The sequence below is a fragment of the Squalius cephalus genome (genome assembly GCF_949319135.1).
Source record: "Squalius cephalus genome assembly, chromosome: 2".
NCBI lineage: Eukaryota > Metazoa > Chordata > Actinopteri > Cypriniformes > Leuciscidae > Squalius > Squalius cephalus.
In genome coordinates, this window is record NC_137123.1 from 25,337,650 (window position 1) to 25,409,738 (window position 72,089).

At 38.3% G+C, this 72,089-nt stretch overlaps 2 protein-coding genes and 1 pseudogene across 5 annotated transcripts; 2 read left to right on the forward strand and 1 right to left on the reverse strand.

Moving 5' to 3' along the window:
* Positions 1-13,316: 13,316 nt before the first annotated feature.
* LOC307174223 (von Willebrand factor A domain-containing protein 7-like) lies at positions 13,317-32,701 on the reverse strand. Its single transcript, XM_079897944.1, has 17 exons — positions 32,649-32,701; positions 31,989-32,174; positions 31,553-31,831; positions 30,959-31,052; positions 30,504-30,632; positions 28,778-28,964; positions 28,115-28,284; positions 21,193-21,305; positions 20,810-20,926; positions 20,534-20,707; positions 20,243-20,375; positions 19,560-19,709; positions 19,331-19,423; positions 18,973-19,241; positions 15,359-15,492; positions 15,083-15,242; positions 13,317-14,335 (listed from the first exon to the last, which is right to left on the reverse strand). The coding sequence occupies exons 2-17, from the start codon at positions 32,172-32,174 to the stop codon at positions 13,958-13,960; spliced, it is 2,766 nt and encodes a 921-aa protein (XP_079754070.1). The 5' UTR covers positions 32,649-32,701; the 3' UTR covers positions 13,317-13,957.
* A 5,579-nt stretch (positions 32,702-38,280) lies between these two features.
* On the forward strand, positions 38,281-43,012 carry LOC307153650 (putative nuclease HARBI1; annotated as a pseudogene). Its single transcript has 4 exons — positions 38,281-38,718; positions 40,146-40,261; positions 40,375-40,486; positions 40,574-43,012. The product of its transcript is annotated as a putative nuclease HARBI1 (transcript).
* Positions 43,013-46,673: 3,661 nt separating this feature from the next.
* Positions 46,674-53,944, forward strand: LOC307174402 (prostaglandin D2 receptor 2-like). 3 transcript variants are annotated; one of them, XM_079898183.1, is made up of 2 exons: positions 46,674-46,821; positions 51,300-53,944. In XM_079898183.1, exon 2 carries the CDS (start codon positions 51,302-51,304, stop codon positions 52,583-52,585), a length of 1,284 nt encoding a protein of 427 aa, XP_079754309.1. In that variant the 5' UTR covers positions 46,674-46,821; positions 51,300-51,301; the 3' UTR covers positions 52,586-53,944. The 3 variants fall into 3 exon arrangements, with proteins under 3 accessions (XP_079754309.1, XP_079754311.1, XP_079754310.1); XM_079898185.1 differs by having other exon boundaries at positions 46,697-46,821; positions 51,348-53,732; XM_079898184.1 differs by lacking the exon at positions 46,674-46,821 and adding an exon at positions 50,609-50,913 and having other exon boundaries at positions 51,300-53,732.
* The last annotated feature ends 18,145 nt before the right edge of the window (positions 53,945-72,089 follow it).

Genomic DNA, 72,089 nt, shown 5'->3' on the forward strand with positions numbered 1-72,089 from the left:
ATGCGGTCAGTGCTTAACTCAAGGAGTTAAGTGAAGTTGGCAATATATTCACAGATTTGAACTTCGAACCAATATATTCACAGAAAGAATTAATAGAAGAATTAATCAATATTTGCCAGGAGAATTAAAGAAACTCTTGACACAATTATAGATGAGACACAATCAGGCTTTATGAGGAACAGGCACATCTCTAACAATATTAGACTAGTATTATACACTCACCTAAAGGATTATTAGGAACACCATACTGTGTTTGACCCCCTTTCGCCTTCAGAACTGCCTTAATTCTACGTGGCATTGATTCAACAAGGTGCTGAAAGCATTTCTTTAGAAATGTTGGCCCATATTGATAGGATAGCATCTTGCAGTTGATGGAGATTTGTGGGATGCACATCCAGGGCACGAAGCTCCCGTTCCACCACATCCCAAAGATGCTCTATTGGGTTGAGATCTGGTGACTGTTTTAGTACAGTGAACTCATTGTCATGTTCAAGAAACCAATTTGAAATGATTCGAGCTTTGTGACATGGTGCATTATCCTGCTGGAAGTAGCCAGCAGAGGATGGGTACATGGTGGTCATAAAGGGATGGACATGGTCAGAAACAATGCTCAGGTAGGCCGTGGCATTTAAACGATGCCCAATTGGCACTAAGGGGCCTAAAGTGTGCCAAGAAAACATCCCCCACACCATTACACCACCACCACCAGCCTGCACAGTGGTAACAAGGCATGATGGATCCATGTTCTCATTCTGTTTACGCCAAATTCTGACTCTACCATCTGAATGTCTCAACAGAAATCGAGACTCATCAGACCAGGCAACATTTTTCCAGTCTTCAACTGTCCAATTTTGGTGAGCTCGTGCAAATTGTAGCCTCTTTTTCCTATTTGTAGTGGAGATGAGTGGTACCCGGTGGGGTCTTCTGCTGTTGTAGCCCATCCGCCTCAAGGTTGTGCGTGTTGTGGCTTCACACATGCTTTGCTGCATACCTCGGTTGTAACGAGTAGGGCTGTACCAGAATATTCGAGTATTCGAATATTCGTTCGGTGGGTTGGTATTCGATTTTCAAATTTGACATTCGAATATTCGGTTTAAATTTATTTTATTTTTTTTTCACACCTGGCATCCCCCTAGAAACGGTTCCCATTCGCGCTTGAATGGGGCTGTCATGCGTTTTCTCAGATCGGATAGTTCTCTCTGATTTATCAATATGAACAATGAACACATAAATGTGTTTTTGCAAAACGGATATGAATCCGAACTTCAAATCCCGCGCTATAGGCAGATGTAATGGAGTGCACGTCACTAGCAACAGATAAGCTGCATTTTACTGATCGTCAGCTAAAATTTCGAAATCAAAGACCGCAATAAGAGAGCGGCAACAGCCCTGGTAAGATCATTTCGGTTCTTTACTTTTAATGAAGTTGATTGTGTGTTAAAGCATCTGCGACCCACTTTCACTTTGATTTGCGTTAGTTTGCACGTTGGCTTGATGAATAGATGCTGATCTGCGGTGACGCGTGCTGTAAGCGTCGTCATATCTGGCTATAACATGATATAGCCTAAAACACGCTCTCACACGGTTATTTTTTTAGCATTTTTGGGCGAAATACAATACTCTTATTTTAGAGCGCAGAACAGCGGAGTTTGTATGGGCAGAAGTGCATGCCTGAGCTTGTAGGCTATAAGCTGCGTTGCTTTGACATTGTGGAAATAGAATAGAAACAATATATTAGCCTACCCTTTACTGTGTCAGTAATTACTGTGCTGCTGGTTTCTGATTTGAGAGTTATTTGTTACTCAGAAAAATATTAGGCTGTGTTTTGTATCACTAGTGCAGTGTCCGTTCTCGGAGCCCTGCGCGTGAGGCGCGCGCGCGCGAGGCGCGCGCGCGCTTCCCGCTCGCGCTGTTCTGTATTAAAAGTTTATTAATTCTGAACGTGTCACGTCTCGCGTGTCTATATTGCACCAAATGTGACACTGCACTCGTGAAGTCGATTGGATGAACGGTTCTAAATGCAAGATAAATAATCTAAATGCAAACAGACAGACGCATAGAGATTCCTGCCTTTATTAGAGAGAAGAATATGTTCAGCCCCCTCCCTCCGAAGCTTCGAATATTCGATGTTAATTCCTATCGAAGCTTCGAAGCTCAAAAAATGGTATTCGGACCAGCCCTAGTAACGAGTGGTTATTTCAGTCAAAGTTGCTCTTCTATCAGCTTGAATCAGTCGGCCCATTCTCCTCTGACCTCTAGCATCAACAAGGCATTTTCACCCACAGGACTGCCGCATACTGGATGTTTTCCCTTTTCACACCATTCTGTGTAAACCCTAGAAATGGTTGTGCGTGAAAATCCCAGTAACTGAGCAGATTGTGGAATACTCAGACCGGCCCATCTGGCACCAACAACCATGCCACGCTCAAAATTGCTTAAATCACCTTTCTTTCCCATTCTGACATTCAGTTTGGAGTTCAGGAGATTGTCTTGACCAGGACCACACCCCTAAATGCATTGAAGCAACTGCCATGTGATTGGTTGATTAGATAATTGCATTAATGAGAAATTGAACAGGTGTTCCTAATAATGCTTTAGGTGAGTGTAGAGATTGAGCAACGAGGGATATGGATTTGTGAGGGGGATTATAAAAGGATCCGGTTGATGTGCAGCGGGGGAAGCATCTTAGCGTGGTAATCGTTGGTGTGAAGTATCTGAGGGCGAAGAGACTATGGAGCGAAATCTTTGGGGCTGATGCAGACTGGAGGAAATCTTTTGTTGATGATCTGCTGATCACGTCGAGCAGTACACGAGAGGGCAGATCGTTAAAGGACGGGAAAGACTGTATGTACAGAAGGAAAAGCTGGAGAGCAGTGGTATGATCGAACTGTGTTATCTCATCGAACAGATAAGTGTTATCTGCCAGTTCGAATAGGAAGTTAATGCCTGTAGTGCCTGCTACCCGCTACGATTCGGTGAGGCCGCCCCGGCGTTCAGTGAAGTTTGTTTGGAAGTCTTTCAATGTCAGTCGTGTTTCCATAGTCAACCACTTATACAGCATTGGATGTACAGTTTGTCAGTTGAGCGGAGAGAGAGTCGACTGGGACCACGAGAAGAGACCTTATTCACTGTGAGTTGATGTGAGTTGCAGTGCCTAATGTGAAGTGAACACGTGTGATCATTTGAAGTGACTGAATTGTGCACTGGTGTGGAAACTGTAATTTTATGTCTGCCCGTTCCCCAGTTGGCATACTCGTGGGCCTCGAAGATCAAACTGAAAGTAATTAACTGTTGTGTGTTGAGCATATGCCGTACAGGAATGCAGCTTCATCCTGTCTGAGTTGAAGAGGATTTATGAGAGATCTATGCATCGCTGTTCTGTGGTAAGAAGACCCAGCTGTTGACTGTTGAAACCTGTACTCACCACTGTTGTTCTGTGAACATAGAGAAATTGCCCTCTGCCATTGAATGCTACCATCACCGCTCTGTGGTAAGAAGACCCAGCTGTTGATTGTTGAAACCTGTACTCACCATTGTTGTTCTGTGAACATAGAGAAATTGCTCTCTGCCATTGAATGCTGACATCACCGCTCTGTGGTAAGAAGACCCAGCTGTTGATTGTTGAAACCTGTACTCACCATTGCCATTCTGTGAACATAGAGGAACTGCTCTTTGCCATTGAATGCTGACACTACTGTCCTGTGGAAAGAAGGCCCAGCTGTTGACTGTTGAAATCTATACTCACCACTGTTGTTCTGTGAACATAGAGAAATTGCCCTCTGCCAATGAATGCTGCCATCACCGTTCTGTGGTAAGAAGATCCAGCTGTTGGTTGTTGAAACCTGTACTCACCACTGTTTGTTCTGTGAACATAGAGAAACTGCTCTTTGCCAGTGAAGGCTGTGACTACTGTCTTGTGGAAAGAGGGCCCAGCTGTGGACTGTTGAAACCTGTACTCATCACTGTGGTTCTGTGAACATAGAGAAACTGTCCTCTACCATCAAATGCTGCCGTCACTGCTCCGTGGTAAGAATATCCAGTTGTTGATTGTTAAATCCTGTACTCACCACGGTTGTCCTGTGAACGTAGAGAAATTGTCCTCTGCCAGCGGAGGCGGCCGTCACGGTTCTGTGGGGAAGTTACTGTCCGTCGCTGCATTTCAACTATCGTCGGCTTGTGGAAGGAGAGTGGCCCCCAGCTAGCGGGTGTGTCTCGTGGAGGGAACGAGAGAGCCCCCGGTTGCCATCTGCGACGGACTACTACATTGCGTCGGATGATCCCCTGCCCTATCCTCCCCCCTATCCCAAAAAGAGGTGACACTCAAATGATTGATGCTGTCCTGTGAGAAGAGTAACCCCTTCCCTTGTTGTCCAATTCCTGCCAGTTCCTGCCGCAACACCTCCTCCGGCTGAAGGGGAATTGCTGTGCGAATCCGTACTAGCGTCCGTCCCACCATCAGGGGTGTCCTACAGGAGGGAGAGCGAGAGAGCCCCCGGCTGTCATTTACGACGGACCATTATCCTGCGTCGGATGATCCCCTGCCCTATCCTTTCCCCTACCCCAAACAGAGGTGACACTCAAAAGGTTGATGCTGTCCTGTGAGAAGAGTGACCCCTCCCCTTGTTGTCAATTTCCTGCCAGTGTCTGCCCCACTACTTAGGTCAGGCCGAAGAGGAGTTGCTGTGTGAATCCTTGCCAGTGCCTGTTCCATTACTCACCTCCGGCCGAATCCTTAGCAGTGTCTGCTCCATTATTCACCTCCGGCCGAAGAGGAGTTGTTGTGTGAATCCTTGCCAGCGTCTGTCCCACTACGTATGTCGGGCTGAAGAGGAACCCGCTGTGCGAATCCTTACCTGTGTCTGCTCCACTACTTACCTTTGGCCGAAGAGGAGTTGCTGTGCGAATCTTTACCTGTGTCTGTTCTATTACTTACTGCCGGCTGAAGAGGAACTGTTGTTCGAACCCTTACCAGTGTCTGCTCCATTGTCTGCTTCTGCCTGTCCGAAGAGGGATTGTTGTGCGAACTTCCCACGCAACCTGGTAGAAGAGAGAGGAGGATCAGCCGGTGGATTTTAGTTTGAGATTGGACTTATTTTAACTAAATAAAATACAAGTTTTTGATAATAATTATCTTGTCTGGTCTTTGGTGTCTCTGGGTAACTCCTCGAGGTGGTACGCTCAGAAGGGGAGGGAAGGCCGCCCCGGCCTGTGACAGCTTCATCCTCCTCTTAGATTTCTATAAGGCTTTTGATACAATAGAACACCAATTTATTTTTCTATCTTTAGAGAAAATTGTTTTTGGGGACTTTTTCTGCAAAGCAATTAAAACCTTATATGTTAATGGCAATAGCTCTATCAAACTGAAAAATGGAACTTCACCTAGATTTAATCTGGATTGGGCATTCGTCAGGGATGCCTGATTTCCCCTTACCTGTTTTTAATTTGTACGCAAATTCTCACAACTCATGTCGGTAACAGTGCTATACAAGGAATTTCTAGCGGGTAGGGATATCATCATCAGTCAGCTTGCTGACGATACCACAATCTTTTTAAAAAATGCAAGCCAGATACCTGTCGCCATTCAAGTAATTAACCAGTTTTCAGAGGCTTCTGATCTATACCTAAATATTAATAAATGTGAACTGTTGCCTTTAAAAGATTGTAATATACAAACTATTTGCAACATTCTGATCAAGGAAGAAGTTACGTACTTAGGTATTATTAGATGTCCGTTAAATTTCTCTCCAATCATTAAAAAAACTCAGAACAAATTGAACCAGTGGTTGCAAAGGGACTTATCTCTAAAAGGCAGAGTGTTGCTTACCAAGGCTGAAGGGATATCCCGGCTTGCATACGCAGCTCTCTCTTTACACCTGGACAGTAAAATCTGTAAAGACATTGATAGAATGCTTTTTGACTTCATTTGGAAAAATCGTACCCATTATATCAAAAAAAGTGTTGTTATGAATAATTATGAATCTGGTGGGCTCAACCTTTTGGACTTCAATACCCTAAATAATACCTTTAAGATTAATTGGGCTAAGCATTTTCTTAAAAACCCTGTCACGATTTGGAATTTTATTCCCCACTATATATTATCTTGCTTTGGTGGTCTGGGCTTTATTTTGAACTGTAACTACAATGTGGACAAACTCCCTGTAAAACTGTCCACTTTTCACAAGCAGGTCTTTTTAGCTTGGTCTCTAATTTACAAGCATAACTTCTCACCTCATGTATCTAATTTGGAATAACAGAGATATTTTATATAAGAACAAGTCACTCTTTTTTGAGAATTGGGCACTCAATCAGATTCTGCTGGTGGACCTAATGGAGAGGGGTGACTTTTCTCCTATAGAGAGTTTTTATCAACATATAACATTCCAGTTACGCCAAGAGAATTTGCAATTGTATTTGACGCCATTCCATCAGGCTTTTTAGGTATACTGGCAGACTTCCACTTACTTCTGTCTCCCTCCCCGATGTGGCTGAATCACCAGTTGGAAAAATCGTCAAAATAATAAGAACATTCGTGCATTAAAGGGGCACCAGGCAACTCTTGAGTGTTTTTTCTCTACGAAGCTCCCCCTAGTGTCTGGTAGTAAATGCTTTCATACACTCTGTCGTAAAAACGAACTGTTGTCACCCCACCCCCCTCGCCACGAGCAACCCAGCTGATCAGCTGTCAACCCAGCTGAGCAGAGGAACCGGCTATTTCAAAGCCAGTTATGTCTACCGAGGCAAGTAAAGCAATACTTTCTTTCCAACTGATGGCGATTTTTTTTTTTTTTTTATTGTGTTGTCATGCATACTAGTATTTTTACCGGGAACGAACGATATGAACGAGGCGAACTGCTTTCGTGTTTGTTTGTTTTTGGGAGAGTGGGCATGAGCATAAAATATATATATATCGGAGGCTAATATTTGTCTAAAGTTATATTAGCAAGGTCTATAAGTTCATCTGGTAGAATGATGGTTTACCTTTGCTTGTCTAAGAAAACATCCGAACGTTTTTTCTAGCTCGATCATGATATGTGCAACATGTTTATTGCCTATTATCAGACGCGTTGACTTAGTGACATAAAATAAAAGTGTAAGTTACACAAATAAAACCGACAGAGGAACGGCCACACAACTACAGAAATCAAACGTGTTTGCTAATGACAATGCCTAACATCAAAGTTATAGTATCTAGCGTAACGTTACTAGTAAGCCCGTAACAGACAGCGATCATAATAAAAAAACTTTATGGACAATAGCAAACATCCTGAGGTCGCAATTACTTGAAATTTAAATATCAAACACAGTTTATTCCAAAGATACTTAACTTACAAGTGCAACAGGAATAAGGCCAGGTCAGCATCCGTTTTGCAGGCTTCTGTTTCTCTCAGTTCTCACCATTCTGAAAAAGCCGGTCCAATATTTACTCGAGTCTGACTTCTTGCTCGGTCAGTCTCCCGTTTCCTCTTTCGTTGGTCCTCCGACAAAGATTTCCTAGCTTTCTGCTTCTTTTTACAGGCTCAGCCATAACTAAATCTATCGTTGCCCTTTGCTTAGCTAGCTGGTGCTTGAATGGGGGCGTGTAATTACGTGTGCAGTGCCGTCAAGCAATTCGTTACATCGCGAGACCTGATATCACGCGATACTTCCTGGAACACGACCCGCGTCCCAAAGTTGCAAGTGAGTTTTTTCCGCTCTCGGGCACCAGGGGGGTGCGAAACCACCACCATTCAACCCGAAATAAGTAATATAACCATTCCACTGACTCCGAAGCTGTTCAGTTAAGGTTAAAAAGTTACCTAGAGCCCCTTTAATTCAGAAAGAAATTGTTTCTGTTCCAAATGTTACGGAACCGATTTGTGAATGACATTGACTGGAAAAAGGTTTGGATGATTCCTCACAGATACTTGATAGTATTTCAAGGTGAAAGAAGTGTCATTCAGAATAATTCACAGATATTACCCTGCTAATCATTACATGGTTACATTTAAAAGAGACATCAATACAAACTGTTCTTTTTGTGAAGACCACCCAGAAACTGTTTTGCACCTCTTTTGGTATTGCTCACACACCAGAACATTTTGGCAAAACTTCAGCAGATTTATCATTGACCATATTTATAAAGACTTTACCTTATTGTGAATGAATGTTGTATTTTGCTTTTATAGAAGTCAAAGTAAAGAAAATATGTACTTCATTATAAATTCATTAATTCTTTTGGCAAAATTTCACATTCATAAATGTATATTCAGCACTAAAAAAACTAATTTTGTATTTTTTCTCCATGAAGTTGTACTGTTTTGAACTGTTGATCTGATTGATCAACTATTGATCTGATTTCTGGCTCCAACAACAAAAAGGCAATTAAAACTGTCAACATATGGTCCTCTTTCTCTTTGTAATGGCCCATAAGCTTCCCCTGGCAATATTGTATTGTAATCTGTTTACGTACTATAATCTTGTATGTTGTTATGTATATTTTGGTTAGTCACCTGTGATTTGTACCCTTTTTTAGCAATAAAGATGATTTAAAAAAAAAAAAAAAAAAAAACATCTTCTATCCAATCAAATGCTCTCTAGAATCTAAAGCGTCCCGCTACCTATGCTATAAATACCACCTGGCCAAAGCGACAGTTGACACGCCATGGAGCAATATGTGTTGGGTTGCTCAAACGCTCGAGTTTTATTACGTTTGAATGAATGAAATGGCTAGAATTTTCACTCCTCTACTATTAAATCCAACGTATCATCAGCGTACGGATTCGCTTCCATGGTGCTGTCAAGTACAACTTGCAGTCTGTGAGGTAAACTAAATGCTATTGGCTATTTAAAAAGGGAGAGGAGCCATATTCAAAATGTCCAGCCTTAGCTTCCTGTTTCAGTGGAAATTACGTCAATGCATCACACAAAGCAGCGCGTTCCAAGCTCTTATACTGTCTATGCTTCCAAGCTTACAGTCTATGGTTCCTTCCAAGGTACTTCAGTGGGACTATAATGGTGTATCATATGTTCGGCTCTCAAAGACACTCTGACAGTAGGTCTATTTAACATAACTTCTTGTCTCCTACCATTCTTCTGAGGTGCTAAATCTGCCGCATCATCATTCATACATGAATCACGATCAATAGAGGTAGAGAGGAAGCGAGAGAGCCAGCTAATCTCACTACCTACTGTTGTATTACATATTTATTAAATGTTTAATTTAGTTTGCAACAGTAAAAGTTGAGTACACTGAAGTTAGCATTTTAAGGTTAAGTTAGGAGAATGTTATCAACAGTTTCTGCCAGACCTGTTTTATGCTGATTGGATTAGCTTTAGGTGAGACTTTCACCATTTGTCTTTAATGGCTCTGGGATGGCTCGTGGAACCGTAGTTCCTGGCCAATATCAGCATTTGAATAGTTATGCATATTCAATTGAAACTGGTAGCGCTCTCTGAGTAGGGTGTGTTCCTACTCATTTACATGCTTTGTTTGAATTTGTCTCCACCTTCAAAAATCCCTCCTCCTAAAATGCCTATAAGACACCATGAACAATTATATACTTTAGACAATGTTGGAAGTTTCTACAGCAACGTACAGCGGAGTTCTCAATAAAGAATAACTTCTGTTGAACGCGATCCCAACTGTCTCCTGGTTTGCTTTGAAGAAAGAAAAACTTTACAACAGATGCTGCCGTGACCCGGATGGAGACAAAGGAAACTCAAAGAATTTTAAGCTCAAAGAACTGAATCTTGAAACTTCAAGCTCAACAAAAGATCTGACAAAGATTGCTAGACTGAATCTTTCCAGCTTCCTCCAGATTGAAAACTTCAAGCTCCAAAAAAGATCTCAATGCCTGACTGAGTTCCAGACTGAATCTTGAAACTTCAAGCTCAAAGATCTCAACAAAGCTGACTGAGTTCCAGACGAAATTTTTCTGTACAACCAACGATTCGGTGAGTTTCACTCCATTCAAAGAACCAATGCAGACCAGTACAAATGTGTTTTTTTCCTCTGCGCCGTTCAGAGAAGAAGTTAACAAACAGCTGTAGAGTTTGGTTAACTAAAGATAAGCCTCTAAAAAAGTTTTTCTTTTAGAGATGAAATTTATCCTCTGTTGTTGGCAGGGAAGATTAACAGTTACATGTTAATATTGTGTGTATGCTCTTGCTAGAGAAGTTAGCATCAAGTGCTAATAGTTGGTATCCTTTGCTTTAGGCAGAGAAGAATTAGCTTTACGTGCTAGTTATTTCTGTTGATCCTCTGTTCTTGTCAGCAGGGAAGTTAAGTGTGGTAATTTGGAAAGTTAACAATAGTTAAGCTGTGTTAACAAGATTGTACCCTCTGTTTGTAAGACAGTAGAGAGAAGTTTTAGTGTTTTGTGATTGTGAAGTAACAAAGGAACTCACAAAATGGTTAGAAGGAATGCAAGACTATTTCCCACAACTGAAAAAGCTGGCCGAGCTACACCGTTATGGACAGACAATGAGTTTAAGTCTTTGTTATCAGAGCACATGGACACAATCGTGACTGAGAAAGTCAGATTGAATTTAACAAAGAAATTTGACATTGATGCAGACAAAGTATGGTCAATTGAAGATTGCAAGAAAGTGTTGGGTGCATGTATCAGGAAGAAAAATGTGAAAGGCATTATCTGTTGTCACAGAGAATTTAGCTTATCCATTGCACAAGAACAAGCTCTGTGTATTGCTAAGTTAAACGATCAGAACAAACAATTGCAGACTCACATGTCCTGTCTCAAGACAAAGATGGGCCATAACAAAGCCTCAACCAAATGTGATTTAGAAGACCAACAGTCAGATGAAAGCTATCCTGATTTACAGTCTTTTGATAGAATAGAGGACAATGTCAATGCAGATGTAAATGCAGTTGAAGTGTGCGTAGCTAGACAAAAGCCTCAGGGAAAAGGTGTTGATACAGTTCCATTTGCAACCCCCATATTGCAGCCACAAGCAGTCAAAACATCTTTAGGTCCTAAAGATATTGAGAGAATTGCTGAAAGTTTGCCATCAGTGCAAAGAAATTTTTCTGAGTTTAGGAGAGCATTGTTCAGTAAAATGCATCTTTACAACATGTCGTTGCCGGAAGTTACACAGCTGATGTCACAAATTCTAACTGAATCTGAATTCAACAATTTTGAGTCTGCTGTTACTTCCGAACTGCAACATGTCAGTAAAGGCGATTTGAGAGAAGGTGTTTTGAAAATTTTAAAGAACATTGTTGTACCGAACGTGGACTGGTCAAAAATTACCAATTGTGTACAAGAGAAAAAAGAAACTGTTTGTGAGTACACAGAACGATTCTGTCAGACTGCTGCCGTTTACAGCGGAATTGCCGACACTCCAGAGAAGGTGTTAGGTCATAATGGTCCTCTAGTTTGCGCATGGTCCGATGGTCTTTTGTCAGAACATAGAAATGCATTGCCTTTCTTAGATCTTACATGGTCAAATAGAACCCTGCAAAACAACTTGGACAAGTTAGCTACTTGAGAAAGAGACTCTGATGTCAAGGCAAGAGTAAAAATTGCAGCAGCATCCTTTAAGGTCAATTCAGAGAAACAGAAACGCAAAAGTCCTAGAGAAGCCAGTTGTTCTTACTGTGGCAAGCACGGACATTTTGGAAATGAGTGTAGGAAAAGCAAAAAGAACTTTAAAGATGTAAATAAGGTTACTCAGCTTCTGTTTAGCCTGCTTGATATTCTGAAGCAGCCCCTCCCCTCCTCGTTAAACTCGTGGGGCAACTTGATACAGTGTTAACCATTTAGGCTGTGAGTGCTTAATTTCCCCAGTAACTCACAACAAAGATGAAAGACTTATTTTTGTTTAATAGAACAAAAGGAAAGTGACTGTCTCAGCCTTTGTTTGGGGGACATTCAGTATACTCACAGCCTTAAAATGTTATACTGCAGAACACTACAATCAGACACCATCCTCTGTTAATGATGTTTATTAGGACTGATGTTTCACTGGAGAATGGAAATGTGCCAATTTTCTCACACACTGTACAGTGTGTACAGAACACAGGGACAGAATAGGACACGGACAAGTGAGGTGCCCTGGGAAGAACTGAACGCAACAGGCATTCGGGGGTGAACCCAGGGTGAAGACACTACCTCATAGGCCTTTCCCCATTTAGTCCATCCTTACCTCACTGGTCCATAGGTGTCAAATCAATTAAGATTAGGAAAAGAAAAAACACTATACGATCACAATGTTTACTTTGAATAAGAGTTAGACGTAAAACCACTATACGATCAAATGACTTATGGAAGAATGAAGTCTATGCATGAATACTGCTGGTCTGCCGTTTCTTTGTTTTCTTGTGTTACAGGTATGTGTGTATGCCATGATGTCTTTGCAAGCGGAAACCTGGTGTAAATCATCACCTCAGATATCCATGAACAAGCCTCATGAGGGACGAGTCATCAGAGCGACTCTACGTGGGAAATGGACTCTACAGGAAACAGACTTCACAGCTATTCAGGCGCCATGGACTTTCTAGACTTCCACTCTTATGCTACATGGTTTTCTGTGTAATCATGTAGTTTATACGACATTTCACACCCTGCGTCGTATGTGTCAACAGTTATGGTTTTGAGAAGAACTATGACACTCATGTAAATCAAGGACACAACACAGAATAAGTTATATGTGCCTGTAACTTTTTCAAGTTACAAGAATGAACTTTTAAGTGTCTAAATTTGTATTTTTGTGAGAGTTATTAGAACTCTCAAAGGGGGAAGTGTTGTATTACATATTTTTTTTAAATGTTTAATTTAGTTTGCAACAGTAAAAGTTGAGTACACTGAAGTTAGCATTTTAAGGTTAAGTTAGGAGAATGGTATCAACAGTTTCTGCCAGACCTGTTTTATGCTGATTGGATTAGCTTTAGGGGAGACTTTCACCATTTGTCTTTAATGGCTCTGGGATGGCTCGTGGAACCGTAGTTCCTGGCCAATATCAGCATTTGAATAGTTACACATATTCAATTTAAACTGGTAGCGCTCTCTGAGTAGGGTGTGTTCCTACTCATTTACATGCTTTGTTTGAATTTGTCTCCACCTTCAAAAGTCCCTCCTCCTAAAATGCCTATAAGACACCATGAACAATTATATACTTTAGATTATGTTGGATTCCTGCAGCCACGTACAGCGGAGTTCTCAATAAAGAATAACTTCTGTTGAACGTGATTCCAACTGTCTCCTGGTCTCTGCTTTGATGAAAGAAAACTTTACAACACTACCATCCTTTGAAGTTAATCTGCCGCGACGTCCATTCATCCATGAATCACGATCAAGAAAGGAAGCAACAAGTTTTTTATCAGTTTTATTTTGATAAACATGACACAATATAACATCGCTACTACATTAAAAGAGCATTTGTGAGCATTAGTGGAACTGAAGGTGTGAATAAACATGAAACACGTGATCGTTGTCATGCGGTGAATCTTGCCAATCGTGGAACAGCTGTGTCGTAATCAGAGCTCGTGCAGCCGCTCTGGAGAAGATGCACAGAATGAACCAGCTGGCTGCTTTCGAATTGCTCTCGCGGTACTTTTCGATGGCATACATCACCGTCACGTGGCGTCGGCGCTGTCTCAAGTCGGACAAAATCTCAAAATCTGTTACCTTATAACATTTAAACACAAAATATTCTAAAATAAAGATTTTCCTCCTAGATTTGAGCAGAAAAAAGTAATAACTTCAAAAATTAAATCCATGTTAATAAGACAAAGACTTTCTCATTTATAGTTCTACCTGTCAGATGAGGTCACATAAAATTTCAGTCGATCTTTGAAGTTTTTCTTAGGTTCTGGCGATAATGGAATGTTGGGATGAAATGCTTTGTTTTACATTATTTCACAGCTCTGAGAAAGCATTATAAAATATTTTTACAGACGGATGGAATGAGAAAGAGAATGATAGGATGATTGTGTATTTGGTTGATGGACTCCATGTCATTACAGAGGGAATGCGTCACGTAGAAAAACGTATAAAAGCAGAGATGCCCACAGAGGGAGGGACATGCTGATGAGGCGAGAGCCTGCGCTAGACTTCATGGTGTAACTGCACCTGCCCACGTTCCCGACCTTGTCAACTGCGGACAAAGTTACGGAAGTTGAACAACAGGAGGCCTCATATAGACCCATCACACTGTCTTCCACTTCCTTCTGGGTAAAATTTCCACTGCCTTGCTGGATGGAAATGCTCTCGATGCCTGTGCCTTTACCGTCTGTGATGCTGACAGACAGTTCCCAGTTTGATGAGCTGCAAGAGGAGGCGTAGCAAGTACCCTGTACATCGACAATTTCACATTTTGGAGGTGTCAAGTCAGTCACCTGGACGGAACAGTAAAGGATGAGTTAAAACAACAGCTTACTGAAGAATAACTAGGCATATAACTAATATTATAGATCCTTCAGGAATCATTCTAATATGCTGATATGGTGCTCAAGACACATTTCTTATTATCAATGTTAAAAACAGTTGTGCTGCTTAATATTTTTGTGGATTCTTTGGTGAAAAGTTTAGCAAAGAAGTGTTTATTTTGAAATAGTAGTCTTTTTGTAACAATATAACCAACAATTTTTCCACTTTTGATCAATTTAACGCTTCCCTGCTAAATAAAATAATTAATTTCTTTAAAAAAAATCATACTGATCGCAAACTTGAATGGTATATTAAATATTGGTTAATCACAATTTGTTTTGTGTGGAGAATTATTGGCTGCCATTGAAATGTACAAATTTCCCTGTTAATAATTTTGAATTTTTTGTGGGCCTAATAAATGTAATTGTTTAATCTTAAGAACTTTTTTGTTTGCTTTTGTACACAATTTTTTTTTATTTAGTGTTGGGTTGCCACTACTGCAAAATCAGTAGAGAATTTGACTGTAATGACTTGTGTAGCTTGTGGTTTGTTGGGAAAAAAAAAAATTCACATTATAAATATAGCTGCGAGCAGCGATTACAGGCCCAAGCCGGTGGCTTGATAATAATCTAATAATCCTTCCGGAAACAATAGGGCCCTCGCCCTTTCAGGGCTTGGGCCCTAAATATAGCCTTTCTGAAACCATGTGAGGTTACCTTGGAGAGAACAGAAAGGCGAACGACAGCATAGTTAGAATCACTTCCTCCAGGTCCCTCTGCCTCGATGGTTAGCGTAACATCTGTGCCTGAGACCGTATCAGCAGGAGGAGTGAGAGACACTGTCCCTTGAGCACTGCCGCCACTCTGCAGATTGAGCCTGCGATGACAAAGAAACAGAACTGTGGATCAGAATTTTGCTCTTGATAAGAAAAGCAATAAAAACTTGAACGTCAATCATCACTGAGTGATTTGAGAAGTAAGTGGAGAAATTACGTTGATGGATGTGTCATAGGGATGGTTTTGTCATTCCTTGCACGAATTGTGTAGGTACCGCTTGATCCATTGGTTGTTATAGTAAAATTTAGTTTAAATACTTGTCCTGGCAGCATGGAGCTGTCCGCTATTGCCTATAGATGGAGAGGTAAAACAAAAGAAGATATTCAGTTCCAGAAAATAGCATTATTATTAAAAAAGATTTGTTCAAACAACTAGAGTGGTGCCTACTGCCTTCTAAAGGAAGTGGTCTAACTTTTATGGAACTTTATAAGTGACCGATTTCCACATGAGAGACTCGACCACAATAGATTTCAATAGATTTTTTAATATTAGCATGTTGCTAGGCTAACAAAACAGTTCTTAAAGTTGGCATGACACACAAGTTGCAATAGTCTTTTCTTCCCTATTGTGATGTATCCGAGTAATTAGTGAAGGGGGTGGATTGGAATCCACTGCTGCTTCAATGTATATGTAATGAGTGATTATAATAAAGGTATTAATCAATATTTTTCCTTCTAAATATCAAATGAGTTGAATGACTTCTCTGGAGATTTTACTTTGTTATAGAAGTTACCAGTGTGATTACTGAAATGTTCTTTTCATGTATTCTTTAATGTCAGTATTTGATATTTGAATGCAGTAACATTGCTTGCCTATTTATCCCAGCTTCCAGAAATTAAATAGGGACTGGTTTTATGTTTGAGAAAGGTCTTCAACATGTTAAAACACATAGGGGTCATTGAAGCCAATAGTTTAAGGGACCATTTCTTTGTTAAAGCCTTACTTAGACTAAAATATAGCCTTCCTTGAGAAATAATGCATTATATTGATGTTTTGAGATGAGACTCCTGTTTATAGTTAGAGCCTGGCCAAATCCAACCTTGGAAAAGCTGTGTGTCGGTGTGTGTGTTAGTATTCTTGCTTCCAGGTTAAGGAACCACTGGCATTGTTTTGTGAGATTGACTGAGTTGTTGTTTGGGACATGCTGGCACCCAGCAACCCAAATCTGTGACCTGGAAGGTCACGACGTGCCTAACTTCAGGGTCCGAGTGTCAGCTGCATAATCTATGGAGATATGCTTCAGTCTGTCTGCATATGTGTGGAAAATTACTATGTTTATCAATTTCTTAGCCAATGAGAATCATTCTGCCTGTAAGCAATGACGTAGCTTAGACCTTGGTGTAGGGTATAACTGCTGTGATCTGTGTAACTGTAAGCGGGGCGGCCTACAAACTCCTGTGAGTCTTGAAGCTGAACTTCTGCTGATGAAACTGCAAACTATCTTCAGTAAAACTTTTCTTCAATTTTTTATAATTCTGACTCCAGGTCTTCTTTCAAACATCTGGTCCTTGGGTCCTAAACTGTTAACCCCTTACATTAGCAAACACCATCGCACACCTGCAGGTGATACCCAGCAAACACAGAACGTTGGCACAACGTACCCAACCTTCTAACAACGTTTTAACAACATGGACAAAAGGTTGCTATAACTACGTTGTGTGGTGAAGGTTGTTACAGCATTGTCTCAGTGTTGACACTGAACCACCGTTCAGGGCCATTGCTTAAGGTTGGAACACACCAAGCCTGGAACACATCAAGGCGATGAATTAGCACTGATGAAAGCCGACTGTGTTGTCGCCTCGTGTCGGGGTAAAAAGCTTCACTTGAACACACAGAGAGAACTACAGCCGACTGTTAGCTAGAATGCGTGTTCTCCGCCTGTGTGTAGCCTAAATGAGACAACTATCTATTTCTGCAGATATATTCGTCTATATTCGTCATTCAAAAAGGGAAACCGACGAGGACCAATTTCAGCCGACGGTGCGAAACACACTGAGGAAACTTAGTCGGCCGACGCACAAAAACATGCCCGACGGTCTGCTTGGTGTGTTCCAGCAGGCTTAAGATGTCTGGACAACCAATGGATTGATGTAGCCTACTCACTGCCCTGAAGCGCGAAAATCAGCCTTTTAAATTTCAACTGACCGCTGGGCTCATGTGTCGTCTCATTCTTCATCAAGCAAGGATACATCAGAATTGCGTTTAATTTACCTCAGCTAAATAAGATACGTAATTATTCAAACACAACCTACAACTTCCTTGTCTAATGTGACATTTATTTGAACATCTTCTGGTCAGGTATGACAAACATTTATGCCAAAAGTATGAAGCCAAAATGACTTTAATTATGAATAATTGATTTCAGCACTCCTTGAACAGGCAGCGACTTTAAGCGCGTAGCCTACTTGTTGCACATCAATGTTTTTTTTTTTTTTTTTTTTTTTGTGGAAACGCACAGAGAAAAATAAAAATGTTTGTAACTGCTCGCACACCTGTTTATTTTTTCCTTTGATTTGTCGTCTCATTCGTTTCTTTGCTAGATTTTTTCATGTCTGCTCATGCTAGTTAACGTTAGTCCACTCCCTGTATAATATGTCTTTTTTTTTCACAAATGTATGACTTTTGGAAGTGCAATTTGATTACAATATGCAGTTTTAATAAAGTTGAATTAGCTAACCTTCTATGTCATTTTTACTCTTCAAAGTGTACACTTGCAGGTGTTGATTATAATGAATTTACTGTTAGGTCCATACATAATAATAAGGATAAACAATATTTAAAAAGTATATAATTATCTAACATGACTAATTAAAAATTAACCACAAAACATAGCATGCTAAATGTGGTATATCTATATCTAGCATAAAAAAAATAATTTGTCTCTCAGTTGCTGAATGTCGCGCAACAACGTTTCTACAGCCCTATCGCGTCTTACAATTCTACCTTGTTACAATGTTGCGAGCACATAGACAGCGCCGTTGCCATAGTAGAAATGCAACGTGCCACAGATGTTGCCACAATGTAAATGTGTTTGCTGGGTAGGTGCGTGGGGGAAAAAAAGACCAAATACTGTAGGTCAAAAAATCTACAAAAAACAAGGAACTCCCGCACACTATCAGTACTTGCAAATGAGCATCAAAATTTATTAGCACCGTTTCCTAAAACTAGTGTGTGGGAGTTTTTTGTAGATGTATATCCGAGTGAAATGGCTTTTCGAACAAGAACAAATGTAGGGCAGGACTTGATCGAATCTGTGGATGTTTGTGGTTTGCTATAGCTATGATCTGTCACGCCAGTAAACACGTCTTCAGAGAAGAGAAGAGAAGAGAAGAGAAGAGAAGAGAAGAGAAGAGAAGAGAAGAGAAGAGAAGAGAAGAGAAGAGAAGAGAAGAGAAGTTATTCTGATAAAAGATTACAAACGTAAAAAATAAAAAAAATATGAAAAATCCACACAATTATTAGTGAATGCAACACAGTGTTTTCCATGAGTGGAGTTTTCCACCATGGGTTTATTGGATTTATGTTTTTTCACTGAACTTGGTGCAATGCATTCTGGGAATGTCATGCTATTCTCTGTGAAGAATATATGCAATAATTCCTTCAAATCTAGATGAAAAAAGTTATCTTATAGGAGGCAGCATATTTGAAGAGACTGTATCTACCTTTTGGTAAAGCTCACTAAGTTTTGGAACAGAGGGAATGGCATAATAGATCAAATAATTTAGTTTTGAAAATAAGTGTCATGTTCCAAAAAAGAATGCAGTTTGTACCTTGACAGTGACTTTGGACTGAGACATCTGTGTGGTGGTCTGCCTCTGGAACAGGCTGGAGACAGTCTTGTCTTTTCCTTTTAGCAAGACCACAAACTCTCCTTCTGGAACTTCTTTCACAGTAACTAGGAAATCTCCACCACCCATTTTCTCTATGGTTCCATTAGACACTTTGACCCCAGACACCTCCATGAGAGCGACCTCATGCACCTCTAGAACCTCTGGACCTTTCTCTCCAGTCAGTGTTAGTAGCAGCTTAGCCGGTAAGCCTGAACAAAGAGCATATAATCTTTTAACACTGCCATTCAAATTACTTTATAAGAATCGATTCATAGTTGAACACAACAGTGGTTCAAACCTGCTGATGGCCGCCCATCAATGACAGCATATCCAGGATGAGGTCCTTTGAATTCCTCCACAAAGTCATAGATGAATGTAATCGCACTCTGACCTGAAGAATGCAGATTCTTTTCATTTAAACATTTTTTTTTTTTACTGTCTACATTACAAAGGCCTAAAGACAGGTTGGCAAAGACTTCAGTCTTTTGTTTTGCATTGGTTTATTAAATGTGCACATGATGGCTCACCAATCACTTTTATGGTGTAGGCCCGAGTTGTCGTCATGTCAATGTGCCACAGGCCCATCTCAGTTTCATTTAATTGGATCCGTTGCAGGTTTCCTACACTCTGAATTGTTCCCAGAGGTCCGTTGGAAACAGTGTTAGATTGAGACACACCTGGAAGCAAGTGCATTAAAATAGATAATAGTGGAGGAACTTACTTTTATATCTTATATTGAAGCTGTGCATAATAACAATCAACAATCAATCAAATGAGTACAGCACAATATAATATAATCAATTCACAAGTTTTTCTAGTTTTACATTTTTATTTAGTTATTTCTATTTTTTTATTTCTCAATAACTTCTAACATTTCACTCTAACATTGTTAGTTTTAATTTAGTTTTCAGAGTTTTCTAGATTTTACCAGCTATTGCAGTCCTTAACATTAGGAGAGATTATATATAGTCAGTGCAACGTACTGTTGCTGCCACCACACTTTCATGAGACTAAACCAGATTTGCATTTCATCTTCTGTTACAGATTTCATGTTTAGATTTGTTTGCAGCCTGGTAAAACTTGCTTGACACTATGACTTATCCTGGACTAAGATGAAATGAAGATAATCTAAATTAGCTGGGATAGCTGAAATTCAAAATGTTTGACAGCTTGTCAATTTAGTGTCAATGTAAAGTGCCCCTGAATTTACCTGTCGGGCTGCGTAGGTTGAATGTGAGGCTATTTCCTGTTATGTAGATGGTAGTGTTGGACGCAGACTCATCCAGTAGGAAGGAGAAACTCTCCACACGTCCTGGATCCCTGGAGCGCTGAAGAATTGTCACCTGACAGAAAAAGAAAGAGTGTGCAAACATTTGCAAGGAAAAAACTTCGGCTTTATTCATTTATACCAGTAAGCTGTTATAACTGTTTTGTGTGTGAGATGTTTACAATTCAAAATATTTGGATACAGTTCAAAATTGCTATAAAATGCTGATCATACCAGGGCTGAAGTGGAGGTATCAACAATGATATCAGTGGCTTGAGAGAGACTGGACTTAGGGACCGCAATGGCTTGACCTCCAGAGGCCAAGGCCACGTCATAATACACCTGAAACTGTGACGATGCCTTCAATGCCCTTCTCCTCCTCCCTGATGTCGTCATGAAGAACGACACCTGAAAAGAGAGGGGGAGAGATGGAAAAGTGGGAAACTAATGGAGGCCTGGTTAAAATGTTGATGGCAAAGACTGAAACTAAATCAATGTTAGAGAGATTACCGTAGACTTGGTGCTGCGGATGAGGGCTGTGATGGTTTTCTCCAGGTGTATATCCTTTGGTGGAGCGTCGGTGAACACATATATATGCGAGGAGGAGGGAGCGCCTGTCAGAGCCAACTGTGGGAGAGACAGAATGTTAGAAAGGAGAAGAACCAGGTACAGTGGTCAATCAAAACTGATTCCTTGTAATGTTCCTGCTAGTGTTTTGACCAAACTAAGAATGGATCTTAATACAGACAATTTAGTTGTGGATGAAGGTTCACAGATTATCTATAATATTCATTATAATATTTAATATTCTAATATTAGCTCTAACTAGAGACTATTGTGGTTGCTAATCAGATGCTTGAGCTGATTGGCTAAAAGGCCACACAAAACAGTACCTGAAGTCCTGACAGGCACATTTCTGGGGTGTCTCCTCCTCCATCAGCTTTGAGCTTGGAGATCTCTGACTTCATTATATCTGGGTCTGTGGTTCTTATTAGTGGTCCAAAATCTGCAAATACACGCAGAATTCATACAAATAGTATCTGTAAAAAAAGAGTTCACTTTTGCCATAATAAGAGTAAAAAAAGTACATCATTGCTCTTTTCCAAATTCATAGCGATCTGCCTACAGAGGCAACAGTTTAAGGCACTATATAGGCACATTATCAAAATGAAGGCTGTTCCAAAAAGTACTGGTTACACTTTAGTTTAGGGTCCAATTCTCACTTTTAACTAGTTGCTTATTAGTGTAGCGTATGGACAGGACTCATGATTACTTGTCATTATAAATTTTGGGAAAGCTTTTAGCTTTTAACCTGGTAAATATAATTCACTAACTGGAGCCGCCTGGTCATAAGAGACATCCTCCTGGGGTGTTTTACGACACCCCCCCCCCAGAAAGCAAAGAATAACCCCAAATGGACCCCGAGGAGCTCCGAAAGCCTTGGTCAAATTGCTTTCTGACACTTTCATGCCAGCATGAAATTTAACAGAACATGGCTAGGATCCTCACTGGCAGATCACAAAGATTGCTATCAATCTTCCCCCTTCCCTGCAAACGAAAGCCCAGGTGGTCTGTCCACACACACACACACACACACACAACACACAAAGACACACACTCACCCACAAACGCTTTCTTTTCATGTAACTTTGGGTAGAAATATTCTTGTTAATGTATGTACCTTCCTATATTCATGTGTGTGATTAGTTTTGCTTTATAATAGAGGTGTGGCTTTCTAATGTGTAGTCTTGAATCAAAAATGTTTTAGTTTGAGAACCCTCACCAACAGTTCTCTTATCAACCAGACCTCCCCCTTCGTGAGGTGGATAATATTTTATGGCCCTAACGGAATGTCAGCAAATTGGGAATCTCACTGAGATTCTGGGAAGAGGAGAAATAAAGTGTTACTCCTATATATATTCTATATGTATAACCACTAGATAAATGTGTAAACATGTATCTACTGTTCCCACCTCCTGATTTTTCCTTTTTATGTGGTTGTCTTTTGTATTCCTGTAAACCTTCAGATTTTGCATATTATGGTTAACCAGATTATGTGTGTGTCAGGTTTAGGTTCTAAAAGTCCAATCTTCACTCCCCATTTGTGAATACCACCTTTTGGTAACTTATGATGTAATTATGCAGGGTATATGCAGGAATCATAGAGATGAATTTACTACCTTTTACTACCTTTTTTACTACCTCCACAATATTTTTTACTACCAACACGACATCAAGCAGCAGCCCTTTTTTTGGGGGGGTGGGAGGGGTATGCAAAGCACCACTTACTACTTACTATAAGGTATAAGTGTGACACTGTCACACCCATCATACATATTAGTTTTATCCTTGCCACACGCAAAACTTTTGGGTATATCGGAGTCAGTGAACATGTTTTCGAACAATTCCCCAATGCCCTCATTCGAATTATATGAATGATGGTTGGCTGCGATGTTCAGGCACCAGAGAACCTCAGCCCTGAGGCCTGCTGTCTGGCTATCGCTGCCGTGGTGGTGCTGGTGGCACTGGTTTGCTGCTGAGGTGGTGCGACGACAGCTGACCTTTAGGGCTGGGCGATATGGACCAAAAGTCATATCCCGATATATTTAGGCTGAATATCGATATACGATATATATCCCAATATTGTTTCCGCAAACTGAGAGCAAATGTTCAGTCAAAGTCAAAGCCAAATATGACATGTCACAAGTAGTTTAACTGAAACCGGCTATTTCAGTGAACAGTTGCAAAATCAAATGAATAAATAATAAACAGGTTTCTTCACCTTTGGGCTGCACGATTATGACAAAAATCATAATTGCTGATTATTCCCTTGGAATTGTAACTGTGATTTATTAATTATGATTATTAAAGTTTACATTAAATATAAACAAATTTTGTGTAAACATGTTATAATTTGCCTATATATATATATATATATATACATATATATATATATATATATATATATATATATATATATATATAGGCAAATTATAACACGTTTACACAAAATTTGTTAACACACACACAAGTACTGTCCCCCTTTATAACATAAATTGTAAGAATATGACTAATAGTAAAGACTAGTACTAATAAATAAATATTAGACCTATGCTAAAGCTATTACATAGCAGTCCCAAACTAGTTTTTGTTAATACAACGTTGGTATGAGCCACTAGTCATTTAAAAATATAAAAAATAACGCAAAGAAAAATAAATTGTCATTTTGGGGTTAATATGGAAACGACAGTTACCATGGTGAATACACAATACTAACAATAACTGTTAATGAAACATGGAAACTGCTCCTGGTGAATAGAATGAAAATCATACCTGCATTACTTTTATTTCGTGTAATTTACAACGTAACGGCGTTGCATGCTCGTAGTTTCTTTTGCACTTTATATACAGTGAGGCGATACACAACGCGCGCCGCCGCATTTGCGCGTGCAATTGAGTGTGCGCTACGAGGATAACGGCTGACAGGACAAGAAAATCCGTTTTTCTGAGGTGAAAGACTTTATTTCAGCGTACACTTATGTCACTGCCTGGTAACGTTAGTTCCTATTGTGCTGGGTTTTCTGAAGTAGTCATGATTCGCCTCTCATAACGTAACGCTCTAAACACGCACGCAGAGTGGAAAAGGAGGGGCGGAGAAGCGGGGGCGCGGGGGCGCGGGGAGCAAGGATCACAGCGCGTTTGAACTATATCGATATGCGATATGGTCTAATTCCATATCGCATTTAAAAAATATATCGAAAAATGGAAACTCATACATTGAGGTGGTGATGAAAAATTACTACCAGGTCAAATTGCGTTTGTTACCTTTTACTACCTTTCAAGGGCCTTAATTTTGGTAGATTCTTTTTACTACCTTTTACTACCGCGCGGACACCCTGTTATGTTATTTGGTCTGTTAGCTGAACCTTTTTACGCTTATTTTGACAAAATAAGAATGTATCTCGACGGGTACCTTCGAACCATACCTGATTTAGTATCCACGTAAAGCTCTCCTTGTACTGAAACCAAATATATGCATCAGGATCTGGTAAAATGTATTATACTATTTTTACCATAGTTAGAGTAGGCTATAACTGATCAAATAATAACGCTGCCATAAAACATGCAAATTAAACTGGGAACTAAGACAAAAAAAGTTTTTTCCCGCTCGGAATGTCACGTTCCAATTGGCCCGACACACTCCACAGGAGGAGTGTTCGTCGCATCCTAGAAAAAGCGAAACACACTCTGTGTTCGCTCTCTTGTTCCTTAGTCTCGTCATCCTTGTACTCGTCTCGTCTTCTCTCTATTTTATTTTACTTAAACTTTGTTTTGTTTTAGTCGTAACTCCGACTTCTTGTTTTAATAGAAAAATAATTCACTTAACCCTCTATGGTGTTGCCCTCAGGCAACAAACCACATTTTTGGACCTCACACCGCCCCTTTAATTTTTTAATTTATATTTTTTTTATATATAATATCACCTGACATGTCTGTTCAATGAAATGAGGGGCTGAAGTGGGTGTGACCTTTTTTGGGGGGGTGGAGCTGGGCTTTAATGAAGCAAAACCACATGCTACAGAGTGCCACCAATTAGTAAGATAAATATCACTTTTTAACATGTTTAAGTTAAAATATTGTTTTATTAAAAAATATATGCATGTGCATCAGTATTTAAAGAAGTATGTTTGATTGTTTAAAGGGTACATAACATGCACAGTTTCACCTAATCTCAAGTTAATCTTGAGTACCTATAGAGTAGTAGTGCATCCTTAATATCTCCAAAAAGTGTTGTTTTATTATATTTATAAAAGAAAAATACAGCTTTCCGATTCTCTCCGGAAAAAGCCGAAGTCCTGGAGGCGGAGCTATAGAGTCAAGCGGTAGTGCTTGATTTCCAGCAAAAGACAGAAATCTGATCCAGTTGTACTTACATGAATGTTACTTTTATCACTGGGACCGCTCCACGTTTTAATAGCAAACGATTTGCAAATCCAGCGTCGACCTAGGCCTTGTTAATAAAACATTCGTCACTGAAATGACCAGAACACACAACCGCACTTGGTACACTCCGTTGCTGCCCCGGAAAAACAAACTGCATCCACTGTTCCTGTAACACTGGGTTCTTTAGAAAACTGAACACGGTAAGCTTTCCCTCACATCCAAAAACACACTTTTTTGGAGACATTCTTGAACAAATCCTATGCAGCGCTGGCTGCCGATGATTTCCTGTTGAAGCGCGTTGATGTGCGCGCCTGCGCGGTCTCGCTCTCCTCTGGTCGACGTGTGCGCGGGCGAGCTTTTCCGAGAGAAATGCTCATATAAGGAGTTCCACTCTCATCTACGTCATTAGATCCACGATCGAAAAAAAACATCAGCCGAAACTTGTACCAACCTGGAAGTAAGATTTTCGGCACAGAAATTCTCCGTTATTCGTCCAAAATATTTTTTTAAAACTTTGCCCATGTTTAGCATGAGAATCCATCTCTTTAACACTGTAAACAACTCTGAATACATGAAACACCATGGTACCCCCCCTTTAAAGATTTATTTTGTTTTTATTTATATACTAAAACTGTGTTTTTTTGTTCGTTGCCTCAGGGCAACACTGTGCTATGAGGGTACTAAAACTCACAAGGTTTTCTACATAGGTGGAATAGGGAAAACAAGCAATATGTGCATTAGAAGGTTTATTTTGACAAACATCAATCACAAATGGTTTCAACCTATCACAAACATCAAATAATCAACAAAAACAACTATTACTAATTACAACTAACACCCCCCATAACACTTTATGTATAAATGTTCATATTCATATGAACATTTACACCAAACACTACACATACACATGGGGGGTGTTAGTTGTAATTAGTAGTAATAGTTGTTTTTGTTGATTATTTGATGTTTGTGATAGGTTAAAACCATTTGTGATTGATGTTTGTCAAAATAAATCATTTTCTAATGCATATATTGCTTGTTTTCCCTATTCCACTTATGTAGAAAACCTTTGAGTTTTAGTACCCTCGTAGCACAGTGTTGCCCTGAGGCAACAAACCCATATGTGGTTCAGGGGTGGAGGGGGGGCACATTTTATGATGGATATGTTATCAAGGACCCCCAAGCTCCCAAAAAATGGGGTGAAAGATTTTTTTTCCCAAAAAACAAAAAGTCATGCCATAGAGGGTTAAATCAAGTCTTAGCAGCTCACACGTGAACCGTTTTGAAACTCCCGCTCCGACGCGCACTCAGGAAGAGCCAAAGAACGTTTCAAACGGACACGCAGGCATCGGCTACTCGCCGTCCACCTCCAACCACAAGGTTTTCAATGCAAGAATTTTTTATCTCTTACCAAGATTTAAATGCGTATTACATTTCCCTGTTTAAGGTGATTTTGATACTTTGCTGGTTCTCAAAGGCACATTGTGATTTGTTTAGGCTACTATTCTGTAATCTGTGTTTTTCCTTTCTGTTTATTTTACTTTCATTTTACTGTCCCATATAGGCCTATATAATATTCTTTGTTAGATGTAGTTGTAACGCTTTCATAATTGCATTTTATTAAAAAACTATTATACTCTTGATCGTCTCTGTCTGCTGCTCACAGAACAAAGCCTCTTAAATGTGTTCGATCTTATAGCTACAAGCTCGATAAATTCGTGAGTACATAGTGACTCCTACCGGTTAATAATCTCGTGAACAAGACAATTATTCTCTGTGGCCAAGAGAATACATTTTCTTGAGAATTTATAAGAATATCTCTCATTGAGAGGTGATATAACATCGCTTGATTCGTCTGGCGGACAGACGGATTATCTGATACAATTTGATTTGGTAGGCATTCACAAGATTTGATATAGGCCTAGCCCCTCTGTGCATTTATAATTAATGGTAATTCGTTGTGATTGATTGTTTATATACAGAGATCCAACTATATGGGCTGTGTATTACCTTTTGGGTAATTTTAAATTGTGTAAGTGATAGCCAGTATGATTAGTTATTGATTTATTAATAATTCATAAATGAAAATTAGTAAATCACTAACTGTACATTCCCCTCACGTTTGAGCTGGTGTTCTTACATTAGCATGCATTTTACTTGGATATTGGCTGTTTATTAGTACTTATAAATGACATATTAAATGCCTTATTCTGCATGAACATATTCTACATTGCATAATCCTACCCAATACCTAAACTTAGCAAGTACCTTACTAACTACTAATTAGGCAGTAATTAGGAGTTTATTGAGGCAAATGGCGTAGATAATAGTGAGAATTGGACCCTAATCTAAAGTGTGATTTTGGTCAAATTCTAAGGTAGAACTGCATGTTTTCTTTACTGAGAACAACAAACTCTGTGGGGAAAAACTGAAGATGACGAACAAATGATGCTATTAAAATAAACCTATTTTAAAGCTGCAGTCCGTAACTTTTGGTGCTCTAGAGGTTAATAAACAGAACTGCATACGTCTGTTTATGTCTATGACGAGTCACGCAAGTAGTGGGCTACTCGGCTACTTGGCCCCCACCGGTCTAAGATAGTCAAAATATAAACACTTATTATAGGTGTTCGGTAGTGATTCAGAATAAGACAAAAACACGGTTTGGAAAATGGATTCATGATGTACTCACTTATTATATAAATTTAGTCAATTTTGAACACAAAAAAAGTTACAGACTGCAGCTATAAATTGCATTCAGTAATGAAAAGTTTCAATAAAACAGTTTAGTGTAATTAAAAAGGTTTATTTTTTACCAAGTATTTCTATGTGCTGTGTATTCCTATGCTTAATGGTAACCCTTTTTGCACTCACCTGGATCATTAAATGGCACCAGAATATATTCAGATGGTTCATCTTGAGTCCCTTTCTTACTGTCAATGATGTTGAAGGCGACTCTCTTGGCTTCTGCAATGTCGTCCGCCATACTGCCTGTGGTGTCAATCACAAAAGCCAGCACTGCAGATCGTGCAATACCCATCAGCCTGATGGAGGAAAAAATGATTATTCTGGTTAATGGATTTTAAATGTGAACATTAATGCATTCACATTACATTTATAGTGATATACATTATTTAGACTTACAAATTAGGAATGCCACATACACTACCATTCAAAAGTTTGGGGTCGATCTTATCCATATGCTCAGCAAGGCTACATTTATTTGATCAAAAATACAGTAAATACAGCACTATTTTGAAATATTATAATATTTTAAATGACTGTTTTCTGTTTGAATATATTTTAAAATGTAATTTATTGCTGTAATGGCAATGCTGATTTTTCAGCAGCCATTAGTCCAGTCTTTAGTGACACATGATCAATCAGAAATCATCATTGTAGTTGTAAAAGTATTGTAGAGTAGAAAACAGGTTGTTAAGAGAACATGACATTTTGCTCCCAGCTTTGCAAGTAATAATATCTCTTAAATGTTTAAGAAAGTTTGTCTAAGGATATATAAGGAATTTATCCCCATACCGAAGGTAGTCCTTGTTTCCTACAGCTCCACGTATGTCCTCCAGCAGCTCCAGGGTGGCTTCAGATGCCAGGTTCACAGCATTATTGTGTAAATCAGCATTATGGGAACGGCGTTCATCTTTACTGATCCCACCTCGAGGATTCTGGGTACTGCTGAGATCAGTCTCCCCACCATGGCTACATTTACCTTTCACACATGCATAAAAGACAAACAATGAAATTGTGCGACTTAAGAATATTTTTAAACATATTTTTCTCTCCGTTTTTAAAATGTTTCTTAAGTGGGGAAACGCAGATGATATCTTATTTTATATCTGTCAAAGACATTTTGAATTGTCTGTTGATGTTTTTTTCAAATTTGGTAAAAGTTAGAAATGTTTTGGTTAATACAGCCTCTGCTTATGTAACCCCTCCGGTCTTGCTCCGCTTCGAGTGGATGGCGGGTACACTAACAAGGACATTAAAGACCGCAGTCTCTAGTGTCAGTTGCTAGTGTACCTCTTGAGATCAGGGGAGTGAGGTTTACCTGCACAGCTCTCTCTATCTGGCCTCTGTTACACTCACCCCCCTAAACCTCACTCCCATCCGGGTCAAGGCACCAATATAACCCCTCCAATCCTACTCGCCCCGCTCCGAGTGGGACTTGAACCAGCGTCTAAGGCATTGAAGACGGGCACACTAACAAGGATGCTAAAGGCTCTAGTATCAGTTGCTAGTGCACCTCTTGAGATCAGGGGAGTGAGGTTTACCTGCGCAGCAATATTTTTCAGTTGTTTACACATAACAACCTAAAACCACTCATTCTAAGAAGCTGATAAAACACCAGCATTTGTTGTAAGTTAATCTGTTATCTTAAAAAAGCAGTGGAAGTAGTTACTAATACATTTTGACTTCATCTTACATTTTTACAGTATACACATTAACCTAAAGGATTATTAGGAACACCTGTTCAATTTCTCATTAATGCAATTATCTAATCAACCAATCACATGGCAGTTGCTTCAATGCATTTAGGGGTGTGGTCCTGGTCAAGACAATCTCCTGAACTCCAAACTGAATGTCAGAATGGGAAAGAAAGGTGATTTAAGCAATTTTGAGCGTGGCATGGTTGTTGGTGCCAGACGGGCCGGTCTGAGTATTTCACAATCTGCTCAGTTACTGGGATTTTCACGCACAACCATTTCTAGGGTTTACAAAGAATGGTGTGAAAAGGGAAAAAAATCCAGTATGCAGCAGTCCTGTGGGCGAAAATGCCTTGTTGATGCTAGAGGTCAGAGGAGAATGGGCCGACTGATTCAAGCTGATAGAAGAGCAACTTTGACTGAAATAACCACTCGTTACAACCGAGGTATGCAGCAAAGCATTTGTCAAGCCACAACACACACAACCTTGAGGCGGATGGGTTTACTGTACTAAAATAGCCCCCACAGTCACCAGATCTCAACCCAATAGAGCATCTTTGGGATGTGGTGGAACAGGAGCTTCGTGCCCTGGATGTGCATCCCACAAATCTCCATCAACTGCAAGATGCTATCCTATCAATATGGGCCAACATTTCTAAAGAATGCTTTCAGCACCTTGTTGAATCAATGCCACGTAGAATTAAGGCAGTTCTGAAGGCGAAAGGGGGTCAAACACAGTATTAGTATGGTGTTCCTAATAATCCTTTAGGTGAGTGTATATGCCCATGCGTGTTTCTGGTATAAACCTTTGTATGTTTCCTCACCTGGAGGTTTGACAGAGGAGAACAATCCCATGTATCCCGAAGTGAGGTACTTCCCATTCAGAATAGCAGGCAGCAGCTGGTTTGGACAGGTACCACTGGCACAGTCACTGCATGTTGGCATTGCAACGTCTGCACATGAACAAATACATATCTACAGCAGTATACAACACACATAAATCACAAACATGCACTTAATTTACTTATTTGCTGTTTAAGGAACAGTCAACAGATTAATCTCATACAATATGATATGTACTCTATGGTGTAACCTGTTATTATCAGTTATGCACCAGGTCATCTGTTCACTTATCTCTAGTTTTCAATTTAAAAAAATTGATTTTTAGGAGCTATTACACATGAACATTGGACATGTCAACACCGAAAGAATGGTGTAATCACATTTAATTTCCACATATGAGTCTCTCTCATAAATCACACCCACTGGCCTTATCTACCTGCAATGTTCTCAATGTTGAGATCCGGTCTGATGAGGTTGGCATATGGACTTTTGTTTCCTAATTCAACCCAGTTACTGTGGCTATAAAAATCCTGAAAAAAAAAAAGAATTAAGATTAATGCGTAACATAATATTAATGCTATTAAAGCTTACATTATATTTAAGCTTAATTTTTTATATATAATTTAGCTTGAAAACACATCTTTTAGAGAAAATTGTCACAACCAGCATCCAAGCATTTCTTATAATAAATTGTAAAAATGAAACCATTTTCTTGGTAATTAAGAAAAGTAAATGCTTTATTTTGTTTATGGTTCTATATGAAATGAGATATAAGTATTTTTAATATAAGTAAATGTTGACAAAATGTATTAACTGGATGTTTAACATAATATTAATATTGAAAGCTTAAGTTTTTTGATTTGCTAGAGAACATTTCTTTTAAAGAAACATGTGATAACCATAAACAAAAGCATTTCTTATAATAACTATAAATGTGTTAACAAACTGTTAATGAGTGAAACCATGTTCTTGAGCAATTTTGTAGCAATATGCTTGTCATAGTCACTGACTGTATCTCCCTCTCACCCACCTGTAGTGTGTGACACACTCGCCCTAGTGTTTCTCTGGCAGACTGAAGGTTGTCATTGCGGACATTCGCTTTTATGGCTGCAGTTCCCTGAATGATGAGGTTGCGCCCCTCAGCGAAGGCCTCATTATTGAAGTGGTGTGGTGCACTGGCCATGAAATCACGGTCCACAAATCCATTCTGCATGTAGATCTGATTCAGTGCCATACGGAACTTGGCACCCGAAACCTCACCTGTGGCCGTGCCCAGACACGCACGCAGCAGCTCTTCAGGTGATGAGCCCTGTGTTAAAGTGGAAAAATTAAATTAGTTATCATCATTTTGAGTAGAACATGACATTTCTCAAAACAAAGCTATTGTTTGTCTTCAGAAGAATCTCACAATTTCTATGGTATGTTTATAGTGCTTTTTATGCCCCTATACTTGTACACAAACTCACCGTTGGATTGAATTCTCTTCCTTCTGATTCAGCCACTGCTTTACACACCTCCTTGATCTTTTCCATCACAGCAAAACCAGTAATGGTCACATGGGTGTTTCCGCTACCCCCGACTGACACAAAAGCCTGCACCCTGGACACTAGTGTGATCAGGGCCACAATGGGTACTAATGACTTCATGATCATCTGAGTCAAGAAGAATAAAATTTAGCAATTTAGTTATGCTTGCTGTGCAAAAAAAAAGAAAAAAAAAAGAAGAAGAAGAAGAAGAAGAAGAAGAAGAAGAAGAAGAAGAAGCGTTTTAAAAAAAAGAAGAAAAAAGAAGAAAAAAAAGCTTTTCAAAAAAAAAGAAGAAAAAAAGCTTTTTTTCATTCATGAGGAAAAAAATAACTAAAACAGTAGACAAATTGAAAGAAAAATAAGGAATTAAAATCTTTAAGAGAGAAGTGAGCGGAATTAAGTTAAAAATATTACAAAATGTTTATATATAGGCCCATATTATATATTTATATTATTTATATTATATATTATTGTATTATTTATGATGGATACATTACCTATGCTAAGGCAATGTATCCATCATAAATAATAGAATAGAAAATAGAATACAATATAATGTATATAATAGACCTTATTTCTTACCTTCTACATTCAAGGTACCTTCAATCTGTCTTGGTTCCTCCTGTCTGTCCCTTGATAATGGATCCTTGTTTGGCTCTGATGACATACATATACATTATGTCTTATCTCACAGTGTACAGAAGTTGTCAAGCAATCAGACCTCAGCAAATGATTAACCATTATGGAGGAATTATATTATTAAGACATGGCTGCCTTTAAAATATTGTATCACATCACACACACAAAAAGTATAAATCATACCTATGATAGCCTTCATTAAATATAAAATCCCCCCAAAAATGTAAACATCTACAGCAGTAATAAAACTAACCTGATGCTTACTGTTGAGTGAGGCTCCAATCCATAAAACCACCTTTGACCATTCACATAAAAACTTCTACATTGCTTAATTTTTAAAATTTGCTTTATGACTTTACCAGTAAAGAGTTTATCATCATCTTTGGAAACAATATTCACATTCCACAATAGGACCACACCTGTTCTCGCACATTGAGATCCCAGAAACTTCAGGAAGTTCTTCAGTAAATTAAATGACTGACCGTATGGCATTACAGGCTCAATGAATGACCCTTATGCAATAATTATGTACTAAATTATTGTGACTAACTAGTTAATAATCTCATCAATATTTATTCTTGTATTATTCACTTACTTTTATTTAAAGGTAAATTTTCCCTCATTAAAAAAAAAAAAATTACACATAAACAAACTGTAGGCTACTTTTGGAAAATATTGAAAATAATTGTATGGAACAAATTAATCATGACTAGCTTATTTATAAAGTGGCATCAGTTACTTTTTTTTTAGGTGTCAATATAATAGCAACTTTTCACACTAATATCATTTTGTGGATGCACTTACTTGAAGTTCCTTAACTGAATATTGACTTTTAGTCATTTAAAAAAATGAAATCTTAAGGTGCAATTTACAATGTTCAATTAGGTTGTCAAAAAACCTGAATCATTTCACTTTCAAAAGATGTATTACATGGTTTTTGATCCACACAGGTCTATCACATGTCCTTTTCTTTCAGTTTTCAACAAGTCAGTCATTATTCAATTATAAAATGTCAGTAAATATGTTTGTCATGTTTTGCTGGTCAGTAAACACTACGACAGAGAATTAAAAATATATATTCTTTAATTAACTGACACTCAGGACAGGAGAATACAGGAACAGGAATAAAAGACTAACCAAACATTAAACATTAATGCAGGACAAAACGATGGTTTACTTAACGTAATCCCGGTTCTTTGATAACAGAGTGAGGTGTTCCACTATCGGAATCGCTTTAGGCGTGACCAACTACGGTCGCTTTGAGACGTCACGTCGCGAACATGCGCTCACGATCACAAACTAGCCAGTTCTGAAATAGTCAGAGGGTGCAGTGCAACTATTTTACCCTAGGTGGCCGCTCACTGCTGACTCATAACAAATGTGTAATTTTTTTTAATAGTTGCGAACTTGCAACGTACTAAGTCAGTGATAGTCAGAAATCGGAAGGTCTCCTTAATGATGTGCCCTATGCTCCATTCATAGTGCCTTCGGTTTGATCTATCCTGGACAGAGATTTGCGGAAACACCAGACTACACTTTAATCTACTGGTAATAATGATTTCTGAAAAATGCAGAATAAATCAAGATGTAACATTTATTTGTCATGTAAAATGTATCATGTCAATTACACAAGTGATTAAAAGCCAATTCAGAAATAATAAATACATAACATAAATTACTCAAAGATGACTCTAAAAGTAAGCAATGCATTCCTGACAGAGACACACAGTGGTGTGTGTTTTCCAAAAGGAAAACACTGAAACAGCACTGTATGGGGGATGTTCCTGGTAAAGGGTCCCAAAGACTGCTCTGTCACCTACCCTTTAATACCCAGATCAGAACAAAAGGGTTGTACCAATATTTTTGGGTCAATTCATGTACCCCAGGGGGTAGCATCTGGTTTCGGGAGATATCTTGAAGAGACATCACCCAGAGAGGAGAACAGGATTCTCCTAAGTTCTCAATCTTTCTCATTAAGCCAATGACTGCAATGAAATTAAGACCATTTTACCAATCGCACTGAGACACTTAAAATGATACCAAACATGAAAATGAAAAACAACAGATTCACAAGATACATCATATGTGATATATAGACATTCTTAGTGAACTTTTGGTGACTTGACTCAGGGGGAGAGGAAGGGTGGAGGGAGTTTGGACAGGACAATGTCCGGTGCTCCATCTTTGCTATCTTCTGTCCAGGGTGCATTTTATGGCTTTATTGCAGGGTGAGTTTTGTCTTAGCAGGAAAATCAGTTCTTACAAAGTCACTCACACGCTTAACTGTCACCAGCGCTACAAGGAGTCCCGTCTTAAGCGAGAGAAACTTCAACGCTATGCCTTCTAATGCTCAGGGAGCATTTCACCTTTAGCTTGTGGCTTGGATGCAATATAAATTCTTTATTATGTATTCAGATGTATTACATTATACACTATACATATGTATTATGTATGCAAAGCCCTGCCGTGCTGGCTGAGAAGGTGATCGCGACGTTTGCTTGCTTGGTAAACAGAGGTTAAACGCTGCATCCTCTTGTCTCCTGAGGGTGCTGGTTTCTCTTATTTTCTCGAGCGCTGGTCCGAACAGGCCTTTAGTTAGGTTGTATGCTGCGTCTATCACCCAATCCTGACAGGTATAGCCATAAAGCTCTCTCACCTGACATGGCCTGGCCAATAACATGGCCAAAGCCCTGAACCGCTCCACGGGAAGAACAGAGAATTAGATCATTCATATCACATATTTTCACAGGTTCTGCACTCCTGTGTCTAAGTGTCGCCCCATCTCCTCGAAAATCACTGCCTTGTACGTTGACAGTAAAGCCATTGCGTTCAGCGAACACTCTGACTGCGTTGCATTGGCCGGGAGCTTGCTCTTAAAGGGGCTACACCACTGGCGAGATTTGCCAATTTGCCGCGGCTCGTTTACACACCTTGTGCAGGAAACTGTCTGCCTGAGAGGCCAAGTCCATCTTGTTAGGGTGTCTAGACTGTTGGACAGGGAAGGAAGTGTTGTCTTCTTCTTCCTCGTCATCCATGTCTAAGGCGAGGAGATCAGAGTTAGCATCGCCCTCTGAGTCCTCGTCACCTGGTGTGTCACCTGTGCGAGAAGGCCATCAAACAGAGGAGGCATATCCAGGGAGTCGGCTTCCATCACGTCCGCCCAGCTCATGGTAGCTGGTGTCAGTAGCCATGGATGGTCAGTAGCCATAGATTTTGTGGCAGCTCCGTACAGACATGGGCCTTGTTGGTTAGCCACCGCCACTCTCAGCCTTCTCTCCAAGATTTTCCTCAGCATTGATGCACAGTGGACGGATGTTTGTGGTTCCGCAAGCGACATTTGAGCATGTTTTGGACCCATACACATTATGCACATAGTGTGATGGTCCCTGCCCTTGATGGTCCCCCACATGACGATGGACACGGGTGGGATACAGCCTCCCTGCTCTTCGACTCAGAGAGAAAGAGTAGTCCCATGACTCGTCACAACACGTTGGTCTAATGGTTCTTGTAGGGTAGTTACCCCTTTTAATGGCTCACATTAACGCGTGAAGCCTGAAGTTGACTTGACGCCACTGCAAATCCTACCGGTTGTTATTTAATACGAGATAGTCCAAACAGAATAGCTTGCCACTACTTAGAATTTTGCGATGTCACTCAACACAATCAAATCCAACGATGTCGTGTTCGGTGGTGTAATCCAATGGCGGTCCACCTGTTGAACACTATCACACAGTGTTGAACACTATCACACATCACACACTATCACTGTAGCTAGAGCATTCGGGGCCCCCTGAAAAAATACTGATGTGGGCCCCCACCACCCTCCACCAATATCATATACTGTACAATAGATGAGCATGGAGGCCCACATTTAACAGAAGAAGGTGATGTTGTTGTAAAACCTTTATTTTAAAATTACAACTTAAAAATTAAAAAAAAATTACAACTAATAAAAAGAAATTGTTAAATAATAATAAAACCAATTTTTAAAAAGTAACAACAAAATAATGTTTTTTCCCCATCAGGGAAACAGTCTGTTATAATTCATAAATCAAAAATTAAACATTTATAAATTGACAAGAATGCAGTCAAATTTAAAAAATAAACTCATTATTTTCCTATTTTTAATAAAGATAATATTATTAAATAAAGCTAAAATGTATTCATTCAAGTGCATTCGTGTTTTATTGATGTAATAAATACATAATCAGCCGGCAGGTTAGGTGCATAATGCAATGCGTTGTGACTCGTGTCAATTTTTTAACTCTATTTACAATAGTGTAAAAAGACAGGGATTTTGAACACGTAATCATTCGGTCGATGATTATGGTGCGCGCCAATAATGAAGAGTGACAGTAGCCTACCCGACAGGCTGTAGACAGTAGTTTTCTTATTCCCAGCGAAATAACAATACAACCTGTCTTTAAGAACGTCTTGATCGACTGGGATACAACAACTCTCCTGGCCTCCCTCTCCTTCTTTTCATAGCGTTTCTGGTACCCTGATTTATGTTTTCTTTTCCCCGACATTTTGTCAGTCAATCTCCTGCTCTTCCACCAAGCTCATCGTTAACTTCAGGCACTGCCGCCTCAACTCTGATTGGTTCTGTTCACGAGCTGGGGTGGGACTTACAATTTTATTGGGTCGATCTGGGGCACGTTCAAGTTCAAAACGGTGCGCAACGTTTTGCTACGGTTTCCGGGTTGAACGTCATGTTTCCTGGAAACGGCGTGCACCGGTGTGCAACGGGGTTTGAGATACGTTTTCTCTTGTTTGGTGGGTGTGTCAGAACTGGGGCCTGTACCATGAAGGCGGTTTAGGTGGCTAGCCAGCTATGTTTCAGTTTAGTTTCAGCCAACCCTGGGTTTTAGGTATATGAAAGTAGCTTGGCTTTAATCGGTGTTCGTTGCTATGGTATTGTTGGATTACATATTTATTAAATGTTTAATTTAGTTTTTCCACTGCAATAGTATATAAACTGATAAAGTTTAGTAGACTGATTTCAGATGATTATTGAGTTTACAGCAAGATATTCCTGCCCGACCTGTTTTTCCTTTGTAAGTTAAATGAGTCAGATCACGGAGACGCTAACCTATTGTCTTTAATGGCTCTTGGAGCAAGAGCCACAGTCCAGACGTTGAATCGTTTGGCTGATTTGATTAGCACATATGCATTTGAGTGGTTATGCTGATTAAATTGAGACTGCCGGTCTGGGGCGGGTTCCTTAACCTGTATACTCATTTACATGCTTTGTTTGAATTTGTCTCCACCTTCAAAAGTCCCTCCTCCTAAAATGCCTATAAGACACTATGTAAATTTATATACTTTAGATTATGTTGGATTCCTGCAGCCACGTACAGCGGAGTTCTCAATAAAGAATAACTTCTGTTGAACGCGATCCCAACTCCTGTCTCCTGGTCTCTGCTTCGATGAAAGAAAACTTTCCAACAGTATCTTACGCTGCATGGCTAACCTGCTCCGGGGCAGGTTATGTTCTGGATTCAATATCTCAGACTCAAGTTTGACCAATCAGCTGTGAGCAAAGAAACATATAGGTGACGTAACTAATTCCCAGCGTCTGTTCTCTGTTGCAATGGCTTCACCTTTTCTCCCAAATCCGGTGGACATCTCCGCGCAAATTGTTAGACGAGCACTTCGTAGAGAAAGAGTTTTTAGGGACAGACAAAATCCATTTGACTTTCCTGAAACTTACTTGTATGAAAGATACAGATTTTCCGCAGAAGGAATGTCTTATCTTTGTGAACTTCTTGAGCCGCACATAACAAATGTGACTCGTCGAAGCCATGCCCTTACTGTACCGCAAATGGTAGGCTATGTATTGCGTTGCGTTTTTTTGCAAGTGGTACATACTTGTATGCGGCCGGGGATGCAGAGAATCTAGGGAAAAACACGGTCTGTCGAACCATTCGAAAGGTGGTCCTCGCTCTGCAGGGGTACATAAATAGCATCATTGTGTTCCCTGGACATTTATCGACCATGTCCATAAAAGAGGGCTTTTATAAAATTGCCGGTAAAATATCTTGATAGGGTGACATCACATGAACAAATTTAACCTTTGTAACAACTGAGACAAGTCAGACATGAATATTTGTTATAGTTTAACAACTGATATTTAGAACTCACTCGGGGAATCTGTGTCCCAGCCCCCAAAACAGGGCAAGAAGATCTCAGTTACCCTGGTTGCCATGGCTGCGATCAGATAGGATGGTTTTTATGGCTCTTAGGAATGCTAACAAGTAACTAACTCAGGCACAGATATCAGAACAGAGTCTCCTGCGTTCATTTAATCGTAGACAAACTGATCTATAAATGAACATGCATCCCAGAAACTGTGTGAATGATTTACTGGCTTATGTACCATTATGTATATACTTTGATATATATTTGGATATACTTGGATCTGCTGATACTGGGGGGGACTGCAACTTTACCATCATCGAATTGGCAACAATCAACTCCTGGCCTTCTTGGCACTTCAGGAGGCTTTGAAGCATCCAGGACATGTGCTTACTCCAGCATCAAGGACAACCTCAGGAGTTCAGTGACTTCATTCAACATGAACGAAGTCCCTCGCAACTCTCACCATGTGCTCTTTTGTGTCCTGCCGCACCAGAGCGTGGAAGGCCACAATCTGCACTCCAGCCATGAGAACAGCGACAATACAAGTTCATCCTATTTTCTTCATCCAACGGAGAAGAAACGATTGCAATTTGCACCATGACTTTTGACACTCAAGGACCCAGCAACGAATTCAATCTTCAACCACTTCAAGAATTGATCATACAAGTATCTATTTTTAATGAGGTGCTCTGAAAATGATAAGCTTATGGTTCTTCTCATACAAAAAAAGATCTTGCTCCATAGTTCTATTTCCTGCTTCCGGTTCCATAACACTCACCACTTTACCTATGCATGTATGGATGTATGAATGTATGTATACGTATGTTTGTTTGTTTAGTTTAGTTATGTTTGTGATTTAGTTAATAAAACTTGTGCACAATTATGCATTTGGTTTCTGATCCTCTGTTTGCATACAAAGTCCCTTTTACGATTTTGATCTTGTTACATGCTCTAATGGCTGTACATAAGGAATAATTATTTTATATATATTTTTATATATTTAAAGATACATTTTCCTTAGAATAAATGAATAATCAAAGAGTTTGTTGGAACTGATTAATTGATTGTAATATTAATTTGGCTTACCTAAAAGTTAATCTAATTAACTGACCCAAATATTAATAATTAATCATAATTGGTAATTATGGATTATTATTAATATTTCCCCTTTGTGCTATTATTATTACACCTTTCACACTCATTTTTTTTTCTTCTTCAAAAAAGCATATTTCACACTTAGAAATCTATTATACAGTAGTCTGCAGTAGCTACCTGTTAAGAATGATTTTAAATATATATTTTTAATTCCTATGATAGGATTCCCTAGAGTCATAGGAGCAACAGACTGCACACATGTTGCAATCTCCACAGCTCTCGGAGAACATGAGGCAGATTATGTGAACAGAAAGTCCTTTCACAGCCTTAATGTTCAGGTAGGGCAACTATATAGCCTATGTGAAATGATTTTTATTTGCATTGAGATCAATCTTTAAATAAATAGTAACTAACAGATAGGACAATTATTTACTGTACATTTCATCTGCAGATGACTTGTGATCATGAATGCATGATCAAAAGTTTGGATGCCAAATGGCCTGGCTCAGTGCACGACTCACGAATTTTCCGTGAGTCTATTTTGTGTCAGCGCTTTGAGGAAGGCAAGTTAAATTTGGTACAGTACACTTTAAAGTTTTAATTTTAATTGCAAAACTTACACAATTTTCCCCTTTTCTGTTCTATGACAGGGCTTTTTGATGGCCTGTTTGTAGGAGATAGAGGTTATGCATGCCAGAGGTTTTTGCTAACCCCCTATACTGACCCTCAGACAGGGCCACAAAACCGCTTTGATGTGGCCCTCAGTAAAACTAGGGTCAAGATCGAGATGACCTTTGGCATCCTAAAGGCACGTTTCAAATGCCTTAGGTGTTTAAGAGTGTCACCAGAGCTGGCATCACAGATAGTGGCTGCATGTGCCATTCTGCATAATATAGCCACTATCAGAAAGGAGCGAGTACCACCACAAAACCAGCTTCTCCCTGATGAAATTGACCCCATCACAATTGACCACCCAGCTGGCGCAGCTGTCAGAGATGCAATCACAACACAATATTTTACTTAATAAAAGCACACTGACACTGCAGATAGGTCTCAAACTGTTTTATTGGTCATGTGGCTAGGGAGGAAGAAAGAGAGCAAGAAAAATTACATTAATAAACATTCACAGTGTTCATACTAAAGTGTTACTTGGTTAAAAAAAAGTTTACATACTGAGATCTGTTTTTTCCAACTGTTTGATCTCCAATTTAATTTTTTTAATTTGGAGCCTCCTCAGCTCACAGTCCAGCTCCTTCAGTGAACAGTCTAGTTCGAGACTCCTTTTGTACAGGGCCCTGACTGAGTCTGTTTCCACTGGAAACAATTCCACCACAAACAATCATTACACGTTTTCTGGAGGCTCATCAAATCACAAAAAGTGGCTTGACTTTCTACAAACACAGGACTGACTGTAATTTATGTCAAGGGTTTAAAGCATTACCTTGTTCACATTCCTTCTATAGCCCATTGAGGTAGAGGCTTCAGTTTCTGGGGTAGGTTGTGAAAAATCCTAAAAAAGAGATGTGGAAGTGTAACCCCTCACTCGGTTCGTGCGTTCTTTCATTTCAATAATGACCACGCGAAAGCAAATTTGCTGAGCACATTCACTTTAGTGTTTACTGCAACTGAGAAAATCTGGAAAAGACACGAAGAGCATCAAACAGACAATAAATACTGCTGGTCCGGTCATAAAACATCCTTCTCAAAAGCTCGCGTAAACTGACAAGATAAACATTTTTTTTTGTTACATACAAATATGACTCAGTCTCTTTTCCTTTTATAAATATAGAACAAAAATTGCTCAGAAGGAAAGTAATACATCATACCTGGAAAAGACACGAAGAGCATCAAACAGACAATAAATACTGCTGGTCCGGTCAGAAAACTGTCAGAAAATAATAAACAAAATAATCAATCAAATATACCAAATGAAATAAAAAGCGGACGCCATTAGCACATGGCGTGCTGTATGCACAACCACCTGTCAGGCATGTAAAACCCTGCTACACACTAATTTACCATTCTGAACAGGAAATACAGAATAAAGTTCTCAAACACATTTCTAGACAAATGTAATTGACTATTTTTTTCACTATTGACTATTTACTTCCAACATTTTCTTAACCGATCGACCAGAGACTTTTTCACCTACCATCCTTCTCAAAAGCTCGCGTGAACTGAGAAGATGGCTGATTCAACCCATTGTACACCCTTCTTGCCTGTAGGTGTCTCCCTCTTTCCAAGATGCATTATTTAAATAACCAATGAACAGGATTAATTGAACAAGAACCAATATTTTATAACTAAAAGAAGCATTTTGACACTATTCACACTTAGTTTCTGTTTTTTCCTTTCTTTACTCGGTTACATAAGGGCCAGTCACGTAATTATGACATTCAAATGTGTTCCATAATAAAAAGCTCGGTGCATTCACCTCAGCAACTGTTTCAGAACACACAGACAGAGTGTCTTCATCGTTTGGTTCACCCTAATAAATAAAAGGCCCATGTAAAGCATAACTGTTATAAAGCAGTTATAAAGTCTGCTGCATACTGACCTCTGTGTGGGAGACTGTGTGTATGTGTGCTGGCTTCAACAGGGACACTGTATTTCCCTCTACTGCAGAACATACAGTCAGCCATATTTAAAACTTAAAAAAAGTAGTAATGCACACACATACCCAGTGTCACTTGCTTAAATGAGCCAGCACCAGGGTCAGACTAGTACAGCACTTGCAATCCCATCCATAATCGGCCGCCCCTTATTGTTACTCAGCGCCAACTCCTCCGCCACAGTGTAATCTTGAGGAGGTGGCCCTCCCCCAGTTTTCCTCATTTCACATTTTTTTCTGTTTGCTGCAAACAAGTGTTTGTGATTAAATGTTCACAAAAATAATAAAAGGTTGTGGTAAATACTCACCACTTTGAATTATATTTTTATATTTTGTCTTGATCTGCTGCCAAGAACGTTTGGAGTTGGGGTTGCATCTAAAAATCAATGAATATCAATCTTTCTTAGGATGTAATAGCCTATACATTCACATTTTACATACATCTACACACACACGTATGTATGTATATATCAACACGAATACATTTTTATTTCAGCATTTAATACATTTTTAATATGATTAGCCTACATAAATTTACATTAATTGTTTAACCTACGCATTAACACAATCAACAATCTTCCTCCAAGATTGTTCTCTTGCTTTGGCAGCAGATACAGTGTTACTGCGATCTTGAAAAACACTTCTATATTCTTCATATTTCTGAAGAATAATCTCTTGCTCCTGCGCGGAAAAAAATATAACTTGAATATGGAACGCGATTGGCTGTTCAGTGTCGACGTCACTCTAGTAATCATAGCTTAAAGGGGGGGTGAAATGCTCATTTTCACCCAATCTCCTGTTAATCTTGAGTACCTATAGAGTAATATTGCATCCTTCATATCTCCAAAAAGTATTTTGTTTTATTAAATTTTTAACATAAAGATAGGCTGTACCGAGTCTTTCCGGAAAAAAACGAGCGGCTGGGGGCGGGCCGTGTGGGCGAAGCTTAGCTGTGCTAACGCGCCAAGCTAGTGACAACACACAGAGCCATTTGTTCAACAAACAGTTTTACTCACCGTCCGGTTCCAACGCACGACCGCGAACCTTTATCATTGTGACTGCTCGATCCTTAAGCATTAGACGATCTGCAAATCCGTAGATCTGGGCTTTGTTTATAAAACAATCATCGTCGAAATGCAGGGAACAAAAGTCTTACACAACTCCGTTTATGCTCAGGAAAACAAACTGCCACGGGTTCCTTAACGCTGGGTTCTTTGGGAATCTGTGCAGGGTTGTCTTGCCCTGGCAACCAAAAACACACTTCTTTGGTGACATTGACTTCCCAAAAGCCGGGCAGGGCGCTTTGATGGCGAACTGCTTTCGCTCTCTTGCTCTGGTCTACGAGTGCGCGCGCGGCCGCGATCTTACCGGAGAAGTGCCCTTAGGACCCATATAAGGAAATTCCGCCCTATCTTACGTAAGACAGAGCCATACTCGAAAAAAACTTTCCGAAACTTGTGACAAACCGGAAGGAGTATTTTTGGAACAAAAATACTCCTTCAAACGTACAACTTAGTTTTTGAAACTTTGTCCATGTTTAGCATGGGAATCCAACTCTTTACCAGTGTAAAAAACTCAGTATGCATGAAATAGCATTTCACCCCCCCTTTAAGGATCAAAGCCTGAGTTGACAGAGAAAGTTGATGAGCTGCATCATGGTACCAATAAAGCCTGATTGCATCGGTTTGGTTTTGTCGACTCAAAACTAATCCTGTAACCCCGAGTTTGTTCAGCTACCTTCATGGTACAGGCCCCTGCAGTCCAATCAACAGCAACATGTATATAAAGCACGCAGTATTAAAGTGAACTCGCACAATGTGTTCGATGCAGCTCGGTATACGCAACAACTGAGGATATTAGAAGACATGTTTGTTGTAAGTTTTATAGTAAAAATATAGGTGAAGACTCAAATTTCATCATTTAATGTTTTTTTGTATTATTATTACTTTTTATTAATATTCATAATCAGTAGTATTACTTTTTATATACATTCATAATTGTTTGTACTCAATGTATTTTGTGAGAAAGGGAGAAAGGGAGACTTTGGACTGAATTGTGTGCTGAGTTGGAGACTGAAATGTATAGTGTATACATTCCTATGTTAATGGAAACCATATGTTCTTCTGCTGAATGTATGTGTTCCTATGGTGATGTTTTTTTCTTTGGTCAGTGGTATAAAGACCAAGCCTTTTGTCCGAAAATCAGGAAGAGATGGAAATGTAGGAAAGATGACTGAGAAGCTGAATTAGATCTTCGCTTAGTCCATTGTCTCTCCCTCCTATGTTTTATAAACCAAATAAATAAGAGATCTCTTGGCAAAATCACAGGTGTCTGTTTCCATGAAATTAAACAACAGGGGAAAGCCAGATTTTTAAATCAACAATAGGATATCAACATAATGATGTAGTTGTTTATATTTTTAGCTTCATTGCAAGTGTATGACATTTGGTATAGAAATAAACAATGGTAATTAAGTGCTTTTCCTAAAAATGAGAAAGAAAATACAGGGTATTAAAACAGTATGAACTACAAATAAAGTCAGTATGTGAGGCTAAATAGATGTGTTTTAGTCTGAATTAGGTAAGATGTGTGCTTCCATTTCAGTTTCAGCAATCCCTTCACTCGATTGGGATGTTCTCTTTTGTTCTGGGCGGCAAGTGCAGTAACTGTAACATCGGGCATATTTTGTAGTATTAAAAACATATTTATACCGACTTCATCAGGCTCAGAAAATTCTTCACAAAGAACACAAAGAATGACCTTCTCAGCTGCCATAGTTGCAACTCTTGCGTCATCAGAACAGTGTGTTCAACGCATCACCGTTTCTGTTTAAAAAACGTTGTGCAACGTTTTGTCGGGGCTGAACCATAGACTGTAAAAAAATGGGCTGAACGCAGCCCTGATGTTTGTCACTGACTGAATAATTAATAAATACTTTAGATCGGACTAAACCATTTATAGGGAGGTAAGAGGATATTTGGAAAAAATATTTAACCAAATTGCATGTTTTTGTGGTTTTCATTTAAATCTCAGGCATACAACTAATATAAATATTAGAATTATTCACACAACAGGGGCCTATAGTATAACTGCTGGATTTTGTGGGGGGCCCCTATAATTGTCACCACTTTTCACCCCACTAGCGACGGCTGACCCAATTTAGGTTTTTGCAGCTCGAAAGTCAATAGCTCGAGAGTTGATAGACTACCCTGGCTGCAAAATACATTTTTCTGCCGCTAGGGTGCGTCTAGATTTATAATAAATAGTATAATGTGCATCCAGCTTAAGGGCTTAAATAGACAAGAAGAGGTAATGAGGTAATAAACATCAGGGGAATGTAATCAGTAACTACATGAACAAACGGGCACACACTAGGAAACTTGGGATCCATCTCAATCAGCTCCCTAGTAGTAAGGGCACTGCAGGGAGTCGACAACTTAAGGGCTGTTTCAATTAAATCACGAAACTTAAATCACGTGAGCATAACACATAATAGACGTTTTGAAATTATTTTATTATATTTCAGCATACATACATCGCTAGACACGCAATAAACATAATCTAGCTAAGATTTATAATAATTTGTTTACAGCTGAAATGTTGCGGGTAGGCTATATATAAAAACAAACTATTTATCATAATGTACTTTAAATAACATTACAATAATGTTAGAAAGATATCAGCTCTCAGTAGTGATGATGTTGTACAATGTCACATTGCCGGAAATAGAGTCATCATCAGTGTCCCAAGTGTAGCGAGCCAGGATCCTTACTGTCTTTACTAGTGCCCGAATTCGTGAACCCGATATACTGATTCCCCAGCTCGGGAGCTGATTGAGACGCACCCTAGGTCAACTTACTATGACATGGAACACAGGCAAACAGGAACAGGGAAGACAGACGCAAAACATAATGAGCATAGAAATACATGTTACAATGACCATCCTGCTCGGTTTTTGTCTGTATTTAGTTAAACATTTCCATGTGTCTTCTTAATTATTTTATTTTTTCATTGCCCTGCCTGGAGCTTCAGGCTGTCGTCTGAAGGAAAACAATAATTATAAACAGCAGAATGTCATGTGGAAGAAAGACAGAAAGTAACACCTACTCCGTTCTACTTTTTTTAATCGCTTCTTTGACACACCTTCAATACAAAATGATGTACGAGACACAGGAATGACAAAGGCAGAGGTGAAAAACCGTTCACAGAAGAAAGTAACTAATGGACAACTAAAGATCATCTGGAGAAAACGCTCTGTGGGGTCTGAGTAAACAAATTTCACAAAAGGTATGTTTCATTTTAGTCTATCCAGGTTTACTCAGATACTGCTTTAAATGTGAGCATAGGGGATCTCTAGACAATAGTGGCAGAATAAAAGTCAGAAAAGTCAACCTGAAAAACTTGTTTTAAGATAATGTCATTGTCTTGCATTTTATGGTAAAATTAACAGGGAATCTTGAAAAGAGTCTTCAAATATAAAAAAAATAATTACGAAAGACTATATAGTTCTGATTTAAGATTAGCTCTTGCTCTGTGTTGTGGTGTTTTTACATACAATACAGTTAAAAAGTTTTCGGTCTTTTTTGAAAGAAATTAAAACATTTTTCTGCAAAGATGCTTTAAATTGACCAAAAAGACAGTAAAGATTTTTACATTGTTAAAACAATATAAAATAAATGCTGTTTTTTTTTTTAATCAAAAAATATGGAAAAAAAAAATGTCAGCATTGAAAATAAGAAATGTTTCTTGAGCACCAAATCAGCATAGAATGATTTTTGAAGGATCATGTAAGTATGCTGATAAAAAATGTGTGGCCTTTGTACAAAAGATCAGATCTCTGTTTCAACTGAAGTATAATATGCTATTTGTAACATTCTTTAATCATGCTAGAGAACATGAACATCATATTTTACACAAACTTGTGAAGTTCGTGGAGCTTTTGAGTGCCTCCTTTTTCAACATTTTCATTTAAATTAGTACACATTACAAATTATAATGGAAAAAAAAAATGAAAAAAACTGAAGTAAATAGAAGCATAATGGAAGCAGACTACAGTGATCTCAAATTGTTGGACCCCATTGTATGTCATAAACAAAACCCATTCTGACCAATTGTTTGTACAATCACTGAATTCTTTCAGCTCTTTGATTCTTTGCTCTTCCCACAACCCTTGCCATGTTTTCTTAGTAAATGTTGTTGTTGGAGAGGGCAGGCAGTGACATGCTCAAGTGCCCTGCATGGCAAACTACTTTTTTCAAAGAAAAAATGAGATCTATTATCACTCATGAATGAAACTGAACATCAACACCAAGATTTTCCTGAGGAATAATAACAGACAACCCTTAGGATGATGCAGGATGTATATTATCTCACACAGTAATAATTTCTACTAAACCATCAATTATTACGCAAGAGTGAGAGACGCGCAGTTTTTGTTTAATACAATACTGTAAAGCCTACCAATGAATCTCAATCCCAGCAACACTATAAATGTGTTATGAAAGCCTTTTTAATGTAATGTTTTTTAGACACTGTGAACTAATGTAAAATTGATCAAGCAAGATAATGTGTGAATTTGTTGGTAAGCATTTTGGTTAGACTGGGTCTGCATGTGGTTTTTGAACTCAAGAAATAACAAGATAAAACAAAATAATGACAAATGCTTTAACTCTAAACCTTACGATCATTCACGCACATGCATAAACTGATAAAAAAATTGACATACCTCACGATGATGTTTTTTTAGAGAGGTCTTGGATGAAAGTGTTGTGAAGTCAAAATAGCGACAGCAGAAACCTCATAGACAGGACTAACACAGTTAAGAGACCAAGACGGTTCGGTAGACAGGTGCACATCTGATTATCATTATTCACCACAGATTTCTATTTGCTTGATTTCACAGTCTTCTTCCTTCCTCTTTTTTGAAATTGTTGGTAAATGTTCTGTTGTAAGAAATGTGTAAACTCTTTTAGTGATTTGCATTGAACTTTGTGATCTACTTAATTAACTTAAAGGAATAGTTTACTTTAAAATGAAAATTCTGTCATCATATACTCACCCTCATGTTGTTTCAAACCTGAATGAATTTCTTTCTTCTGCTGAACAGAAAGGAAGATATTTAGAAGAATGTCAGTAACCAGACAGTTTCTGGGTCCCATTGACTTCCATAGTATATTTTTTTCCTACTATGGAAGTCAATGGGACCCAGAAACTGTCTGGTTACTGACATTCTTCTAAATATCTTCCTTTCTGTTCAGCAGAAGAAAGAAATTCATACAGGTTTGAAACAACATGAGGGGGAGTATATGATGACAATTTTCATTTTAAAGTGAACTATTCCTTTAATATTGTCACTGCCAAAGTAACTGCAGTGTCACGGTTTGGTGTAAGATGATGAAAAAGATGAAGGCAGAAGATCCCAATATAAACTCACAAAAGGTATTTCCACAGGTACAGACAGGCAGATTACACTTACACCAAAAAACACTTAACAGACAAGAACGGACAAAGACTGACTGAACAGAAGGAACTAAATACACACACTGCTGAAACACTGACAGAACACAGGTGATACGGATAATTAACTAGACACAGGTGATACAATTGAACTAATAACTAATAATGACTGAAAACGGCACGTGATGAGATGACAGGTAGACAAGTCCAATGAAAACAAACTAAACAGAACACAACAGTGACATAATTCCCCCCACCTGGTAGGCACGGCCTCGCGCCGTAGAAGAACTAACTGCGGGCGGGGACTCAGGAGAAGGACGAAGAGCGGGTGAGGGCAGACTGAAGGCAAGAGGGACCAGGGTGGAGCAGGCTGTGCAGGCGGAGCAGGCGGCCAGGGCAGAGCCGACGGAGAGAGGAGCCATGGAGGAGGCAGGGCTGACGACTCCAGGGGGCCAACTGACGGGGGCGGAGCAGTTGGGAGAGGAGACCAGGGTGGAGCCAGAGAACCGATGAGACGGGGCGATGCTGAGGGACTGGGAGGACATCCAGAAGGCCACGGCGGAGCCGGAGTGACCGAAGACCAAGGTGAAGACGGAGGGAGTGAGGAGCCCAACAGAGCTAGAGGGATGGATGGACGAGGCGAAGCCAGAGGAAAGGAGTCCCGAGGCGAGGGCAGGGCGAGGAATGATCAAGGTGGAACCGGGGGGACGAGGGAGCCTGGCGGAGCTGGTGGGCCACGGCGGAGGTGAGGGAGATAGGAGCCACGGTGGAGGCAATGTACTGGCAGGCTGAAGCAGAGTCCAAGTAGAGGAGATCGGAAGCAGAGTCCAGGGATCCACCGACCCTGGTGGAGTTGGTGGAAGGCAGACCCACGGCGACTCCACCTCCTCAAAGGTGGATAGAGGAGCAGAGGGGTTGCCAGGTAATGGTGGAGGAAGGGTTGAGAGAAGGCAGATGAGAGGAGGTGGGAGAGGGAGCCTGGGTGGGAGTTCAGGCTCTGGGATGGTGACAGGCTCAGGGCTGGGCGGAACCAGCGGCGAAATAGTCTCTGGGCTGGACGGGACCAGCAGTGAAGGCTCTCTGCGGGTATGCCGTTAACAGTCTCTGGCTCGGCGGGCATGACATGATGCGCAGGCTCGGCAGGACTGACGTGAAGTGCAGGCTCGGAAGAAAAATCAAATTGACCTCTTCTGGACTCTGGACGAGGACAGGAGGCGAGACGTGATGATCGAGCTGGTCAGGTCCGTCTTCAGCGGCTCCCACAGTGAGGGAGGATCCACACACCCATAAGGTGTGGTCGATGAACGGCAGGTGAACGTCGCCTAACAGCAGCATCTGTGCGAGTAGATCGTTCATCCCACTCCAGAACTGCTGTTTCAGAGAATCCTCATCCCAGCTTGCGTCTTGAAAAAGGTTGAGGTAGACCTCCACATACTCCTCCAGTGAACGACAGTTTTGATATAAACAGTCATCCATATAAAATTTTAGTTGGTCCATTCTTCTGTCACAGAAGATGTCATCTGTAAGATGATGAAAAAAATGATGAAGGCAGAAGATTCCAATATAAACTTTTACTCACAAAAGGTATTTCCACAAGTACAGACAGGCAGGATTACACCAAAAACCACTTAACATGGACAATAACAGACAAAGACTGACTGAACTGAAGAAACTAAATACACACACTGATGAAACACTGATTGACAGAACACAGGTGATACGGATAATTAACTAGACACAGGTGATACAATTGAACTAATAATGACTGAAAACGACACGTGACGAGATGACAGGTAGACAAGTCCAATGAAAACAAACTAAACAGAACACAACAGTGAAAACGGGGGGTTTTTTTGCACAAAATTAGAGTACCAAATCAGCATAAGAATTATTTCTGAAGGATCATGTGATGCTGAAGACTGGGTAATGATGCTGAAAATTCAGCTTTGCCATCACAGAAATAAATTACATTTTAAAATATATTAAAATAGAGCAGGTATTTAAAATTGCAAAAGTACGTCACAGTTTTACTGTTTTACTGTATTTTTGTATCAAAAAATGCAGCCTTAGTGAGCATAAGAGACTTCTTTTCAAAAAAATATCAGATCAAACAATAAAACAATAATGTCAGATCCCCTATAATAACATTGCAAATCCCTGGTTGAAGACCCCCATCTTAGAATCCTACAGATGTTAAACTTTAAGAAAGAAACCCATTTCAAACACACATAATAAAGGTTTCATTTGTTGATCTATGTGCTTCATTTCAGTTGTCTGTAATAAATATTTTTTTCTCTTTTTTGTGACAGCAATGACTTCCTCATTACCTCCTAATTCCTCCCATTCGTCCCTCTCAGAGCTCCACTGTCCCGTTCTGCAGAAAATGATCTCTCACACCCTGAACAATAACACTCAAGTGAACCTGGCGGCGGTGAGTGTGCATGGTGTGGTATCCACTCTGGGAATCCTGGAAAACGGACTGGTGCTTTGGGTCCTTGGTTGCCGTCTTCGTTGCAAGACGGTTGCGGCAGTATGGGTTCTTAATCTGGCACTGTCGGACTTCCTAACCACACTAACTTTGCCATTTTTCACTCATTACCTACTGAAGGGCCACAGCTGGGAGTTGGGCGGCCCATTGTGTGCAGCCCATGCCTCCATATTTTTCCTCAACATGTTTGTTTCTGCCTTCCTACTAGCTGTGATATCGTTGGACCGTTGTTTGTTGGTGACTAAGCCGGTGTGGACTCAGAATCATCGCACTGTGTCGGCAGCATGGAAGATCTGTGGCCTAGGATGGGCATGGGCGGCGGTTAACACGTTTCCGTATTTCATGTTCCGATCCGTCGTGCTTAAGCAGGATGGCCGCAAACTTTGCTATCATGATTTTGCACTCTATTCCACACAGAGCACGCTGCATACAGACTGTAAGGCACGTCAGGAAGCGACGGCAGTGTCCAAAGTGTTGCTGGCATTTGTCGTGCCACTGGTGGTCATTGCTGTCAGTTATGCTTTCTTTGTTATAGAGCTGCATGCTCGCAGGAAGAGGCTCGAGAGTAGACGGAAGAGTGCGAGCAATGGCAAACAGAAATCTTTGAAATTCTTCCGCAGCCTGTCTTCACCAGTCGGACAAAACGGTGCTCGACTCTCGCAAGGTTTCACGAAAATGGTAGTCACGGTGATCGCAACCTTTGTTCTCTGCTGGCTGCCCTACCACGCTTTCTGCTTGCTGGAGGTGACGGCTCAGTACAAGACAGAGCTTGTGGATCTGGTGGAGGTGTCCTTACCTTACGTAACAACGTTCACTTTCCTGAACTCTGTGTTGAATCCAATTATCTACACTTTTAGCTGTCCAAACTTCTGCAGTCGAATCCGCCAAAGTCTAGGGGCGCTTTTTGAGGGGCTGGTGGAGGAAGCTGGGCCATTAGTGCTGGTTACTGGAAGGATGAAGAAAAAAGATATCTTGTCTCCCACTTTACTCAGCTCTCCAACCCCTCCCAGAGTTCCCCGCATCCAGCATGACTCCCAGGGCTCCATCAACCTCTTCGGTTTTAAAAGCTGTCCCACAGATGAGATCAAGAGAGACGTCAAAATGTAACTTTATCATTAGGAATAACATTACCTGGTACTGATGACTGATGTTTCTGAGTGGACTACGGTCTGCTAACTAGAGGTCACAATCATGGGATGGCCTTATAAGCCTTTATATTTTTCTGTGTCTCTTTCCTCCACTGGGTTTGATTTAAGCCATAGTCATGCTGGATTACCTCTGAGGTTGTTAGGTTGTAATATTAGAGAGTTCGTGGCACTGGAGTAAAAGCAAAAATCCCTCAATCACAGACGAAGAAACATGGCCCATATTCCTGTCTCTGTTCTCCCACATTGCTCAGATTACTGACTACAGTATATACACACAAGATTTATGCTCATTTTAAATCAGGCCACACACGGGTATGGAAGGTATGGAAAACTGGACTGCAGTTTCCCTCAATATACATTAATATTAGCCATAAAGAGACTACATGAAAACTAAATATTTATCTTGAAGCTTCTCATCAGAATATTTAGTGTTGTCTAAACTAGTCTTTTTATCAAGGAAAAAAAATCTTTTAACTAGAATACAGACTAGACACAAAACTTTTAATTCTATACCTTTTCAGTCAGGATTTCGCCCATCTCATGGCACTGAAACTGCTCTTCTTTGTGTGGTTAATGACATTCTTCTGTCCATGGATTCATGGTTAATAAAAATCTTGATGCTTCTCGATCTAAGCTCTGCATTTGACACAGTCTGCCATGAAATACTTATCTCTCGCCTTTCTGATATTGGCATCACTGGTTCAGCTCTTTCCTGCTAATTTCCTACATCAGTAACAGAAAGTATTATATCACAATACAAGGATATAAATCTGCCACTGCTCCACTTTCACATGGGTCTCCCTCAAGGTTCAGTTCTTGGTCCACTATTATTCATAATTTATATATATCCACTTGGTGACATCATACGCATTTACCTGTTAATCTTTTCTATTTTTATACAAACTGTTATTACAAATTATATTATCAGCATAACAATTCAAGTAAAACAAAGTTAAAAAATTGACATGAATTTCAGAAATTCTTAGTTTTGGTATGTCATGTTTTGTAGAACACAAAATAAAATGTTTTAAAGAATGTTTATGTTGTTCTTTTCCATACAGTGAAATGGCTGATAAACTGTCAAAGGGGGAAAGGTGTGATAAATGCATTATAAAAAAAAATTACATACAACTTGTATTTCACATTTGTATAGTCAATGGAAGCCATATGACAGCAAATAACAGACTGAAATTTAAGTTGATATTCACGGAAAATCTTGCTTGACTGCTTGGCTGTGGTCATTGTATTTAAAAGTATGGACCTTCTGCTATGAATAATACATACTGCATTCCACAGAATAAAGAAGGACTTGGATATGTATCACTGGCCAACTTTATTAGGAACACCTGTTCAACTGCTCATTAAAACAAATATCTAATCAGCCAATCACATGGCAGCAACTCAATGCATTTAGGCATGTAGACATGGTCAAAAAGATCTGCTGAAGTTCAAACTGGGCATCAGAATAAGGAAGAAATGTGATGTAAGCGACTTTTAATGTGGTTTAGTTGTTGGTGAGAGACGGGCTGGTCTGAGTATTTCAGAAACTGCTGATCTGATCTGAATTTGCACATACTTCCTGGTTCTTACCAGAGTATGACCGTATTAGCCCATTCTGTCAACACTGCATTGGCTGCCTATTAAACATCGCATAAATTTTTAAATATTGCTGATTACTTACAAAGCACTAAATGGTTTAGCTCCGCAGCACTTGAGCGAGCTCTTAACGCATTATAGTCCTTCACGTCTATTGCGATCTCAAAATTCCGGCCAGTTAATAATACCTGGAATATCAAAATCGACCGCTGGCTGTAGATCCTTTTCTTATTTAGCACCAAAACTTTGGAACAGTCTTCCTGCCATTGTCCGGGAAGCAGACACACTCTGTCAGTTCAAAGCCAGATTAAAGACACATCTCTTTGACCTATAGCATTCACATAATACATTATATACATATATACAGTAGAAATTGAACTGATAGAGAATGGAGTGGACAGATGGAACAGTTCATGTTTTAAGCTGTAAAAGAGTGAGGACTGTGCTGTAACTGTATGAAACAGATGCTCTTAGTGGTATTAAAACTCCATATATGCGTCACTAGCAGCTTGCAGCTACTCTGGGACAAAGGGAATGAGGGAACAAGCTGTTTTGAGTGTATGTGTTCTCATTGTCATAAAAATATAGTCATGCTTAGCAAAAACGCACATTCATAATATCTTATTCTTTATTCAAAATATCTTAAGTTTATTCAAATGTGCTATTATACTTCTTTTACTGCTATTATTTCAGTCTTTTTATGTACTTCTCAAAAATATACATAAAAATTGCACTTGACTTATACTGACAGAAAAGTCTAAGTATATTTGGCCTATTTGTACTCAATCCTTTGATCGAGATATACTTGTATAATTAAGTATTCTACATATACTTGGCTTGTTGTGTGTACTCTTTTGATTGAGTAGCCTATTAAATACTATTAACATATCATTTTACATACTTTCTTGTCTAATAAACTTACATTGTTTTAAAATATTGATTTATAAAGAAAACAAATATGTTCCTAATCCTGAGTATCAGAATATTTGTGTAGGCTATTCCACCGGTAGAGTAAATAATAATAATAATTTGTTACATTTATATAGTGCTTTTCTTTGCACTTAAAACGCTTTACATATTGAAGGGGGGAATCTCCTCAACCACCAATGTGCAGCATCAACCTTTATGTGACAGCAGCCATATATATATATATGTATACATATACATATGTATATGTATATGTATATGTATATGTATGCATATGCATATATGTATACATATACATATACACAGATAGCCTATATATATATATATATATATATATATATATATATATATATATACAGTATATATACACACACACACACATACACACACACATATAGGGATGATTAGAAGGCCATGATAATGGCCAGGATGCCAGGGTTACATCCTTAGTTTTTTTAATGACCACAGAGAGTCAGGACCTCAGTTTAACGTTTCATCCAAACGACGGAATGATACATAGGAATTGACTTCAAAACTATTTTACTCTTTCCCTGGCATTGACTGAATTTTCTGCCTATCCATGTTTTCACTGTTATGAGTAGGGGACGCTATTATGCATCTTGAATATAATCATCTGAAATATTACATAATCTCCGGATCAAAACAGGTGAAGAAGCAGAAACAAGTGATCAGTCATCAAACATTACACAGCATGTAAAACAAAACTGCCAAATGTTACAGAATGAAATGTCGAACCCATGAAACGACTGAGAAGCTTTGGGGGTGTTGATGGACTCGATCTACACCATCTATGTTTTGATCATCGTTCCGAATCCCATCCGGACAGAGTTTTTGACAAATGCGATTTTCTCAGCTTTTTGTTTGAACTTTTTGATTTTTTATAAAACTTACCCGCAATTCAGTTGTTGATAAAAAAGGATGCATGAAGCTAGAATAAAATCTTTTTAAAATAAAAAGAGTTAAAGGGGTGATATGATGCGATTTCTTGTTTTAGTGTGTTATGTAGCTGTTTGTGCATGTATAAGATCTGCAGAGTTACAAAGATAGTCTCAAACCCAAAAAGGGGCGGTTTCCCGGACCGAGATTAAGCCTAATCAAGCTTGTATATTTAAGTTCAGTAATTTCACCTAAATGGCAATGAAAATTACCTATTAAATGTCATTTAAGTGAAATTACTGAAATTAAATATACAAGCTTGATAAAAATGATCATTCTAGAAGAAAATTTCAGATGGCACTTAGAGGCTTTTGCATCTGAACTCTTCATATATATATATATATATATATATATATATATATATATACTACCGTTCAAAAGTTTGGGGTCAGTAAGAATTTTAATGTTTTTAAAAGAAGTCTCTTCTGCTCACCCAGGCTGCATTTATTTGATAAAAATAAATTAAAAAAAAGTAATAAAGTAATATTGTGAAATATTATTCCAATTTAAAACAGCTGTTTTCTATGTGAATATACAGTAAAGTGTAATTTATTCCTGTGATCAAAGCTGAATTTTCAGCATCATTACTCCAGTATTCAGTGTCACATGATCCTTCACAAATCACTCTAATATGATGATTTGATGCTCAAGAAACATTCACTATTATTATCAATGTTGAAAACAGTTGTGTACAAATTTGTTTCAAAATTCTTTGATGAATAGAAAGTTCAAAAGAACAGTATTTATCTAAAATCTAAAGCTTTTGTAACATTAAACACTACCGTTCAAAAGTTTGGGGTCAGTAAGAATTTTTATTTTATTTTTGGGGGAAAGAAATAAAAATAAATCAATACTTTTATTCATCAAGGATAAGTTAAACTGATCAAAAGTTACAGTAAAGACATTTATAATGGTAGAAAATATTCTATTTTAAATAAATGCTGTTCTTTTGAACTTTCTATTCATTTTTTTTTTTATAATTTTGAAAATTTGTACACAACTGTTTTCAACATTGATAATAATAATGAATGTTTCTTGATCATCAAATCATATTAGAATGATTTCTGAAGAATCATGTGACACTGAAGACTGGAGTAATGATGCTGAAAATTCAGCTTTGATCACAGGAATAAATTACAGTTTAAATATATATTAAAATAGAAAACAGTCATTTTAAATTGTCATAATATTTCACAATATTACTGTTTTTTTTTTTATTGTTTTTTTTATCAAATAAATGCAGCCTTGGTGAGCAGAAGATACTTCTTTTAAAAACATTAACAATCTTACTGACCCCAAACTTTTGAATGGTAGTTTGTATATATTACAAACAGACTTCCAGCATTTATTTTCTTACCTGTAGCTCAAACAGTATAGTGTTGGTGCTTGCAATGCCAAGGTCATGGGTTTGATTCCCAGGGAAAGCAAGAACTGAAATGAATGTAACTGCGTACCTTGAAATGCAATGTAAGTCGCTTTGGGTAAAAGCGTCTGCCAAATGTGTGTATGTACATTATGCTCAGTATTAGCATGAACTTGTATGTTGTGTATCTAATGTCTTGTATTGGACAGAAAACACTGAATTTTGTTTAGTGATTAAGGTCATGTGAAAAACACTGAGTGGCAACCACAAATTGTATTACTAACATAAGCAAAACATATGATATAGTGATAATGAATTATTACAAATATATACTGATATTCACATACATCACTAACCTCTTAATCATTTGTCACCTCACAGACCCTCTCTAAAATGCTTTATTGTTTACTTTTTTTGCTGAACTCTTTAACAAAAAAAAAAACAAAAAAAATGACACAATGGACTATCAGTTTTATAAATAAAATGTAATGGGTGTGGGCCTTAAATGTCATTATTTTTACTGGTGTCATTGTTGTTAGGCCATATACTGCCACAGCAAATTTATGCAATTAAAGTTAGACAAATCAAAAACTTTGCAGGATAACCAATATCCCGATAGCTGCTCAAGAAAGGACCACGATTATAGCCCTAGGAAGCATGGCGAAGGCAAACCCTCCCAAAGAAAGATCATTTTCATGTTGCTAATAAGTATTTTTTGTTATATATATCTACATAATCATGAAGGTCTCTAGAATCATCCACACAAAACAAGTCTTACAAGAGATCTATGGTTTTTTGTATACTTAGTCAAAAGTCCAAGCGGCAACTATAGTTGCCGGTGGGCAAATGCCTTGTAACATATATCATGGGAAAATGGGGTATTCTGTGTTAATAGGTTAATAAATAAAGGTTATTGGTCTTGTTTAGTGCATAAACATAACTTAACCCTTTAAATGACATCTCTAATGTTCATAAATTTAAATTTTGTTATATAGATTTTTTTTTTCTTCATTCTATTTATTTTCATTAAACTTTTTGATACACAATGCCCTGTTATGGCTGCACTTTGTTCTGCACTATGTTCTACAACTTTAACCCTTGTGCACTGTTTGTTTGCGATTTACAGTCAGCCTGTTTGGGGTCTGAGAGACCCCAATATATATATATTTTAAACAAATGTAATTTTACTTAGTTTATTAATGTTTTTACTCCACATTTGGACATTTTTACTCCACAAAATGTCCAAAAAGAAAAAAAGAAAATTATGTCAAATTAGCCTTATAAAATACCCACATTTCTAACTTTCATTCATGGGGATAACATGGATAATTTGAGATAATTTAAAGGTTTAGTGTAAGATTTTTGGAAATTGCCGTTTTAAAAGTAAAAAAAAAAAAAAAAAAAAAAATCCCTTTAACCAGTAGATGGCTGCAGAGCTCTTAACGTAGCCTACTAATAGTTTCAAACTAAAAGACTTCTTTTCACAAGTTTTTCCATGTAGATTCATATCTACATATAATGAAATCACAATTATAACAATAAAAGTTACTTTTTGTCAAAGTTTAGCAGATTTTGTACTGAAAAAAAAAAAGTAGTTTTTCAATAATGTTACATTATGATTAGAATCAAACCTGATCAGGATGTTACAAAGAGAAAAGTTGGAGGTGTTAGAGTTTATCATTTATTTCAAACATCTGTTTTTCATATAATGCTACAAATTTAAAGTGTGCCAATTCATTTCTGTCTATGTGTGTTCTGTGTTGTTTCTGATTTTGTGGATGAATTTTGTCCATTGATAAAATTCATTTGATTCGAATAACATTACTGAAAAACAGAATTTTTTTTTTTCAGTACAAAAAGTGCCTAAACTTTGACAAAAAGTAACTTTTATTATTATAATTGTGATTTCATATGTAGATATGAATACAACTCGAAAAACTTGTGAAAAGATGTCTTTCAGTTAGTCAAATAGCAAACCGTTCTGCAGCCATCTACTGGTTAAAGTGATATTTTGTTACTTTTAAAACAGCATTTTCCAAAAGATGGTGTAAGAACTGATTTTCCTGCTAAAACAAAACACACCCTGCAATAAAGCCATAAAATGCACCCTGGACAGCAGATAGCAAAGACAGAGCACAGGACCTTGTCCTGCCCAAACTTATCTCCTTGTCCCCTTGTTTGACTTCAACTCATCCCCCCCTCTCCTTCCTCAAGGCACTGAAAGTTCATTACGAATGTCTATTTAACACATATGGTGTATCTTGTGAATATGTTGTTTTTCCTTTTCATGTTTGGTGTCATTTTAAGGGTCTCAGTGCGATTGGTAAAATGGTCTTAATTTCATTGCAGTCATTGGTTTAATGAGAAAGATTGAGAACTTAGGAGAATCCTGTTTCTCCTCTCTGGCTGATATCTCTTTACGATATCTCAAGAAACAAGGTGCTACCCCCTGGGGTACATGGATTGGCCCAAACAACTCTAAACAACATTTGTATAACCCCTGTTGTTCTGGTCTGGGCCCGTATCCCTAAAGATTCTGAGAATCCTCTCAGAGAGCTCCTAACTTAACCTAAAAATTCCTTGCCAGGAGTTTTAGCTTAGAAGTGATTCCAGAACATTTTCAGTGAACTCTGAGCAAGGAATGGATGGAAAATCCTATCTCAGTGAGGAGGTGTGGTTGACCCCGTTGCTAGGTATGAGTCATCATTTCAAAAGCCGTGATTGGTTGATCCTACAAGTTTGATGAAAATGAACTTTTGGTGATAATGAGCAAAGGATGTACCCTCAAATCAATAAACATAATTATACACTCTAATCTTATGCAGACTGTAATTGTAAATAATATTTCACATTCAAGAAAATATCTGGAAAATGAATAGTAAGCTGTAGGGGTTATAGCCTAACATATCCTACAAATACAGAAAATGGAGAAAAATCCTCTGTTGGCCATTTTGTGCAGCTGCTTAGGGGAACTCCTAAGCCACTAAAAGTCCTCTTCCCTGCTCTTAGCAGATCTCGCCTTAGGAGCCCTTTTAAGCGCTAGGAATCTTGAGGAATAGCTTTTATATTAACTGGGATTTTCGTGTCACTTTTAGGGGAAATTCTAAGAAAACGTCATGACTCTGAGAATTTTCTTAGAATTTGGCCGCTAGGAGCCACTTTTTGCACAAAAATTCTTTAGGGATACGGGCCCTGGTATTTAAGGTGAGGGGACAGAGCAATCTTTGGGACTCTTTACCAGGATCATCCCCCATAGTGATGTTTCAGTGCTTTCCGGTTGGAAAGCCCTGACACATTACTGTGTCTTTGTCAGGAAAACATTACTTACTTTTAGAGTCATCTTTGAGTAAATGATGTCATGTATTTTCTGAATTGGCTTTTAATCATTTACTTCTGTAATTGGCATGATACATTTTTACCTGACAAATAAATGTTACATCTTGATTTATTCTGAAGTATTCTGAAATCATTATTTTAATATATTAAGGAGGCTGGTGCTACCGCAAATCTTAGTTAAGGTAGGTCAAACTAAAGGCGCATGTATGAACGGAGCAGTAGGCACGTCATCTGAAGACCTTTTGATTTCTGTCTATCACTGATTTAGCAAGTTGTATGGAAATGGCTAAATTAAACTACACTCTCTTGTTCGAGTGAGCAGTAGGCAACCGACTTTAGAGGTATTAGCAAACCCTACATCCTCTGACTAAAATCAGAATTAACAAGTTTGTGTCCGTGAGAAACACGAACTGGCCGACGTGATCTCTGTGCGGCATTGGGTCCATAATGAATTAATAACTGAAAGTATGGGATACTCAGAATAATAACAGATCTAAATTAATTCATAATCAATATTTATGATTATTTTCTAATCAAAAATACAATCTAAATTTGATTATCATTTGAAATTGGAGTCAGATTAAGCGTAGAGCTAAAGTAATACTAAAACTAAGTTCCAATAAATTAAGTGAACTTCACTGGAGCGCTGAAAAGACATACACGTATTAAACCTTCGCCAGGCCGTTGGATTCCGTCGTTGGGCCAATGGATGGTCCTTACAATGGGCAAAAATCTTACACTAAACCATGTCAAATTATCCATGTTATCCCCAAGAATGAAAGTTAGAAATGTGGGTCAAAAAGACCCTGAACAGCACACAATGGTTAAGGCAAATGGATTTGTTGTTTGTTGTGTTTTCATATTCAAGAGATTATAAGCTAGATGCAGTTTTTTGGGTTTACATCAAATGTTCTTCAACTTTTATACATAATAAATTTGTTTATGAATAAAGACTGTTGAAAGCAGTTATTTTGAAATAAATGCCAAATGTTCTCCTCCTATTCATATTTTACATTGAGGGGGTGCATACAACATATTTGCCCACCGGCAACTATAGTTGCCGCACATTCAAATATGATTTTCAAGAAAGAAAAATAAAACCTGGGGAAAATAAATGCAGAACATGTTCACATAGGACACTATTAACACGATTATATGCATGAAAGCATTCAGAAAAATGTGGGCACAAATGGGTTAAATGTGAAATAACATCCAAAATTGTTTTGAAACATCTACAGCAGTCATAAAACTAACCTGATGCATACTGTTGAGTGAGGCTAAAACCACCTTTGACCATTCACATCAAAACTTCTACATTGCTTCATTTGCTTTAGTACTTTTCCAGCAAAGAGTTTTCCAGTGTATCATAATCTTTCGAAAAAATATTCACATTCCACAATAGGACCAAAATGTTCTTGCACGTTAAGGTCCCAGAAACTCAGGAAGTTCTTCAAAATGATTGGCCATATGGCATTACAGGTTCAATGCATGTTATTTATGCATTAATTATGTAATCAATTATTGTGACTAACTAGGCCAATGTTGGTCCTGGTGAACCACAGTCATGCAGAGTTTTGCTCCAACCCTAAACAAACACACTTGAACAAGTTAATCAAGGTCTTAAGGGTTAGAAAGCTACAGGCAGATGAGTTTAATCAGGGTTGGAGCAAATCTCTGCACGACTGTGGCTCTCCAGGACAGACGTTGGAAACCTCTGAACAATATTCATGTATTATTCACTTACTTTATTTAAATGTTTACCAAGAAAAAATTCCCTCATTAAAAAAAGTTTTACATATAAACAAACTTGTAAAATAACCAAATTAATCATCACAAGCTAATTTCTAGAGCAACCTATAGTTTACACACTAATATCCTTTCATATTTGAGTTACTTACATAACTGAATATAGACTGAGGAACTTTAAAAACAAAATCATAAGGTGCCGTTTACAATGTCCAATTAGCAAACCTGAATCATTTCTCTTTTAAAAGATGAATCACATGGTTCTTGATCCCCACAAGTATTTCAGTTTTCAACAAGTCAGTTATTATTCAATCATAATACGTCAGTAAATATGACTGTCATGCTTTGCTGGTCACTACAGAGAATTCAAAATATATAGGCCTATTCTTTAATTAACTCAGGAGAATACCGGAACAGGAATAAACACAAACCAAACATGCAGCATTAATGCAAGACTAAACTAAATGAACCACATGTGAATGTAATCAGTAACTAAGGGAACAAACTGGTACACACTAAGAAAGGGGTGCGTCTCAGTCAGCTCCCGAGCTCGTGAATCAGTATATCGTGTTCACAAATTCAGGCACTGCACTGGTAAGGTCGGTAAAGGTAGTAGTCTTGTAGTGACTCACTACACATTGGGACACTGATGACTATTTCCGGTGACATGACAACATCCTCATTGTACAACATTGTTGTGGTCCCGGCCAACCCAACACTCCATCACAACTTCTCCATTCAGCTAGGTTCATCAACCATAACTCCATCCAGGAGAGCCAGGAACCTTGGAGTTGTGATTGGTGATCAGATGAACTTCACAGATCACATTTCTAGAACTGCCCGGTCCTGCAGATTTACCTTATACAACATTAGGAGGATCCAGCCCCTCCTAGTGCAGATCTCTCTTTCGACAAGCCATCACTGACAGCGTTCTTTAATCCTTGCATCTCTGCATCCTCTACTGTGGCTCTCATGAAAACTTCCAGCTTTTTCTCAGAAATGGGAAGTTGCGATGTCACCCAATTCACCTCTAGTTCTTCTCCCAACAGATCCTCTTTCAGCTCTGTCAGTTAAGCACGGCTCTGAGTATCAGCTATAGTTCTTTCCCAGGTTTGTATGTTACATTGAGATTGTACATCTGCAGACATAGAAGCATTCTCTGAAGTCTCATCAGAGCTTGATGTAACGGCTTTCTGAAGATGCTTTCTAACGGTTTGTGGTCACTTTCAATTGTGATTTCTTTCCCACACACGTACCAGTGGAATTTCTCACAGCCATATACAATGGCGAGCAGCTCTTTCTCTATTTGTGTGTATCTGCTCTGACAGTCACTCAGGGCTCTAGACCCATAGGCCACTGGCCTTCCTTCTTGTAAGATCACCTCTCCAATACCCTTTGAGCTTGCGTCCACTGACAGTGTTAGCGGCTTGCTGACATCATAGAACTTCAGGGCTGGACTGTGAGTAATCATCTGTTTGAGTTTTTCAAAACTTCTCTTCTGAGCTTCCCAGTGCCATGATGTCTCTTTCTCCAGCAATTTTCTCAAAGGTGGACTGATGTCAGACAAGTTGGGGATAAATGTAGCCAAAAATTAATCCATCCCAAGAAATCTTTGCAGCTCCTCTTTGCCCTCTAGTGTTGGTAGCTGAATTACTGCTTTAATCTTTTCTTCATCTGGTTTTAGTCCCTGAGCACTGAGGATGTGCCTGCATGTATTTGATTTCCATCATTCTGATTTTGCATTTGTTTCTGTTTAATTTCAGATTATTTTCCTTTTCCCTTCTCTTCAATTGTGTAACTCCACACCAATAAGTCATGTTCACAACACCTTCCAGGTCTTCTATGCTGAAGAGATCCCGAAGGGTAGGCTAAGCGAAGAAAGCGATATCGTCCAATGGGTGTGTTCATCGTACATAATTTTAAACTCTCTTGATCCAAATTGGTTTGCCAGAAGCTTTGATTTGCATCAAGTACTGAGAAGTACTTCGCGTTTGGCATTCTTGAGACCACCTCTTCTACAGTTAACATTGGATAGTGCTCTCATTGTATCACTTTATTTAGATCTCTGGGGTCCATGCATATGTACTTTTTTTTTTTTTTGGTGGGACCACAGTGACCATGCTGTTGACCCACACAGTAGGCTCAGTTTGCTTTACAGTAACTCCCATCTGTTCCATTCTTTGTAGTTATTCGATTACTCTATCTCTGAGAGCTACTGGGACCCTCCTATGCATGCACAACTGATGTCTGTGTTTATTTGTATGTGGTGTTCACCAGGTAAGCAGCCTAGTCCTACAAACAGATCATCAAACTCTTGGAGAATGTCATTATTTTTCTCAACTTGATACAGCCTTTTTACCATGCCTAACTTTTGGCAGGCAGCATTCCAGCAAACACAGAACGTTGGCACAACATAGCCAACCTTCTAACAACGTTTTATCAACATGGCCAAAAGGTTGCTATAAATACGTTGTGTGGTGAAGGTTGTTACAGCGTTGTCACAATGTTGACATTAAACCACCATTCAGGGCCATTGCTTAAGGTTGTGCCTAGGGTGTCTGGACAACCACTGGACTACATAATGTACTCGTCACTGCCCTGAAGCGCGAAAATCAGCATTTTAAATTCCAACCACCTGTTGGGCTCATTGTGTTCTCGTTCATCATCGAGCAAGGATACGTGAGTATTGCGTTTAATTTATCCTACCTCAGCTATCAAACACAACCTACAACTTTAATTTCTAATGTGATTAATGTAGCCTCGCTTGCACTGTTTAGTTTGTCATTTGATTTTTCCGCTATCTCATTCATTTCTTTGCTCCTCTGGATTTGTGGATGTTTCCCCGGTTCCCGACCTTTATCGTCCGGCTTTCGGCTACTGTCTGCCATACAGACCCGGTTTTGTTCATTATATGTTCTGATCTGCCTTTGCTTTTTATGTTTTATTTATTATACGTAAAATAAATGTGTAGCCTATATTCGTTTATTTCTTTTTTTTTTTTTTTTTTTTCACAAATGTATTAGGCTACTTTTGGAAGTGCAATTTGATTACCATATGCAGTTTTAATAAAGTGGAATTAACGAAACCTTCTGTCATTTTTACTCTTCAAAGTGTACACTTGCAGGTGTTGATAGCCCCATTAAATAATAATATAGATAAACAATAAACGATAAGAAGTATATAATTATCTAACAAAATGCTAAATGGGGGATAAAGCAGCATTATAAAAATATTGTCAGAACGTCGTCTCTCAGTTGCTGAATGTCGCGCAACAACGTTGCTACAGCCCTGTCGCGTCTTACAATTCTACGTTGTTACAGCACGTAGACAGCGACGTTGCCATAGCAGAAATGCAACGTGCCACAGATGTTGCCACAATGTAAATGTGTTTGCTGGGATGTCCAATAATTGCTGGTGCATCTCTTTGTATGATTTCAAACACAATCTTGTTCGTTTGTCCCTTGTACTCACAGGTGAGCGATTTCTTGCCTAATGGCTCCATCTTGTGGTGATTTCTCTTTTGACAGTTCTTACATGTTTTCCCAAAGGCAGGACAATTTCTATATCCATGCTTGTAGCATTTGCTGCATTCCTTTTTTGTCAGCACACTCTGATCCGATTTACCATCTCGTTTCCTTGGCTTCACTGTGTATCTCCATCTCGTTGTTCAGCGTTTTCATCTGACTTGATGTAATCTATACAGAAATGTAATATATGTCAATATATGTAAATTACATATATAATGTTAGTGCCCATGTATGTTTGCTGCATATATGAGAATATATGCAAAATTCATATATGTAAAACACATATACATATATGAAACATATATTTCAAAATATATCAAAAATGGCCGTTTTCATGTAAGTGCCATATATTTTCCCGTATATGCACATAAATGTGAAATATATGTAAGACGCATATATGTATACACGCATATATGGCGCATATATGTATACACGCATATATGGCGCATATATGTATACACGCATATATGGCGCATATATGTATACACGCATATATGGCGCATATATGTATACACGCATATATGGCGCATATATGTATACACGCATATATGGCGCATATATGTATACACGCATATATGACGCATATATGTATACACGCATATATGACGCATATATGTATACACGCATATATGGCGCATATATTTATACATGCATATATGTACTTATTTCTATAGTACATACTTTCACATGTATTAGGGATACAAACCTTATATCTGAATGCCTTGAAATTAAATGCCTATAGTTTGAGATTGTCTATTGTGTGAATACCAAATATAGTATTTTAATACAATAATGCAGTGTTTTCTTTGTCATTTTTGACAAATACATCCACAAAGTACCATAACCATATGCCACAGCTTTAAAAATGCATCAGTATCACATGCATGTACACTGTAAAACTTTTCACTGTAAATTTACAGTTAAATACTGGCAGCTGGGTTGCTATCCACATACTGTATTTTTACAACACTACTACAGTAAACAGCATTTACAGTACTCCACTGTAATTACCAAATACAGCATATACCACATTTTACATTAAACTTGTCGACAGCAATAAATTGTATTTTTACAGGGAATACTGCTTTTATTATTACATAATTAAAATATTATACTTTAAGGTTTCATAAGAGTAGTCACACTAGGAAAAAGAAAACATTTTCTGGGTTTTAAAACATTTATTTAGTTAAATTGCCTTCTGTGAACATGTTGGCTGAATTACTTTTTAAACATAAAATGCAATTTTAACACTTAAACAGGTAACAGTTAGCACTTAATTAAAGGAATAGTTCACCCAAAAATTTAAATTAGCACATGATTTACTCACCCTCAAGTCATCCTAGGTGTATATGACATTATTCTTTCAGACGAATACAATCAGAGTTCTATTAAAAAATGTCCTGGCTCTTCCAAGCTTTATAACGACCATAGTCCATAAAAGTGCAAACGAAATCCCATTCAAAGTCTGCAAGGTTTCGCAGAAGTGATGAAACCTGTAGGCTTACAGTGGTGTTCTTGTTTTGCACAACTTGGCCAGTTTTCTTTGAAGTTACTTGTCCTTTCTTTGTTTTTGATCCACGTTCAGGATTGATGTCAAGAAAGCGTCTAAAAGGCAGAAAAAAACAACAATTAAATATTATTAACTGAGTGTATATATTTTGACAAAGAGAGACAGCACAAAAGCGGTCTAAAACTGAACAACATGAAAAAAATAAAATAAATGCAATGTTGGATGTTGTGAAAAAAAAAATGCAATGTTGGATGTTGTGATCAATAACTGATATTTTTTCTGCCCTGGTAAAATACATCAACTCAATGTGTCTGTTTACATGCACACTGTCAACTAACTAAATTTTTGGAAGTGGGGTTGCCAGATTTAAAGTTTTATTCTACAACTTTTGTCTACTCATCACCCAGCTCATTAACAATATCATCCCCTCATCCGGTGCCATCAGAGTATCAGTGGAAAGGCAGTCTTTAGACTCTCCGTTTATATAGAGCACACACTGCCAGAATCCAGCCCAAACCTTTGTGACAGAAATAATTTAACTTAATTGCAAGCCTTGCAAGTTTATTGCATATATGACAACATGATTTACCAGACTAAATGCATGTTTGCACCCAAAAATTTTAATTCTGTCATTATTACTCACCCTCAAGACTTTTGTTCATCTTCGGGACACAAATGAAGATATTTTTGATGAAATCTGATAGTTTTGTCCTTCCATTGATATCAATATCATTGCAACTGTCAAAGCCCAGAAAAGTGGTAAAAACATTGGTAAATATATAGCTACAGTGGTTCAACCTAAATATTATGAAGCAGGGTTTCTGCACATTTTTTAAAGTCAAATTTAAGGCTTTTTAAGACCTTTTTAAGACCCGAAGAAATCAAAATTAATACCATGCATTAGGGGTGAGCAATATTGACAAAATATGTCTCAATCGATATTTTCAAAGTTTTCTTGATAATAATTAGATAACATTTTACGGATTGTGTTTCTGTGCTTGGTGCCATGGCTTGTTTAGGCCTGTTGACAGCTGACTGACAAAGATATTCATATTCTATGCAGTGGTCAGTTTACAGCAGTGACAGAAATTAACATTTTTTATTAAGGGGTAATATATTTGCCACCTTAAATTGATTTCAAGGGGCATTTTCACCTATATACGGACATTTGTAGATGTTTCAACAAGATATCTTTCACATCTACTGCAGTCAGATTCACCCGTGTTCACTCTGAAGGAATCACTCACATGGCTGGGCACTTGTATGACACATCAAGGATGTTAAGAGGCTAAAAGCAGGTTTAAAAATTGAAGTCAACAGGGTGCAAATTTTAAAAAGAGGATAACACGGTGTAGGCAACACCGATTTTTGTCGTTGTTCTCTGTATTGACAGCACTCCAAATTTACAAAAAAATTAGCTCAATGTTAAAATTGACCGGAGTTCTCCTTTAAGGTTGCACTAGTTACATGGATTATTTAAACAATGTTTTTACTAGCTTTCTGGGCCTTAAAAGTTGCAAAGACGTTGCTGTCTATGGGTGGTTCAGAAACCTCTCAGATTTCATCAAAAATATCTTAATTTGTGTTCTGAAGATGAACGAAGGTCTTACAGGTTTGGAACGACATGAGGGCGAGTAATTAATGACAGAATTTTCACTAATCCTTCAACTGAAAACAACTTGCACCGATATATCTTAAAATATATGACTGCCACTGTTTTATCTCAAGATGCACACCAGTAATGTTTTTTTTTTTTTTTAATGATACATTATTATAAAAGCTGCTTAAATACCCTAATTTTATTAAGGCCTAGACCTGGCTTAAGCTAAGCCCTGTATGGAAACCAGGGCCATATTGTTCATACCAGTAGTCAACATAATAAATACTGTCAAGTCAAGGTTAGTGACACAATTCAGTCTAATATATATATATATATATATATGTATGAATGGCAAATATGCCAATGACTAACCTCTGAACAAACTCAAGGTGCTGCCTCTTCCTGGTACTGCAAGCTGAAGTTATAGGAGGAGGCAAACAGCGCTGCCAGGCCAGTGATGAAGAGGCTGTGATCCTTCACACACACCTTGATCTTCCAAACTTAATATCCAGCACTGGTTGCTTAGAGATTGACCTGTAATGGAATAAAAAAAAAATAAAAAAAAAAAGAATAAATAATAATATTAATAATTAAAATAACTACTGTGGGTTCCACTGTGGTTCGATGTAGTTGTCTATTCATAGTTCTATGAATTAAATTTTTCAACTAAAAATTAAAATTGGTTAGAATGCTAAAATGCACTGGCATATAATTTTGTTTGTTTTAAGCATAAACTCACTTAATTTTGACTTATTCTTTCAGAAAACAAGACAATTTTTATGTGTCTAATAAATGCTTCTTCATGTAAGAATTGTAGATATCTGGACTGGAAACAAAATAAAAACACTAATTAAGAAAAACATATTTTGCAGTAGGGTGAGTAAATGATGGCTTTTCATTTTAGGTTTCATCTACCCCTTTAATGTTTACATACCAGGAAATAAGTCGTGGACTTTCTGGCAAATGGACATCAGCGATGCAAATTTCTGAAACAATTTTTAAAAAGGACAGCACAACCTTGATCAACAGAACCCAAAACATAAAACATATTACAAATTAATGAGATTTGCTGAATAATCTCTACTTATCTGCTTGAAGGATAACACCGTCTAACTTCTTTGAATTAGGGAGTAGTTGTAGGACCATGGGATGGCAATCAGGAACAGGCCTACTACATTTGAAAACAGCATTAGGAACATGGATTTTCATGTGCTAGCAAAATTCTGACAACGATTCAAAAGCACGATCACAGAACTGACAGAATTTGACAGCATTTTTTTTTTTTTTTACAACATAGACTATAACTGTAACACTACTTAAAAGCACTTACATTAACAATGGCCATCAGATTACAAAGCCTAAAACGAAAAAAATATCAAATGCACGTCATGCAAATAGCATGGTAAAGGTTGTCTATTATATGAAATGTCGAAGTTAACGTTACTTGGTAAACAGGTGGAACAGAGTCAGTGAATTGCTTGCGCGGCCACGGTAGTAAACCGCGTTCGCAAAATCAAACCAAATACGTGAAAACAATGTAGAAATGCGAACGCAAAAAAAAAAAAAAAAACTTATATATTGGCTTACCGTATCACTCAGTTGAACAATTCTCCATCTTCTCAAACTCTAAATCCCACTTATCGTCACGCGCAGGTTAGATTATTCAATGACAAATTCTTCCATCCGTCTTCAGGTAGCTGCTACCGTTAACGTCGTCCATTTTCTGCTGCGTCACAGGCAACTAATGTTTGAAACACGAACCGAACCGAACCGAACCTCAAAAAAGCTTTAAAATTGCTCACAGATTCGCAGACATTGTTTATCTTGATAACAGGAATGATTATTTGTTCAGTTGAATCCCGCTGACAAAACGAGTTTGCCTGTTGTAGCTGCCTAACGTTACTGTCTGCTCGCATGACGCGTCACATTTGAACTGAATTGAGCGCGAAAGAAATCAATCCCACAATGCAATGCCTTTTCAGTCAGTATGATGGTAACGAATTTATCAGGACGAAAACATAAATGTGCTGTATATTTACAGCTGTTCTGTAAAAGATACAGCTTAATACTGTATTTTGGACATACAGTAGCCTACAATTCTGTAAGAAATTCGTTGTAAATTTACAGTAAAGGGTTACAGTGTATGTTTACATACATTTATTAAATATGTTGAAAACAAATATGTATGTCACATATTTATAATTAATGTTGTCCATATATGCGAGAAACCAATACTATACTGTAATATATGCAGATATATGGTATCATATATGGATGAACTCAAATATTTTCTTCACATGTTTGGACACATACATGTTCATATATGCTGCAGGCATATATTGTGTTCTCAGATAAGTCAAATATATGTATAGATATATGTTGCAGTCATATATTGTGTTCTCAGATAAGTCAAATATATGTATAGATATATGTTGCAGTCATATATTGTGTTCTCAGATAAGTGAAATATATGTATAGATATATGTTGCAGTCATATATTGTGTTCTCAGATAAGTCAAATATATGTATAGATATATGTTGCAGTCATATATTGTGTTCTCAGATAAGTCAAATATATGTATAGATATATGTTGCAGTCATATATTGTGTTCTCAGATAAGTCAAATATATGTATAGATATATGTTGCAGGCATATATTGTGTTCTCAGATAAGTGAAATATATGTATAGATATATGTTGCAGTCATATATTGTGTTCTCAGATAAGTCGAATATATGTATAGATATATGTTGCAGTCATATATTGTGTTCTCAGATAAGTCAAATATATGTAGAGATATATGTTGAACATATATTGTGTTCTCAGATAAGTCGAATATATGTATAGATATATGTTGCAGTCATATATTGTGTTCTCAGATAAGTCGAATATATGTATAGA

What these genes read in the sequence shown, in the direction of transcription:
- LOC307174223 (XM_079897944.1), bottom strand. Translation starts at nt 32,174, where the DNA reads ATGATCATGAAGTCATTAGTACCCATTGTGGCCCTGATCACACTAGTG. An exon ending in AGTCCAAAGTCACTGTCAAG is followed by an intron (nt 15,493 to 18,972) that starts GTACAAACTGCA and finishes CTCCATCTATAG; the next exon opens with GCAATAGCGGACAGCTCCAT. An exon ending in CCTATGACACATCCATCAAC is followed by an intron (nt 15,243 to 15,358) that starts GTAATTTCTCCA and finishes TTGTCATCGCAG; the next exon opens with GCTCAATCTGCAGAGTGGCG.
- LOC307174402 (XM_079898183.1), top strand. Translation starts at nt 51,302, where the DNA reads ATGACTTCCTCATTACCTCCTAATTCCTCCCATTCGTCCCTCTCAGAG.